Source organism: Rhamphochromis sp. 'chilingali', assembly GCF_963969265.1.
Source record: "Rhamphochromis sp. 'chilingali' genome assembly, chromosome: 13".
Taxonomy (NCBI): Eukaryota; Metazoa; Chordata; class Actinopteri; order Cichliformes; family Cichlidae; genus Rhamphochromis; species Rhamphochromis sp. 'chilingali'.
The window spans coordinates 10194456-10266544 of record NC_137940.1 but is presented as its reverse complement, the minus strand read 5'-3'; the positions used below and the strand labels follow the sequence as shown (position 1 = coordinate 10266544).

Here is a 72089-nt window from a genome sequence, read left to right as displayed (position 1 = left end):
TCTTACTTTCAGACTCCAGCCCCGCCCTTCAGCAGCATCCTGCTGGCTGGCACAACCTTGCCATTGGCTGCTGCCAGGGACTCAACAGGTTAGAACAAAAATATAAATATTATATCTGAGTTCTTATGTGGACCCGCCTTCCAGGCAGAACCTCACCTTCCATCAATGTCCACAGGTTAGCGGCCCTCGCTCTGCTGGTCCTCCAAAGTGACGAAGACGCCTTCTGGTGTCTGGTGGCAGTGGTGGAAGCCATCATGCCTCAGGACTACTACACCAAGAATCTGGTGGCCTCTCAGGTCAGCAGACACACTCACCTGCTTGCCTGCTGTGATCTGTTTTAGTGATCAGTGAGGCTGATCTCTGTGAGTCTTTGTGCTCAGGCGGACCAGCGCGTGCTGAAGGACTTCATGGCGGAGAAGCTTCCTCGCCTGGCATCTCACTTTGAGGATCACAACATTGACGTCTCTCTGGTCACCTTCAACTGGTTCCTGGTGGTTTTTGTGGAGAGTCTGCCCAGCGACATCCTGATGCCTCTGTGGGACGCCTTCCTGTATGAGGGTACCAAGGTACCATACACCCGAACACACCATGACAGAAATGCAGACAACACTTGAATGCACCACAGTAGTGTCCATGGAAACAAAAATGATTTTGTTTTGACCTTTAGATGTCTTTATTTACATTTTAGGAGTAATAAGACATTGTTTACTAAGCATGGGGAACTGTCATGTGACATGAAATAGGAGTGGGAAAGCAGATCATTCTAGTAACGACCTCACAGTCTACCACAAGCAGCGTAAATCCAGACGATGAGCGGGACAATGGCTTTGGGCTTGTTTCTGCAATGTGACAAATGCAGCACAGCTTTTACATCGTTTGTCTCAGGAAATAAAATCACAGTTCAGACACAGAAATATATACCACACAGGGATAAATGCTGACAACAGCTTCAGCCACGTAGATCCAACCCAAAAGTTTAATTTAAACTTAAAGCTCAACTACCAAGTAAGTTAATATTATCTGGCAACTGAGGAACCAAGTGGCTTATTGGAAATCGATCAGAGCTGTAATGAGTAAAGGGCCCAACTGCACCACAACTGAAAGAGTAATTTTATGACTCACCTCCTCAAAGTTTCCAATTAATTGTGTGGCGTGAGTGTCCTGTTATGAAATGCGTGTCTGTGCTGCAGGTGATCTTCAGATACACTCTGGCTCTGTTCAAATACAAAGAGGACGACATCCTGAAGATTCACGACAGCGTGGAGATCTACCAGTACCTACGCTTCTTCACAAAGACCGTCTCCAATGCCAGGTACGCACTCGCCTCCACCCGCCTTAATCTACGAGCTGTTACACTCTCAGAAGTGTAGCGGATGTAGCTGTTGAATCTTTGAGCTTCAAACCCTTTTTACTGAAATTTTGTGAGAAGTTTAAATTTCCCTGATCACAGTAACAACGATTTAAAGATTTTTAAGTATCTGCAGCTCTCGGATACATGTGGTCCAGTCAGTCCAGTATTTCCTGCTCAAACTGCAGTACCTGAAGTATCAAGCAGCATAAAACAGAAACACTCAAGCTGATCAGTTTCCAGTTCCTCTGTGTTGGTGATCGAGTCCTTTCCACCTGCGTGTGTCCATGCAGGAAGCTGACCAGCATCGCCTTCAACGACATGAACCCATTCCCCAGCCGGCTGCTGAGGAACCGGCGAGTGCTCCACCTGGAGCGCCTGCAGGCGGAGCTGCGTGAGCTGGAGGAGCAGCACAAGGAGTTCATCACCGAGAGCGTCGTACGGAAAGACAAAGAGCTCGACGTCATGGTGAGCGAGGGCGACGAGGACCTCTGATCACACGGGACGCTTCAGCTGCTCACTTCGAGACGACGATGAGTTTTCCATGAGTTCAAGAGAATTTCACTAAACCGGCTGTTAACTGGTTTCCTTCACACCAAACACAGGATTGTGTCAGGTTCACCATCTCTACTAACACTACAAGGAAACAGACGCATACAGATTTAACTGCATCACATCTCTGAAACAAGCTTGCAGTAAACAAATGTGTACTGTGTTCACGTGTGTAATAAGTCAGGCTGCAGAAATGTGCAGATGTATTTCAGTGAATTCATTTGGATTAATATGTGATAGCTTATTTATTTCATTGCATCTTTTGCTTTATACCTAAAAATGCGTGACATTTCTAAATGTAGTCACATCCCTATGAAACATGGTTGATTATCAGCTGTAGTCACAGCTGGTGATAAAGTAATTAAATGTCCAGCTATTCAAAAATAGGGCATTCTGCACAATGAGTACTTTTTGGTACTTGAAGTATATTTTGATGCTGATGCTTCAGGGCATTGTGCTGCATTGTCGAAGCTCTCTGGGCTTCCGGTTAGAACGACCTCACAGTGTTTTATTTTGATCTGGTGTAAAGTGCATTGTGCGGAAATGACAGCATGATAGTCACATGATAAAACTGACTTTTCTTTTTTTTTTTAATTTTACTGGGTGTGCATCTTGTTCAAATGTCTTTTTCAGCATTTGTACATAAATATTCTGTATATAAATATTTGATTTTCATTTATTTTACAGAGTCCTTTATTTTGTTTCACAAATATGACATTCATGTCAAATGACATCTGCAGACTTTATAATGACCAGCAGGGGGCAGTGTATTGCAGTCTATGAGAACATTTACTGAGACCTGTTTCATGCACTAGTTTCATGTCTCATTGAATCCAACATGATGTTGATTTTGTAAATTAAGGTCACATCTTCATCACATCTAATTTCAAAACACTGATCAATTTAAAAAAAAAATGAATTCCATACCAATTGCAGGAATAAAATAGGAATAAATAACAAACGAGAAATACATACAAAACAAGAGAAAGGCACACATGAGAGAACAGGTCACATGACAGCACAGCATTATCTACCCACAATTTGAACTAAATAACAGATAGCACAGGCAATGAAAACAAACGGAAATCAGAATAAATTTAAAAACTTTTATTGATGTTAACTTGAAGTGCTGAATTAGCCCTGTTGTCAGTTCAAATCACTTCAATCTATAGCGCACTTTAAGGTCTTTAGACCTTAAAAAGTAATACACTGCAAGGTAAGCTTGCAGCATCTTACTTTAAGGTCAACTGTGAAACTTTGTGGAAAGCCTGAGACAAGTTGATGAGTCAGTGAAGCGCACTTCCTTCTGATGACGGCTATACTGAGGTGAGTTTTTAAGCATATCCTGAACTTTATTCATTATTAGACTTCTGACACCTGGCAAATAAACTCTCACGCGATATGAGAACATAACAGCAAAAAGCCAGTAGCTGGTACATGAATGGATAAAAATTGGATCCCTCTTAGATTGAATTGGTTGCCCTCTTATATTACGTTGTTTTGAACCTAACCGCATCCACTGAATGAATGCAGTTTTCAGGACAGTAAAAACAGAGAACTCTGATATACACAATTTCTGATTGCTGATAGTGTTTCTTAATGCAAAATGGGCTTCCATTTAAAATGCAATTGCTTTATGTTCGATCTTTAGTGAAGAAGGGTCATTTTTGATTCTGTGGACAAGGGATGCAAATGGAATGTGAAGGCAACAGGTAGTAGGGTGAATTAGGGTTTCGTGTGGTCTTCAGTGCATGAATTTTATTGCCACTTTATTTCAACTTTTTATTAATGTACTCAAAAGAAAAACAAGAACCACAAAGGAGATTCTTGTGATTCTTGTTTGTGCTATCTGTTTGTGAAAGAAAGCACATTTTACCACATCATACTGTGTTTGCTGCCATTTATTTTACTCGTCCTGCCTGAGTGTCTGGGCTGCGTTTGTCTGTGCACCTTTGTTCTGGCCTTCTGCTGATGGGTTTCACATGCTGGGCTTTCCCTCTTGGTCCACACCCAGCAGCCTGCTGCTGACCACACACAGCCTACAAACTGATCCATCCATGCATCCATCCATGCATGCATGCATGGCCTGGTTATTGTTGAGTTATCACCTCCAGCTCCTTGCTCATAACCAGGTAGATACTGGGCTGGGCCTGATCTCTGAGCTCAATAACAATGACAAAAATGCCAAACACTTTACTCTTCATGGTAAAAAATGTTTATAATACAGTAAAAACTGGATGTAGCCAAAAACTGTGTTTTATATACAGTGTAAGTGAACAACATTGCTACACTGCTGGTGTTTGATTGATAGAGGCTTTCTTTATAAGAACTATGATATCATTTCTTTTGCTGATTAACAGTTTTTATATAATTTTTATATCATATATAGCTTTCAAGAAGCCAAAGATCACTGGACGAAAAGACTACAGACCTGTGGCTCTGACATCTGGTCAGGAAGTCTTTTGAGCGCCTGGTTCTCTCCTATCTTAAGACCCTCACGGCCCCCCTCCTGGACCCCCTGCAGTTTGCATACAGAGCCAACAGGTCTGTAGACGATGCCATCAACATGGCCCTACACTTTGTCCTGCAGAATCTATGCTAGGATCCTGTTTGTGGACTTCAGCTCTACCTTCAACACCATCCTTTCAGACCTTCTTCAAGGATTGCTTTCCCAGATGAATGTGCCTGATCCCATCTGCCGGTGGATCACTGACTTCCTGACGGACAGGAAGCAACCAGTGAGGCTGGGGAAGAATGTCTTGGACTCCCGGACCATCAGCACGAGCTCCCCTCAGGGCTGTGTTCTTTCTTCTATGCCCTTCTCCCTGTACACCAACTGCCGCACCTCCAACCACCAGTCTGTCAAATTAATTAAGCTTGCAGATGACACCACCATTATTGGACTCCTCTCAGACGGGGATAAGTCTGCCTACAGGATGGAGGCTGAACATCTGGTGTCCTGATGCAGCCGCAACAACCAGGTGCTGAATAAGTGTTATTTTCATTTACCACTGGCCCAAGTACATTTTTATTGGCTTGTGAACAAAGCTGTAGTTTTTGTATTTTTAAATATTAACGCAATTTAATTGAGACATTATTTATATTATTTCACTTTCAATGTGAAAAATGCTGTAAAAACGTTGAAAATAATGGTCACCCCTGTTCGCTGCAATGTAAAATAGTACAACTGCTGTCAGCCTTCATTAAGTTGCATCATTTAAACATTTGCATATTTTTATTCAACTTCTGCAGGATGCTTTGATGAAAGACTCCCTTTTCCCAAGTAGAGGCTTTACTAGAGGTCACAGGAACAGCGCTGCTGTTTTGGATGCGGAAAAATGTTGTCTTTCACTCTACCTGAGCTCAGTGTTTCAGTAAGGGCTCCGCCTCATTGTAGCTGACGCTGAAATGTTTGTGTGGGTTGCCATGACAACACCAGAAGTGCATCTGAGATCGTGTCCAAATTCATGGGCTGCATCCTCCTGAGGACTCGGTGTTCTGACAAAACGTCTTACTTTGGCAAAACGTCCTACCGTAAGTAGTTCATGCGTTCTCGGCGGCTCTAGTGACCCTCGAACTCTCGGCTAGCTATCGAGGTGGTGGATAACATACGTCTCCCCCACAAGAGCACGAACCTACAACTTTTCTACTACTGGTTTTACAAGGCGTACACGGTAAAAACATTATGCTGTTATTTGTTAAGCACTTGTGCATCTTGTGAAAAGAAATAAGTGGCTGAGATGGATGTCATATGTGCTATTGATATTATTTTACTCGTTTCTAGTTTTCACGGTGCTCCATGATTGTGAGAGGAATAAAAAAGAATTGTGGACATCAGTACGAAGCATGGATTCTTTTGACCAGAGTAGATACACTGGTCCCTTGAATATACTAATCTTTTTGAGGTGGGTGACTGTTCCTGTGTATTTACAGAAACAATGGTTGTGATAACCTCAGCTGTTTCAGAGGGTGACTGTTCGTTGCTTTGCGCACTTTTAAATCTGTATACAATGGTTTGTTCCCTTTTTGTGTTCTGAGGTTTAAACAAAGATGTACTAGATGTATTATACCGGTCCCTCGAATCTACAAATCTTTTAGATGTGGATGACTGTTCATTTTCATCTGTGTTTACAGAAACACTGGGTGTTGGAACCTCAGTAGTTTCTTTTTGGCTGACAGACTCTGGAGCTGTACAAGAGGAATAAAGAGCTGCAATGCTTTTGTGAACCTGACCTGGGAAGGGAGAGAAATATATTTTTGTTTTGTTTTTGTTTGTCTTCTTGTTTTATTTGATTCCTTGTGGGATTTGGATCCAACAAGTAAAGTATGCATATTATGCACACACACAAACACACATGCAGCTATTACCATTTCTTGTATTCTTGAATAAAGACATTGATCTGACACATTTAAAATGCAGCCAATTGTTTTTATTGTTATATTATTAAGAAAAAAGAAAAGGTGGGGTTGGGGGGATGTAAAGAAGAGCTTAAAGGAAAGGGCTAGAGGAGAGAAAACCCCAACAATTAGCAGGGCATTTTTTTACTTGGACAAATTGTTAATAAAGTTTCCATATCTGTAACAATGATGACAGTATAATTGTTTATAAACAATTATATTGACAATTATATGTGTCCAGTATGTTGGCTCATTTTCTTTTACTTTTTGCATTTGAAAATAAAAGTTGGGCTGATTTTGACACCATTACAAGAAGTGTTGTTAATGATTCTTTTTGAATTAAAATCAGGTTACCACAAATTGTTTTTTAATTTAATTTCATTTGAAATGTTTGTCAGTGGGTAAACGATTCGTAATGCAAAGTCAGAAACATCGAGTTATTCTTGTACTGCATGCTTGCAATAAATAAGTTGTCCTAACAGTCAGTCAAAGGAGCTTGGAAAGAAAAGCGTCTGGACTTCTTTGAGTTGAAGTGACTGATATATATATTTTTTGTCTGTTTGTTTTGTTGGTTTTTGTTTTTTGCCCTTTATCACCATTCCTCTTCCCTGCTGTTTTTCTTTCCCTCTTTCTTTCTCCCCTTTCTTTCCCCCAGTCATGTCTGTCCTATGTGTAGCAAGTGAAAATAAAATAAACAAGAAAAACAAAGGTGAATCAAATAGACCAATACGGCAAGGCCGGGATGGTCCATTTGGTAAAGTAAATCCGTTAGTTATATTTAACATAATGTTAAATGGCAACATTCTGTTTACAATGTTACCATTTCACATTATGTTAAATGGTAACATTCTGTTTACAATGTTACCATTTTACATTGTGTTAAATGGTAACATTCTGTTTACAATGTTACCATTTTACATTGTGTTAAATGGTAACATTCTGTTTACAATGTTACCATTTAACATTATGTTAAATGGTAACATTCTGTTTACAATGTTACCATTTTACATTGTGTTAAATGGTAACATTCTGTTTACAATGTTACCATTTACATTGTGTTAAATGGTAACATTCTGTTTACAATGTTACCATTTAACATTATGTTAAATGGTAACATTCTGTTTACAATGTTACCATTTCACATTGTGTTAAATGGTAACATTCTGTTTACAATGTTACCATTTTACATTGTGTTAAATGGTAACATTCTGTTTACAATGTTACCATTTTACATTATGTTAAATGGTAACATTATGTTTACAATGTTACCATTTACATTATGTTAAATGGTAACATTCTGTTTACAATGTTACCATTTAACATTATGTTAAATGGTAACATTCTGTTTACAATGTTACCATTTCACATTGTGTTAAATGGTAACATTCTGTTTACAATGTTACCATTTCACATTGTGTTAAATGGTAACATTCTGTTTACAATGTTACCATTTTACATTCTGTTAAATGGTAATATTCTGTTTACAATGTTACCATTTCACATTGTGTTAAATGGTAACATTCTGTTTACAATGTTACCATTTACATTATGTTAAATGGTAACATTATGTTTACGATGTTACCATTTTACATTATGTTAAATTGTCAGTAGGCCTGGTCCCGGAACCGGTACTGGACCCCCTTTTACTTTCAGCCATCAGAAGAGGGTACACTGTGGTCATAACAATACTCAGACTGTAGCATTTAAAGGTCCCAAAGTGTACCAGGAAAATATCCCCTGCACGATTACACCAGCAGCCTGAATTGTGAATGTGAGGGAGGATGGATCCATGCTTTCATCTTGTTCACTCCAGGCTGATATAAAAATGATATAACTAATACTACTTCTACTAATAATGACAATAACAACAAAATAATAATAATAATGTCAAAAATACCAGTAATAATAATAACAATAACAACATAAACAACAACATTACTACTAATAATAATAAAGATAAACAAATGTATTAAAAAATTAATAATGATAATAATAATAAAACTGATCATAACAGTAACAATATCAATCATAACAACAACAGTACTAACAACAATAATAACAATAACAATGAAGGTGTTGCTGCAGATCTGAGTCCCGACTCTGCTGCCTTTCTAGTGCGGCAAAGAAAGTAAGAAATAGAAAAAGAAAAACACAAATAAACTGAGTGTGAGGATTTTTCTACAAGTTACACTGAATATTTGCACAGACATGCTGACTGTTTGCTGGGAGACGTCACCTGTCTTTTATAGAATAGCAGGTAAGCTGTTCTCTGCCGCTGCTCACACACAGACTCACACGTGGTCTGGCAGACCAACTCGTCATCGTACGTGAGCCGGCTGTCTGTGACGTCGTCTCTTCCGCTCATCTGGTGAACGCCGTCACAGACGTAATGTCCTGAGAGGAGAAGGCGCACTTATTAACGTCTCATAAACTTTCAAAGCTGACCTGCATTCAGCACATGTGTCTGAAAGCACCCACTCACCGCTGTAAGCTGAGGATCCCAAACGACTGATCACGCTGACCAACAAATTTTGTTTGTCTTCTTGTTTTTTTTTTTTGTTTTTTTTTTATTCATATTTTGGATGGACAGAAACGTTAACAAATATACAACTGGAATAATCATACTGTCAGTTCTCTGTCCGTTTCTTAACAACAACCAACAAATAAGGACTAACAGTAACTAAGACAAACAGACAAACAAACAAACAAACAAACAAACAAACAAACAAAAAAACAAAGCAAAAAAAAAACCCAGGAGAAACAAAATGATATACCGCCTCCTGGGAAACATCAGCAAAAACAAAAGTAATGGGGGCAAAACACCCAGGTGCCTAAAAACAAAACATAACCTTGACCACTGATGACATTAAGACAATTTCTTCCCTCTACTGACTTTCAAAGTAAAAAAAAAAAAAAAAAAAAAAAAGACAACAACAAAAATACCAATGACACATGAACCCCCCCCCCCCCCCCCCCCCCCCCAAAAGAACATTTATCATAATATCTAGGAGACATTGTCGATGTACACCAAAAAAGGACCCCAGACCTGCTCAAAAATGTCGTCTCTCCCCTTAATTCTGTACATAACCCGTTCATATGATGCCATCTTAGACATTTGTTCAGTCCATTCCCTGAGAGAACAGGGGCTGGATGACTTCCAGTGCCTAAGTATTATCCTGCATCCAGTTATGAAAGCCAGACGCATCCACAATCTCTGTTTTTTTGAAAGGATAGTTTGTCTTCTTGTTTTATTTTATTCCTTGTGGGATTTGGATCCAACAAGTAAAGTATGCATATTATGCACACACACAAACACACATGCAGCTATTACCATTTCTTGTATTCTTGAATAAAGACATTGATCTGACACATTTAAAATGCAGCCAATTGTTTTTATTGTTATATTATTAAGAAAAAAGAAAAGGTGGGGGTGGGGGGATGTAAAGAAGAGCTTAAAGGAAAGGGCTAGAGGAGAGAAAACCCCAACAATTAGCAGGGCATTTTTTTACTTGGACAAATTGTTAATAAAGTTTCCATATCTGTAACAATGATGACAGTATAATTGTTTATAAACAATTATATTGACAATTATATGTGTCCAGTATGTTGGCTCATTTTCTTTTACTTTTTGCATTTGAAAATAAAAGTTGGGCTGATTTTGACACCATTACAAGAAGTGTTGTTAATGATTCTTTTTGAATTAAAATCAGGTTACCACAAATTGTTTTTTAATTTAATTTCATTTGAAATGTTTGTCAGTGGGTAAACAATTCGTAATGCAAAGTCAGAAACATCGAGTTATTCTTGTACTGCATGCTTCCAATAAATAAGTTGTCCTAACAGTCAGTCAAAGGAGCTTGGAAAGAAAAGCGTCTGGACTTCTTTGAGTTGAAGTGACTGATATATATATTTTTTGTCTGTTTGTTTTGTTGGTTTTTGTTTTTTGCCCTTTATCACCATTCCTCTTCCCTGCTGTTTTTCTTTCCCTCTTTCTTTCTCCCCTTTCTTTCCCCCAGTCATGTCTGTCCTATGTGTAGCAAGTGAAAATAAAATAAACAAGAAAAACAAAGGTGAATCAAATAGACCAATACGGCAAGGCCGGGATGGTCCATTTGGTAAAGTAAATCCGTTAGTTATATTTAACATAATGTTAAATGGCAACATTCTGTTTACAATGTTACCATTTCACATTATGTTAAATGGTAACATTCTGTTTACAATGTTACCATTTTACATTGTGTTAAATGGTAACATTCTGTTTACAATGTTACCATTTTACATTGTGTTAAATGGTAACATTCTGTTTACAATGTTACCATTTCACATTGTGTTAAATGGTAACATTCTGTTTACAATGTTACCATTTTACATTATGTTAAATGGTAACATTATGTTTACGATGTTACCATTTTACATTATGTTAAATTGTCAGTAGGCCTGGTACCGGAACCGGTACTGGACCCCCTTTTACTTTCAGCCATCAGAAGAGGGTACACTGTGGTCATAACAATACTCAGACTGTAGCATTTAAAGGTCCCAAAGTGTACCAGGAAAATATCCCCTGCACGATTACACCAGCAGCCTGAATTGTGAATGTGAGGGAGGATGGATCCATGCTTTCATGTTGTTCACTCCAGGCTGATATAAAAATGATATAACTAATACTACTTCTACTAATAATGACAATAACAACAAAATAATAATAATAATGTCAAAAATACCAGTAATAATAATAACAATAACAACATAAACAACAACATTACTACTAATAATAATAAAGATAAACAAATGTATTAAAAAATTAATAATGATAATAATAATAAAACTGATCATAACAGTAACAATATCAATCATAACAACAACAGTACTAACAACAATAATAACAATAACAATGAAGGTGTTGCTGCAGATCTGAGTCCCGACTCTGCTGCCTTTCTAGTGCGGCAAAGAAAGTAAGAAATAGAAAAAGAAAAACACAAATAAACTGAGTGTGAGGGTTTTTCTACAAGTTACACTGAATATTTGCACAGACATGCTGACTGTTTGCTGGGAGACGTCACCTGTCTTTTATAGAATAGCAGGTAAGCTGTTCTCTGCCGCTGCTCACACACAGACTCACACGTGGTCTGGCAGACCAACTCGTCATCGTACGTGAGCCGGCTGTCTGTGACGTCGTCTCTTCCGCTCATCTGGTGAACGCCGTCACAGACGTAATGTCCTGAGAGGAGAAGGCGCACTTATTAACGTCTCATAAACTTTCAAAGCTGACCTGCATTCAGCACATGTGTCTGAAAGCACCCACTCACCGCTGTAAGCTGAGGATCCCAAACGACTGATCACGCTGACCAACAAATTTTGTTTGTCTTCTTGTTTTTTTTCTTTGGTTTTTTTTTATTCATATTTTGGATGGACAGAAACGTTAACAAATATACAACTGGAATAATCATACTGTCAGTTCTCTGTCCGTTTCTTAACAACAACCAACAAATAAGGACTAACAGTAACTAAGACAAACAGACAAACAAACAAACAAACAAACAAACAAAAAAACAAAGCAAAAAAAAAACCCAGGAGAAACAAAATGATATACCGCCTCCTGGGAAACATCAGCAAAAACAAAAGTAATGGGGGCAAAACACCCAGGTGCCTAAAAACAAAACATAACCTTGACCACTGATGACATTAAGACAATTTCTTCCCTCTACTGACTTTCAAAGTAAAAAAAAAAAAAAAAAAAAAAAGACAACAACAAAAATACCAATGACACATGAACCCCCCCCCCCCCCCCCCCCCCCCAAAAGAACATTTATCATAATATCTAGGAGACATTGTCGATGTACACCAAAAAAGGACCCCAGACCTGCTCAAAAATGTCTTCTCTCCCCTTAATTCTGTACATAACCCGTTCATATGATGCCATCTTAGACATTTGTTCAGTCCATTCCCTGAGAGAACAGGGGCTGGATGACTTCCAGTGCCTAAGTATTATCCTGCATCCAGTTATGAAAGCCAGACGCATCCACAATCTCTGTTTTTTTGAAAGGATAATTTGTCTTCTTGTTTTATTTGATTCCTTGTGGGATTTGGATCCAACAAGTAAAGTATGCATATTATGCACACACACAAACACACATGCAGCTATTACCATTTCTTGTATTCTTGAATAAAGACATTGATCTGACACATTTAAAATGCAGCCAATTGTTTTTATTGTTATATTATTAAGAAAAAAGAAAAGGTGGGGGTGGGGGGATGTAAAGAAGAGCTTAAAGGAAAGGGCTAGAGGAGAGAAAACCCCAACAATTAGCAGGGCATTTTTTTACTTGGACAAATTGTTAATAAAGTTTCCATATCTGTAACAATGATGACAGTATAATTGTTTATAAACAATTATATTGACAATTATATGTGTCCAGTATGTTGGCTCATTTTCTTTTACTTTTTGCATTTGAAAATAAAAGTTGGGCTGATTTTGACACCATTACAAGAAGTGTTGTTAATGATTCTTTTTGAATTAAAATCAGGTTACCACAAATTGTTTTTTAATTTAATTTCATTTGAAATGTTTGTCAGTGGGTAAACAATTCGTAATGCAAAGTCAGAAACATCGAGTTATTCTTGTACTGCATGCTTGCAATAAATAAGTTGTCCTAACAGTCAGTCAAAGGAGCTTGGAAAGAAAAGCATCTGGACTTCTTTGAGTTGAAGTGACTGATATATATATTTTTTGTCTGTTTGTTTTGTTGGTTTTTGTTTTTTGCCCTTTATCACCATTCCTCTTCCCTGCTGTTTTTCTTTCCCTCTTTCTTTCTCCCCTTTCTTTCCCCCAGTAATGTCTGTCCTATGTGTAGCAAGTGAAAATAAAATAAACAATAAAAACAAAGGTGAATCAAATAGACCAATACGGCAAGGCCGGGATGGTCCATTTGGTAAAGTAAATCCGTTAGTTATATTTAACATAATGTTAAATGGCAAAATTCTGTTTACAATGTTACCATTTCACATTGTGTTAAATGGTAACATTCTGTTTACAATGTTACCATTTCACATTGTGTTAAATGGTAACATTCTGTTTACAATGTTACCATTTTACATTATGTTAAATGGTAACATTATGTTTACAATGTTACCATTTACATTATGTTAAATGGTAACATTATGTTTACGATGTTACCATTTTACATTATGTTAAATTGTCAGTAGGCCTGGTACCGGAACCGGTACTGGACCCCCTTTTACTTTCAGCCATCAGAAGAGGGTACACTGTGGTCATAACAATACTCAGACTGTAGCATTTAAAGGTCCCAAAGTGTACCAGGAAAATATCCCCTGCACGATTACACCAGCAGCCTGAATTGTGAATGTGAGGGAGGATGGATCCATGCTTTCATGTTGTTCACTCCAGGCTGATATAAAAATGATATAACTAATACTACTTCTACTAATAATGACAATAACAACAAAATAATAATAATAATGTCAAAAATACCAGTAATAATAATAACAATAACAACATAAACAACAACATTACTACTAATAATAATAAAGATAAACAAATGTATTAAAAAATTAATAATGATAATAATAATAAAACTGATCATAACAGTAACAATATCAATCATAACAACAACAGTACTAACAACAATAATAACAATAACAATGAAGGTGTTGCTGCAGATCTGAGTCCCGACTCTGCTGCCTTTCTAGTGCGGCAAAGAAAGTAAGAAATAGAAAAAGAAAAACACAAATAAACTGAGTGTGAGGATTTTTCTACAAGTTACACTGAATATTTGCACAGACATGCTGACTGTTTGCTGGGAGACGTCACCTGTCTTTTATAGAATAGCAGGTAAGCTGTTCTCTGCCGCTGCTCACACACAGACTCACACGTGGTCTGGCAGACCAACTCGTCATCGTACGTGAGCCGGCTGTCTGTGACGTCGTCTCTTCCGCTCATCTGGTGAACGCCGTCACAGACGTAATGTCCTGAGAGGAGAAGGCGCACTTATTAACGTCTCATAAACTTTCAAAGCTGACCTGCATTCAGCACATGTGTCTGAAAGCACCCACTCACCGCTGTAAGCTGAGGATCCCAAACGACTGATCACGCTGACCAACAAATTTTGTTTGTCTTCTTGTTTTTTTTTTTTGGTTTTTTTTTATTCATATTTTGGATGGACAGAAACGTTAACAAATATACAACTGGAATAATCATACTGTCAGTTCTCTGTCCGTTTCTTAACAACAACCAACAAATAAGGACTAACAGTAACTAAGACAAACAGACAAACAAACAAACAAACAAACAAACAAAAAAACAAAGCAAAAAAAAAACCCAGGAGAAACAAAATGATATACCGCCTCCTGGGAAACATCAGCAAAAACAAAAGTAATGGGGGCAAAACACCCAGGTGCCTAAAAACAAAACATAACCTTGACCACTGATGACATTAAGACAATTTCTTCCCTCTACTGACTTTCAAAGTAAAAAAAAAAAAAAAAAAAAAAAAGACAACAACAAAAATACCAATGACACATGAACCCCCCCCCCCCCCCCCCCAAAAGAACATTTATCATAATATCTAGGAGACATTGTCGATGTACACCAAAAAAGGACCCCAGACCTGCTCAAAAATGTCTTCTCTCCCCTTAATTCTGTACATAACCCGTTCATATGATGCCATCTTAGACATTTGTTCAGTCCATTCCCTGAGAGAACAGGGGCTGGATGACTTCCAGTGCCTAAGTATTATCCTGCATCCAGTTATGAAAGCCAGACGCATCCACAATCTCTGTTTTTTTGAAAGGATAATTTGTCTTCTTGTTTTATTTGATTCCTTGTGGGATTTGGATCCAACAAGTAAAGTATGCATATTATGCACACACACAAACACACATGCAGCTATTACCATTTCTTGTATTCTTGAATAAAGACATTGATCTGACACATTTAAAATGCAGCCAATTGTTTTTATTGTTATATTATTAAGAAAAAAGAAAAGGTGGGGGTGGGGGGATGTAAAGAAGAGCTTAAAGGAAAGGGCTAGAGGAGAGAAAACCCCAACAATTAGCAGGGCATTTTTTTACTTGGACAAATTGTTAATAAAGTTTCCATATCTGTAACAATGATGACAGTATAATTGTTTATAAACAATTATATTGACAATTATATGTGTCCAGTATGTTGGCTCATTTTCTTTTACTTTTTGCATTTGAAAATAAAAGTTGGGCTGATTTTGACACCATTACAAGAAGTGTTGTTAATGATTCTTTTTGAATTAAAATCAGGTTACCACAAATTGTTTTTTAATTTAATTTCATTTGAAATGTTTGTCAGTGGGTAAACAATTCGTAATGCAAAGTCAGAAACATCGAGTTATTCTTGTACTGCATGCTTGCAATAAATAAGTTGTCCTAACAGTCAGTCAAAGGAGCTTGGAAAGAAAAGCGTCTGGACTTCTTTGAGTTGAAGTGACTGATATATATATTTTTTGTCTGTTTGTTTTGTTGGTTTTTGTTTTTTGCCCTTTATCACCATTCCTCTTCCCTGCTGTTTTTCTTTCCCTCTTTCTTTCTCCCCTTTCTTTCCCCCAGTCATGTCTGTCCTATGTGTAGCAAGTGAAAATAAAATAAACAAGAAAAACAAAGGTGAATCAAATAGACCAATACGGCAAGGCCGGGATGGTCCATTTGGTAAAGTAAATCCGTTAGTTATAATTAACATAATGTTAAATGGCAACATTCTGTTTACAATGTTACCATTTCACATTATGTTAAATGGTAACATTCTGTTTACAATGTTACCATTTCACATTGTGTTAAATGGTAACATTCTGTTTACAATGTTACCATTTCACATTGTGTTAAATGGTAACATTCTGTTTACAATGTTACCATTTTACATTATGTTAAATGGTAACATTATGTTTACGATGTTACCATTTTACATTATGTTAAATTGTCAGTAGGCCTGGTACCGGAACCGGTACTGGACCCCCTTTTACTTTCAGCCATCAGAAGAGGGTACACTGTGGTCATAACAATACTCAGACTGTAGCATTTAAAGGTCCCAAAGTGTACCAGGAAAATATCCCCTGCACGATTACACCAGCAGCCTGAATTGTGAATGTGAGGGAGGATGGATCCATGCTTTCATGTTGTTCACTCCAGGCTGATATAAAAATGATATAACTAATACTACTTCTACTAATAATGACAATAACAACAAAATAATAATAATAATGTCAAAAATACCAGTAATAATAATAACAATAACAACATAAACAACAACATTACTACTAATAATAATAAAGATAAACAAATGTATTAAAAAATTAATAATGATAATAATAATAAAACTGATCATAACAGTAACAATATCAATCATAACAACAACAGTACTAACAACAATAATAACAATAACAATGAAGGTGTTGCTGCAGATCTGAGTCCCGACTCTGCTGCCTTTCTAGTGCGGCAAAGAAAGTAAGAAATAGAAAAAGAAAAACACAAATAAACTGAGTGTGAGGGTTTTTCTACAAGTTACACTGAATATTTGCACAGACATGCTGACTGTTTGCTGGGAGACGTCACCTGTCTTTTATAGAATAGCAGGTAAGCTGTTCTCTGCCGCTGCTCACACACAGACTCACACGTGGTCTGGCAGACCAACTCGTCATCGTACGTGAGCCGGCTGTCTGTGACGTCGTCTCTTCCGCTCATCTGGTGAACGCCGTCACAGACGTAATGTCCTGAGAGGAGAAGGCGCACTTATTAACGTCTCATAAACTTTCAAAGCTGACCTGCATTCAGCACATGTGTCTGAAAGCACCCACTCACCGCTGTAAGCTGAGGATCCCAAACGACTGATCACGCTGACCAACAAATTTTGTTTGTCTTCTTGTTTTTTTTTTTTGTTTTTTTTTTATTCATATTTTGGATGGACAGAAACGTTAACAAATATACAACTGGAATAATCATACTGTCAGTTCTCTGTCCGTTTCTTAACAACAACCAACAAATAAGGACTAACAGTAACTAAGACAAACAGACAAACAAACAAACAAACAAACAAACAAACAAACAAAAAAACAAAGCAAAAAAAAAACCCAGGAGAAACAAAATGATATACCGCCTCCTGGGAAACATCAGCAAAAACAAAAGTAATGGGGGCAAAACACCCAGGTGCCTAAAAACAAAACATAACCTTGACCACTGATGACATTAAGACAATTTCTTCCCTCTACTGACTGTCAAAGTAAAAAAATAAAAAAAAAAAAAAAAAAGACAACAACAAAAATACCAATGACACATGAACCCCCCCCCCCCCCCCCCCCCCCCCCCCAAAAGAACATTTATCATAATATCTAGGAGACATTGTCGATGTACACCAAAAAAGGACCCCAGACCTGCTCAAAAATGTCTTCTCTCCCCTTAATTCTGTACATAACCCGTTCATATGATGCCATCTTAGACATTTGTTCAGTCCATTCCCTGAGAGAACAGGGGCTGGATGACTTCCAGTGCCTAAGTATTATCCTGCATCCAGTTATGAAAGCCAGACGCATCCACAATCTCTGTTTTTTTGAAAGGATAGTTTGTCTTCTTGTTTTATTTTATTCCTTGTGGGATTTGGATCCAACAAGTAAAGTATGCATATTATGCACACACACAAACACACATGCAGCTATTACCATTTCTTGTATTCTTGAATAAAGACATTGATCTGACACATTTAAAATGCAGCCAATTGTTTTTATTGTTATATTATTAAGAAAAAAGAAAAGGTGGGGGTGGGGGGATGTAAAGAAGAGCTTAAAGGAAAGGGCTAGAGGAGAGAAAACCCCAACAATTAGCAGGGCATTTTTTTACTTGGACAAATTGTTAATAAAGTTTCCATATCTGTAACAATGATGACAGTATAATTGTTTATAAACAATTATATTGACAATTATATGTGTCCAGTATGTTGGCTCATTTTCTTTTACTTTTTGCATTTGAAAATAAAAGTTGGGCTGATTTTGACACCATTACAAGAAGTGTTGTTAATGATTCTTTTTGAATTAAAATCAGGTTACCACAAATTGTTTTTTAATTTAATTTAATTTGAAATGTTTGTCAGTGGGTAAACAATTCGTAATGCAAAGTCAGAAACATCGAGTTATTCTTGTACTGCATGCTTGCAATAAATAAGTTGTCCTAACAGTCAGTCAAAGGAGCTTGGAAAGAAAAGCGTCTGGACTTCTTTGAGTTGAAGTGACTGATATATATATTTTTTGTCTGTTTGTTTTGTTGGTTTTTGTTTTTTGCCCTTTATCACCATTCCTCTTCCCTGCTGTTTTTCTTTCCCTCTTTCTTTCTCCCCTTTCTTTCCCCCAGTCATGTCTGTCCTATGTGTAGCAAGTGAAAATAAAATAAACAATAAAAACAAAGGTGAATCAAATAGACCAATACGGCAAGGCCGGGATGGTCCATTTGGTAAAGTAAATCCGTTAGTTATATTTAACATAATGTTAAATGGCAACATTCTGTTTACAATGTTACCATTTCACATTATGTTAAATGGTAACATTCTGTTTACAATGTTACCATTTTACATTGTGTTAAATGGTAACATTCTGTTTACAATGTTACCATTTTACATTGTGTTAAATGGTAACATTCTGTTTACAATGTTACCATTTCACATTGTGTTAAATGGTAACATTCTGTTTACAATGTTACCATTTACATTATGTTAAATTGTAACATTATGTTTACGATGTTACCATTTTACATTATGTTAAATTGTCAGTAGGCCTGGTACCGGAACCGGTACTGGACCCCCTTTTACTTTCAGCCATCAGAAGAGGGTACACTGTGGTCATAACAATACTCAGACTGTAGCATTTAAAGGTCCCAAAGTGTACCAGGAAAATATCCCCCGCACGATTACACCAGCAGCCTGAATTGTGAATGTGAGGGAGGATGGATCCATGCTTTCATGTTGTTCACTCCAGGCTGATATAAAAATGATATAACTAATACTACTTCTACTAATAATGACAATAACAACAAAATAATAATAATAATGTCAAAAATACCAGTAATAATAATAACAATAACAACATAAACAACAACATTACTACTAATAATAATAAAGATAAACAAATGTATTAAAAAATTAATAATGATAATAATAATAATAAAACTGATCATAACAGTAACAATATCAATCATAACAACAACAGTACTAACAACAATAATAAGATAAGATAAGATAACCTTTATTAGTCCCACACGTGGGAAATTTGTTTTGTCACAGCAGGAAGTGGACAGTGCAAAAGTTATGACGCAAAAATTAGAATACAATAAGAATAAATACAGTACACAGCTGTACAGAATAGAATAAAATAATATACTATATACAGTAGAATAAAATAGAATAAAAATATACAATAAGATAAAAATAGAATACGAATGCTATATACAACTGAGTAAAAATACAACGATGCCAGAAAAGATTATTGCACTTAGTGTTATTGCACATGTGTGGATGTGTGTGTTTGTTCAGTTAAAGTCTTTGTTGTGGAGTCTGACAGCAGTGGGGAGGAAAGACCTGCGAAATCTCTCCGTCCCACACCGTGGGTGCCGCAGTCTCCCACTGAAGGAGCTGCTCAGTGCTGTCACAGTCTGCTGCATGGGGTGGGAGACGTTGTCCAACAGGGATGACAGCTTAGCCGCCATTCTCCTGTCACTCACCACCTCCACTGGGTCCAGAGGGCATCCTAGAACAGAGCTGGCCCTTCGGATCACCCTGTTCAGTCTCTTCCTGTCCCCAGCAGAGATGCTGCCGCCCCAGCAGACCACACCATAAAAGATAGCAGAAGCCACCACAGAGTCATAGAAGGTCTTCAGGAGTGGGCCCTCCACCCCAAACGACCTGAGTCTCCGCAGCAGGTACAGCCTGCTCTGCCCTTTCCTGGAGAGGGCGTCTGAGTTATGAGAGTTATAACAATAACAATGAAGGTGTTGCTGCAGATCTGAGTCCCGACTCTGCTGCCTTTCTAGTGCGGCAAAGAAAGTAAGAAATAGAAAAAGAAAAACACAAATAAACTGAGTGTGAGGGTTTTTCTACAAGTTACACTGAATATTTGCACAGACATGCTGACTGTTTGCTGGGAGACGTCACCTGTCTTTTATAGAATAGCAGGTAAGCTGTTCTCTGCCGCTGCTCACACACAGACTCACACGTGGTCTGGCAGACCAACTCGTCATCGTACGTGAGCCGGCTGTCTGTGACGTCGTCTCTTCCGCTCATCTGGTGAACGCCGTCACAGACGTAATGTCCTGAGAGGAGAAGGCGCACTTATTAACGTCTCATAAACTTTCAAAGCTGACCTGCATTCAGCACATGTGTCTGAAAGCACCCACTCACCGCTGTAAGCTGAGGAGCCCAAACGACTGATCACGCTGACCAACAAATAGCGAGCAGTTTACTGGGAGAGGGCAGCGGCACCACCCGTTAGCTTAGAAATGGGCTCCATCCATACTTGAAATGAACGGTGTGCCTTTTCCCTTACCTCTTCAGTAAAGGCTGTGTCCTGGCTGATCACCAGCTGCTGTGTCAGAACAATGGGGCTGTTCTTCTTCTCCACGGTGAACGATGGAGTGAACGTAAACCACTTCAGCTGGAGGATCAGCACACTGAAAGAGATGAGACAAAGAGGAGAGGCTCAAAGGAAGATGCAAGGAGGACATGACATGAACAAAACTGACACCGACTGAACTGTGGTGGTTTGAGGCCTTTGGGGACCGATTTGAGGTTACTCACTTTGGCAGGTTCAAGAACAGCAGCTCCTCTTTGATCTTCTTAGCTCCGCACTGGCATTCGTAGTCCAACAGGCCGCCCTGCAGCAGGGAGCAGGAGGAACAGGTGCATTAGAGTTAAACTCTTTTACAGATGAATTCACATATTCGTGGGAGCAAGCCTGTTCACAGAATAGAGTCTAAACGAGCTCTTACTTTCAGACTCCAGCCCCGCCCTTCAGCAGCATCCTGCTGGCTGGCACAACCTTGCCATTGGCTGCTGCCAGGGACTCAACAGGTTAGAACAAAAATATAAATATTATATCTGAGTTCTTATGTGGACCCGCCTTCCAGGCAGAACCTCACCTTCCATCAATGTCCACAGGTTAGCGGCCCTCGCTCTGCTGGTCCTCCAAAGTGACGAAGACGCCTTCTGGTGTCTGGTGGCAGTGGTGGAAGCCATCATGCCTCAGGACTACTACACCAAGAATCTGGTGGCCTCTCAGGTCAGCAGACACACTCACCTGCTTGCCTGCTGTGATCTGTTTTAGTGATCAGTGAGGCTGATCTCTGTGAGTCTTTGTGCTCAGGCGGACCAGCGCGTGCTGAAGGACTTCATGGCGGAGAAGCTTCCTCGCCTGGCATCTCACTTTGAGGATCACAACATTGACGTCTCTCTGGTCACCTTCAACTGGTTCCTGGTGGTTTTTGTGGAGAGTCTGCCCAGCGACATCCTGATGCCTCTGTGGGACGCCTTCCTGTATGAGGGTACCAAGGTACCATACACCCGAACACACCATGACAGAAATGCAGACAACACTTGAATGCACCACAGTAGTGTCCATGGAAACAAAAATGATTTTGTTTTCACCTTTAGATGTCTTTATTTACATTTTAGGAGTAATAAGACATTGTTTACTAAGCATGGGGAACTGTCATGTGACATGAAATAGGAGTGGGAAAGCAGATCATTCTAGTAACGACCTCACAGTCTACCACAAGCAGCGTAAATCCAGACGATGAGCGGGACAATGGCTTTGGGCTTGTTTCTGCAATGTGACAAATGCAGCACAGCTTTTACATCGTTTGTCTCAGGAAATAAAATCACAGTTCAGACACAGAAATATATACCACACAGGGATAAATGCTGACAACAGCTTCAGCCACGTAGATCCAACCCAAAAGTTTAATTTAAACTTAAAGCTCAACTACCAAGTAAGTTAATATTATCTGGCAACTGAGGAACCAAGTGGCTTATTGGAAATCGATCAGAGCTGTAATGAGTAAAGGGCCCAACTGCACCACAACTGAAAGAGTAATTTTATGACTCACCTCCTCAAAGTTTCCAATTAATTGTGTGGCGTGAGTGTCCTGTTATGAAATGCGTGTCTGTGCTGCAGGTGATCTTCAGATACACTCTGGCTCTGTTCAAATACAAAGAGGACGACATCCTGAAGATTCACGACAGCGTGGAGATCTACCAGTACCTACGCTTCTTCACAAAGACCGTCTCCAATGCCAGGTACGCACTCGCCTCCACCCGCCTTAATCTACGAGCTGTTACACTCTCAGAAGTGTAGCGGATGTAGCTGTTGAATCTTTGAGCTTCAAACCCTTTTTACTGAAATTTTGTGAGAAGTTTAAATTTCCCTGATCACAGTAACAACGATTTAAAGATTTTTAAGTATCTGCAGCTCTCGGATACATGTGGTCCAGTCAGTCCAGTATTTCCTGCTCAAACTGCAGTACCTGAAGTATCAAGCAGCATAAAACAGAAACACTCAAGCTGATCAGTTTCCAGTTCCTCTGTGTTGGTGATCGAGTCCTTTCCACCTGCGTGTGTCCATGCAGGAAGCTGACCAGCATCGCCTTCAACGACATGAACCCATTCCCCAGCCGGCTGCTGAGGAACCGGCGAGTGCTCCACCTGGAGCGCCTGCAGGCGGAGCTGCGTGAGCTGGAGGAGCAGCACAAGGAGTTCATCACCGAGAGCGTCGTACGGAAAGACAAAGAGCTCGACGTCATGGTGAGCGAGGGCGACGAGGACCTCTGATCACACGGGACGCTTCAGCTGCTCACTTCGAGACGACGATGAGTTTTCCATGAGTTCAAGAGAATTTCACTAAACCGGCTGTTAACTGGTTTCCTTCACACCAAACACAGGATTGTGTCAGGTTCACCATCTCTACTAACACTACAAGGAAACAGACGCATACAGATTTAACTGCATCACATCTCTGAAACAAGCTTGCAGTAAACAAATGTGTACTGTGTTCACGTGTGTAATAAGTCAGGCTGCAGAAATGTGCAGATGTATTTCAGTGAATTCATTTGGATTAATATGTGATAGCTTATTTATTTCATTGCATCTTTTGCTTTATACCTAAAAATGCGTGACATTTCTAAATGTAGTCACATCCCTATGAAACATGGTTGATTATCAGCTGTAGTCACAGCTGGTGATAAAGTAATTAAATGTCCAGCTATTCAAAAATAGGGCATTCTGCACAATGAGTACTTTTTGGTACTTGAAGTATATTTTGATGCTGATGCTTCAGGGCATTGTGCTGCATTGTCGAAGCTCTCTGGGCTTCCGGTTAGAACGACCTCACAGTGTTTTATTTTGATCTGGTGTAAAGTGCATTGTGCGGAAATGACAGCATGATAGTCACATGATAAAACTGACTTTTCTTTTTTTTTTTAATTTTACTGGGTGTGCATCTTGTTCAAATGTCTTTTTCAGCATTTGTACATAAATATTCTGTATATAAATATTTGATTTTCATTTATTTTACAGAGTCCTTTATTTTGTTTCACAAATATGACATTCATGTCAAATGACATCTGCAGACTTTATAATGACCAGCAGGGGGCAGTGTATTGCAGTCTATGAGAACATTTACTGAGACCTGTTTCATGCACTAGTTTCATGTCTCATTGAATCCAACATGATGTTGATTTTGTAAATTAAGGTCACATCTTCATCACATCTAATTTCAAAACACTGATCAATTTAAAAAAAAAATGAATTCCATACCAATTGCAGAAATAAAATAGGAATAAATAACAAACGAGAAATACATACAAAACAAGAGAAAGGCACACATGAGAGAACAGGTCACATGACAGCACAGCATTATCTACCCACAATTTGAACTAAATAACAGATAGCACAGGCAATGAAAACAAACGGAAATCAGAATAAATTTAAAAACTTTTATTGATGTTAACTTGAAGTGCTGAATTAGCCCTGTTGTCAGTTCAAATCACTTCAATCTATAGCGCACTTTAAGGTCTTTAGACCTTAAAAAGTAATACACTGCAAGGTAAGCTTGCAGCATCTTACTTTAAGGTCAACTGTGAAACTTTGTGGAAAGCCTGAGACAAGTTGATGAGTCAGTGAAGCGCACTTCCTTCTGATGACGGCTATACTGAGGTGAGTTTTTAAGCATATCCTGAACTTTATTCATTATTAGACTTCTGACACCTGGCAAATAAACTCTCACGCGATATGAGAACATAACAGCAAAAAGCCAGTAGCTGGTACATGAATGGATAAAAATTGGATCCCTCTTAGATTGAATTGGTTGCCCTCTTATATTACGTTGTTTTGAACCTAACCGCATCCACTGAATGAATGCAGTTTTCAGGACAGTAAAAACAGAGAACTCTGATATACACAATTTCTGATTGCTGATAGTGTTTCTTAATGCAAAATGGGCTTCCATTTAAAATGCAATTGCTTTATGTTCGATCTTTAGCGAAGAAGGGTCATTTTTGATTCTGTGGACAAGGGATGCAAATGGAATGTGAAGGCAACAGGTAGTAGGGTGAATTAGGGTTTCGTGTGGTCTTCAGTGCATGAATTTTATTGCCACTTTATTTCAACTTTTTATTAATGTACTCAAAAGAAAAACAAGAACCACAAAGGAGATTCTTGTGATTCTTGTTTGTGCTATCTGTTTGTGAAAGAAAGCACATTTTACCACATCATACTGTGTTTGCTGCCATTTATTTTACTCGTCCTGCCTGAGTGTCTGGGCTGCGTTTGTCTGTGCACCTTTGTTCTGGCCTTCTGCTGATGGGTTTCACATGCTGGGCTTTCCCTCTTGGTCCACACCCAGCAGCCTGCTGCTGACCACACACAGCCTACAAACTGATCCATCCATGCATCCATCCATGCATGCATGGCCTGGTTATTGTTGAGTTATCACCTCCAGCTCCTTGCTCATAACCAGGTAGATACTGGGCTGGGCCTGATCTCTGAGCTCAATAACAATGACAAAAATGCCAAACACTTTACTCTTCATGGTAAAAAATGTTTATAATACAGTAAAAACTGGATGTAGCCAAAATCAGTGTTTTATATACAGTGTAAGTGAACAACATTGCTACACTGCTGGTGTTTGATTGATAGAGGCTTTCTTTATAAGAACTATGATATCATTTCTTTTGCTGATTAACAGTTTTTATATAATTTTTATATCATATATAGCTTTCAAGAAGCCAAAGATCACTGGACGAAAAGACTACAGACCTGTGGCTCTGACATCTGGTCAGGAAGTCTTTTGAGCGCCTGGTTCTCTCCTATCTTAAGACCCTCACGGCCCCCCTCCTGGACCCCCTGCAGTTTGCATACAGAGCCAACAGGTCTGTAGACGATGCCATCAACATGGCCCTACACTTTGTCCTGCAGAATCTATGCTAGGATCCTGTTTGTGGACTTCAGCTCTACCTTCAACACCATCCTTTCAGACCTTCTTCAAGGATTGCTTTCCCAGATGAATGTGCCTGATCCCATCTGCCGGTGGATCACTGACTTCCTGACGGACAGGAAGCAACCAGTGAGGCTGGGGAAGAATGTCTTGGACTCCCGGACCATCAGCACGAGCTCCCCTCAGGGCTGTGTTCTTTCTTCTATGCCCTTCTCCCTGTACACCAACTGCCGCACCTCCAACCACCAGTCTGTCAAATTAATTAAGCTTGCAGATGACACCACCATTATTGGACTCCTCTCAGACGGGGATAAGTCTGCCTACAGGATGGAGGCTGAACATCTGGTGTCCTGATGCAGCCGCAACAACCAGGTGCTGAATAAGTGTTATTTTCATTTACCACTGGCCCAAGTACATTTTTATTGGCTTGTGAACAAAGCTGTAGTTTTTGTATTTTTAAATATTAACGCAATTTAATTGAGACATTATTTATATTATTTCACTTTCAATGTGAAAAATGCTGTAAAAACGTTGAAAATAATGGTCACCCCTGTTCGCTGCAATGTAAAATAGTACAACTGCTGTCAGCCTTCATTAAGTTGCATCATTTAAACATTTGCATATTTTTATTCAACTTCTGCAGGATGCTTTGATGAAAGACACCCTTTTCCCAAGTAGAGGCTTTACTAGAGGTCACAGGAACAGCGCTGCTGTTTTGGATGCGGAAAAATGTTGTCTTTCACTCTACCTGAGCTCAGTGTCCCAGTAAGGGCTCCGCCTCATTGTAGCTGACGCTGAAATGTTTGTGTGGGTTGCCATGACAACACCAGAAGTGCATCTGAGATCGTGTCCAAATTCATGGGCTGCATCCTCCTGAGGACTCGGTGTTCTGACAAAACGTCTTACTTTGGCAAAACGTCCTACCGTAAGTAGTTCATGCGTTCTCGGCGGCTCTAGTGACCCTCGAACTCTCGGCTAGCTATCGAGGTGGTGGATAACATACGTCTCCCCCACAAGAGCACGAACCTACAACTTTTCTACTACTGGTTTTACAAGGCGTACACGGTAAAAACATTATGCTGTTATTTGTTAAGCACTTGTGCATCTTGTGAAAAGAAATAAGTGGCTGAGATGGATGTCATATGTGCTATTGATATTATTTTACTCGTTTCTAGTTTTCACGGTGCTCCATGATTGTGAGAGGAATAAAAAAGAATTGTGGACATCAGTACGAAGCATGGATTCTTTTGACCAGAGTAGATACACTGGTCCCTTGAATATACTAATCTTTTTGAGGTGGGTGACTGTTCCTGTGTATTTACAGAAACAATGGTTGTGATAACCTCAGCTGTTTCAGAGGGTGACTGTTCGTTGCTTTGCGCACTTTTAAATCTGTATACAATGGTTTGTTCCCTTTTTGTGTTCTGAGGTTTAAACAAAGATGTACTAGATGTATTATACCGGTCCCTCGAATCTACAAATCTTTTAGATGTGGATGACTGTTCATTTTCATCTGTGTTTACAGAAACACTGGGTGTTGGAACCTCAGTAGTTTCTTTTTGGCTGACAGACTGTGGAGCTGTACAAGAGGAATAAAGAGCTGCAATGCTTTTGTGAACCTGACCTGGGAAGGGAGAGAAATATATTTTTGTTTTGTTTTTGTTTGTCTTCTTGTTTTATTTGATTCCTTGTGGGATTTGGATCCAACAAGTAAAGTATGCATATTATGCACACACACAAACACACATGCAGCTATTACCATTTCTTGTATTCTTGAATAAAGACATTGATCTGACACATTTAAAATGCAGCCAATTGTTTTTATTGTTATATTATTAAGAAAAAAGAAAAGGTGGGGGTGGGGGGATGTAAAGAAGAGCTTAAAGGAAAGGGCTAGAGGAGAGAAAACCCCAACAATTAGCAGGGCATTTTTTTACTTGGACAAATTGTTAATAAAGTTTCCATATCTGTAACAATGATGACAGTATAATTGTTTATAAACAATTATATTGACAATTATATGTGTCCAGTATGTTGGCTCATTTTCTTTTACTTTTTGCATTTGAAAATAAAAGTTGGGCTGATTTTGACACCATTACAAGAAGTGTTGTTAATGATTCTTTTTGAATTAAAATCAGGTTACCACAAATTGTTTTTTAATTTAATTTCATTTGAAATGTTTGTCAGTGGGTAAACAATTCGTAATGCAAAGTCAGAAACATCGAGTTATTCTTGTACTGCATGCTTGCAATAAATAAGTTGTCCTAACAGTCAGTCAAAGGAGCTTGGAAAGAAAAGCGTCTGGACTTCTTTGAGTTGAAGTGACTGATATATATATTTTTTGTCTGTTTGTTTTGTTGGTTTTTGTTTTTTGCCCTTTATCACCATTCCTCTTCCCTGCTGTTTTTCTTTCCCTCTTTCTTTCTCCCCTTTCTTTCCCCCAGTCATGTCTGTCCTATGTGTAGCAAGTGAAAATAAAATAAACAATAAAAACAAAGGTGAATCAAATAGACCAATACGGCAAGGCCGGGATGGTCAATTTGGTAAAGTAAATCCGTTAGTTATAATTAACAGAATGTACAATGGCAACATTCTGTTTACAATGTTACCATTTCACATTGTGTTAAATGGTAACATTCTGTTTACAATGTTACCATTTCACATTATGTTAAATGGTAACATTCTGTTTACAATGTTACCATTTTACATTGTGTTAAATGGTAACATTCTGTTTACAATGTTACCATTTCACATTATGTTAAATGGTAACATTCTGTTTACAATGTTACCATTTCACATTATGTTAAATGGTAACATTCTGTTTACAATGTTACCATTTTACATTGTGTTAAATGGTAACATTCTGTTTACAATGTTACCATTTTACATTATGTTAAATGGTAACATTCTGTTTACAATGTTACCATTTTACATTGTGTTAAATGGTAACATTCTGTTTACAATGTTACCATTTCACATTATGTTAAATGGTAACATTCTGTTTACAATGTTACCATTTCACATCATATTAAATGGTAACATTCTGTTTACAATGTTACCATTTTACATTGTGTTAAATGGTAACATTCTGTTTACAATGTTACCATTTTACATTGTGTTAAATGGTAACATTCTTTTTACAATGTTACCATTTTACATTGTGTTAAATGGTAACATTCTGTTTACAATGTTACCATTTTACATTGTGTTAAATGGTAACATTCTGTTTACAATGTTACCATTTTACATTGTGTTAAATGGTAACATTCTTTTTACAATGTTACCATTTTACATTGTGTTAAATGGTAATATTCTGTTTACAATGTTACCATTTTACATTATGTTAAATGGTAATATTCTGTTTACAATGTTACCATTTTACATTATGTTAAATGGTAACATTATGTTTACAATGTTACCATTTACATTATGTTAAATGGTAACATTATGTTTATGATGTTACCATTTTACATTATGTTAAATTGTCAGTAGGCCTGGTACCGGAACCGGTACTGGACCCCCTTTTACTTTCAGCCATCAGAAGAGGGTACACTGTGGTCATAACAATACTCAGACTGTAGCATTTAAAGGTCCCAAAGTGTACCAGGAAAATATCCCCCGCACGATTACACCAGCAGCCTGAATTGTGAATGTGAGGGAGGATGGATCCATGCTTTCATGTTGTTCACTCCAGGCTGATATAAAAATGATATAACTAATACTACTTCTACTAATAATGACAATAACAACAAAATAATAATAATAATGTCAAAAATACCAGTAATAATAATAACAATAACAACATAAACAACAACATTACTACTAATAATAATAAAGATAAACAAATGTATTAAAAAATTAATAATGATAATAATAATAATAAAACTGATCATAACAGTAACAATATCAATCATAACAACAAGAGTACTAACAACAATAATAACAATAACAATGACGGTGTTGCTGCAGATCTGAGTCCCGACTCTGCTGCCTTTCTAGTGCGGCAAAGAAAGTAAGAAATAGAAAAAGAAAAACACAAATAAACTGAGTGTGAGGGTTTTTCTACAAGTTACACTGAATATTTGCACAGACATGCTGACTGTTTGCTGGGAGACGTCACCTGTCTTTTATAGAATAGCAGGTAAGCTGTTCTCTGCCGCTGCTCACACACAGACTCACACGTGGTCTGGCAGACCAACTCGTCATCGTACGTGAGCCGGCTGTCTGTGACGTCGTCTCTTCCGCTCATCTGGTGAACGCCGTCACAGACGTAATGTCCTGAGAGGAGAAGGCGCACTTATTAACGTCTCATAAACTTTCAAAGCTGACCTGCATTCAGCACATGTGTCTGAAAGCACCCACTCACCGCTGTAAGCTGAGGAGCCCAAACAACTGATCACGCTGACCAACAAATAGCGAGCAGTTTACTGGGAGAGGGCAGCGGCACCACCCGTTAGCTTAGAAATGGGCTCCATCCATACTTGAAATGAACGGTGTGCCTTTTCCCTTACCTCTTCAGTAAAGGCTGTGTCCTGGCTGATCACCAGCTGCTGTGTCAGAACAATGGGGCTGTTCTTCTTCTCCACGGTGAACGATGGAGTGAACGTAAACCACTTCAGCTGGAGGATTAGCACACTGAAAGAGATGAGACAAAGAGGAGAGGCTCAAAGGAAGACGCAAGGAGGACATGACATGAACAAAACTGACACCGACTGAACTGTGGTGGTTTGAGGCCTTTGGGGACCAATTTGAGGTTACTCACTATGGCAGGTTCAAGAACAACAGCTCCTCTTTGATCTTCTTAGCTCCGCACTGGCATTCGTAGTCCAACAGGCCGCCCTGCAGCAGGGAGCAGGAGGAACAGGTGCATTAGAGTTAAACTCTTTTACAGATGAATTCACATATTCGTGGGAGCAAGCCTGTTCACAGAATAGAGTCTAAACGAGCTCTTACTTTCAGACTCCAGCCCCGCCCTTCAGCAGCATCCTGCTGGCTGGCACAACCTTGCCATTGGCTGCTGCCAGGGACTCAACAGGTTAGAACAAAAATATAAATATTATATCTGAGTTCTTATGTGGACCCGCCTTCCAGACACAACGTCACCTTCCATGAATGTCCACAGGTTAGCGGCCCTCGCTCTGCTGGTCCTCCAAAGTAAGAAAAAATGAGAAAAAATAAGGAGCAGACCAAGCAAAAGAGGGTATTTAAAGAGACAGTGCTCTTAAGGTGCATTTTTGGCGAGTTTTATTATCTAAATGTCATTGTGTCACTTTGTTATGAGGCTTCAGTGAACTGAAAAAGCTTCTGGGATGAGAAGCGAAACGTCTTCAAAAAAGTTAAAGAAGTCCGGTTGCTTTTTTCCCCCAAGCTCCTTAGAGTTCTCTGAAAATGGTCAGGTAGAAGGACTGGACTGAAAATGAGTAAAAAAGCAGCCAAAGCCCAAGGAAGTTGAAAGACTGGAAACTATTGCTGAGGTCATGTCAGTGTAAAAAGTTACCTACAAGTCTGGCACCTTGGAAGCAAAACATAAAGAAATAAGGTGTAAGGCCAAATGTTTGGTCCTGCAGCCAACCGGACCATGAAATATAGAGCACAGGTGAACAAAGTGAGGCAGCAGTTTGCTGATTTCCACCTTGTGCCTTTCATGTTGATCAGCTTAGTAGTTTGCCAGCTTTCTAGCTGTTAAAGACTTTTGGCGAGAGGTTATTCATATTTGAACTCTAATTGAACCCCTCTTTTTTACTGTTTTTTTGTTTGTTTGTTTTTGGGGTTTTTTGTTGTCTTAGATGGCCTGACTCAGCAGGTGGGGGCAGTTTCTGAGTTTACCTTCGTTCAAACAGTGCAGAAATGGTTTCGCTATGCTCCAGACCGGATGGGTGGTGCAGGACGCCCGATATCCAGCCCCGTCATGGAGTAAACTAAAAACAGTAAATAATACATTTAACAAACAAGCAAGCTCTAAATTCAAGCGGAGAGACTGCAGACGTAGCCGCACCATTCCAGGGATTTTTGGTTAGCATGAGGGGTCTAGCCAGGACCCTTACTGGATACTTGGTGGGAATCGAACGTGCAACTCCAAAGCTGTGTAGTATTACCACTACACTATCCAGCTGCGCTACACTATCGAACAAAAAAAGTTTTTAGAAAATTTGATAAAGTCTGATGCTTAATATTGTAGGGATATTAATATCCCTACAATATTAATACGGATTAATAACACAGAGAAGTCATACTTCTGTTATGACAGAATTAATTGGGTAAATTATATTTACAATTGTAACATTGTAAACTTAATGTTATGATTTTACATTATATTAAATTGTAACATGATGTAAAATCGTAACATTGTAAACTTAACGTTACAATTTTACATTATGTTGCAATTTAACATAATGTGAAATTGTAACATTGTAAACATAATGTTACAATTGGAACATCAGTCCATCTATCCATGCATCTTCATCCGCTTTATCCGAGGCCGGGTCGCGGGGGCAGCAGCCTAAGCAAAGAGGCCCAGACCCAACACGCTGTGTACTCACCTTTGCTAAGTAAATGTGAGATCTTGAATAAAAAAAACAAAACAAAACACACTTTTCTTTTCTGTTTTATTAAAAGCACTTTACAGAAAGTGTAATTGTTTGTAATGAAGAAAGAAGTAGGTAGGTTTGCATGTGTAATTAGTGTGTTATTGCAGAAGAAGCTTAATGTGTAGTTTGCAAAAACAATGGGAAAAAAAGATGGTTGAAGAAGAAAAGATAAATGTCCTTTTTTTTAAGTATTCCCTCTGCCGGTCGTTTGGCTTATGACATGTGGCGGGGACTCTGCTACAGAACTCCGCCAGTTCGAACCCCCCACGAACTCACTGCCACGGCCCTGCGCGGGGGGCGGGGAAACGCACTCGCATTTCCTTTTTGCTTTTTCCTGCTCGAGCCAAGTCCTCCGCCCGCTCTTCATCTCTCTCATTACCCCTTATTACCTTACACTCATGCCTTTGCCTTTCACCACTTCAAAACGAAGCCTACTTCAATATTACCTTCATACGCTCTCTTTGCTTTTGGCTTTCCTCATGCTGTGTACTCACCTTTGCTAAGTACATGTGAACAGATCTTGAATAAAAAAAACAAAACAAAACACACTTTTCTTTTCTGTTTTATTGAAAGCACTTTACAGAAAGTGTAATTGTTTGTAATGAAGAAAGAAGTAGGTAGGTTTCCATGTGTAATTAGTGTGTGATAATGCTGCAGAAGAAGCTTAATGTGTACTTTGGAAAAACAATGGGGGAAAAAGCTGGCTGAAGAAGAAATGATAAATGTCCTTTTTTTTCAAGCCTTCTCTGGCCAGCCGTTTCAGTGCCACGGCCCTTGCTTGGTGGGCGGGAAGACGTGCACTGGCGTTTCCTTTTTGCTTTTTCCTGCTCTCGCCAAGTCCTCCGCCCGCTCTACATCTCTCTTATTAGCTTTTATTACCCGAAAATCACAATCAAGAGATGTTGAATAAAAAAAAAAGAAAAGAAAAGAAAAGCTACTTTTGTTTTGTGTTTTATTGAAAGCACTTTACAGAAAGTGTAATTGTTTGTAAAGAAGAAAGAAATAGGTAGGTTTGCATGTGTAATTAGTGTGTTATTGCAGAAGAAGCTTAATGTGTAGTTTGCAAAAACAATGGGAAAAAAAGGTGGCCTAAGAAGAAAAGATAAATGTCCTTTTTTTTTAAGTATTCCCTCCGCCGGTCGTTTGGCTTATGACATGTGGCGGGGACTCTGCTACAGAACTCCGCCAGTTCGAACCCCCCACGAACTCAGTGCCACGGCCCTGCGCGGGGGGCGGGGAAACGCACTCGCATTTCCTTTTTGCTTTTTCCTGCTCGAGCCAAGTCCTCCGCCCGCTCTTCATCTCTCTCATTACCCCTTATTACCTTACACTCATGCCTTTGCCTTTCACCACTTCAAAACGAAGCCTACTTCAATATTACCTTCATACGCTCTCTTTGCTTTTGGCTTTCCTCATGCTGTGTACTCACCTTTGCTAAGTACATGTGAACAGATCTTGAATAAAAAAAACAAAACAAAACACACTTTTCTTTTCTGTTTTATTGAAAGCACTTTACAGAAAGTGTAATTGTTTGTAATGAAGAAAGAAGTAGGTAGGTTTCCATGTGTAATTAGTGTGTTATTGCAGAAGAAGCTTAATGTGTACTTTGGAAAAACGATGAGAAAAAAAGGTGGCCGAAGAAGAAATGATAAATGTCCTTTTTTTTCAAGCCTTCTCTCAGCCGGCAGTTTCAGTGCCACGGCCCTCGCTTGGGGGGTGGGGAGACGTGCCCCCCAAGGAGACCTGCTAGATTGTTCAGAAGGTTGTTCTCATCCATCCAGATGGAGGATCACTAACAGGAGCGTGGAAGACTCCAGAATCCACTCTGGCTGGAATCCGGTGGATATGCAGTGTGTACAGGTACAGGACCATTTAAACGGACAGCATTTATAGAATGACTATTAAAAGTCAGCGAGTGTCAGTAATGTTAATGTGGTTATGTTAGTAATACACCGAGTGCTAATATAAGAGCTTTAAGATGCATTTGTAGATATTATTACGTGTTTTACCGTCTTTATGGTGCTAGCTTAAGTTACGGTGTAAACGTTAGCTTATATTGGAGGAAAGCTGTTACTGGTTAAACGATGTTAGCACAGAAATATTAGCTTCTGTCATGACTGATGTAGTTACTAGTTAATAAAGTTTTCAGTAAAGTGATTAATCGCAGCCACAGGTTGACAGCAAATATCTCGATTAGCTTCAGTGCATCTGTAATAAATATGTGCAAGTTTCAGTGCTTCGTTTAAACTGTATGATACTTATACTGACCCAGGGTCAGTGTAAAATACAATCCTAGCTGTGTGAACAAAGCCACTGTAAATTTAATCCTGCATGACAAACCTCAGGATGCAGATTATTATTACTCTTTCCTGCTGGCACACCTGAGAGTCAGCTAGAAACTTATAGTGACGTGGACATCATGCAAAGACTGCCAGACTCTGTAATACTGCAAATGATCAGTGACTCAGGTTGACACTAAACTTCAAACGGTACCTCTGTGTGCTGAACATCTAGGATTGAGTCAGGCTGCATTGACTGTGGGACTTTAATGTGTTAAAAGCAGGTTGAAGACGGCTCAGAAACATTTGAAGATTAAAATTTAGCATTATGGCTGCTGGTGGTTTGTAATATCTACTCAGCTGTATTTTTGTTACTAATTTATGTTTGTTGTTGTTTAACACAGATTTCAGAAGAGCAAATATGCTTAATAGTTTAACTAGATTTCATTTGTCAGTGTTTGACTGCTGAGTCACCGGAAGAACTCATTTCATTCATTCTCCATATGATGTTAATTTACAGAAATGTTTCACAGGAACTGATTTCTCCCAAAGGTTGAACTAGTGTGTTTCCATAGATTACCTCTGTATGAATGTACTTCTTAAATGAAGGCAAGTGTTTGTCCTTTTTTGTTCCTCAGGTACAGTACGTGATATCAAGGGCAGGTGGTCAACACTGGGGACAAGAAGCAGACATACTTCCAAGAGGGAGCTGCAGTGAGGTCAGAGGTCAGAATCTGAAACAGCTCAGGTTTATATTTTAGAGGTTATAAAAAATCAAAATGTATTTATAAAGAAACCTTTAAATAATAGTCATAATTATGATTATTATAAGAAATATCAAACATTTAAGTGGATTTTCTGTTACACATATTGTGTTAGCCCTGCGATAAACTGGCAGCCTGTCTTTGTCCTGTATCAGCTGGGATAGGCTTCATCCTCCCGCAACCTTGAATTGGATACATTTTATTCCAATTACGTAATCTGATCATTTACAAACTCAAGGTATCTAATCAAAATGTAAGTAATAATTATAAAATGGGAAAGCAGAAATAAGTGTGACATAAATGTAAATGTGTGAGCTGACATAGAGCTACATGCAGTCTGAAAAACCTTTGTTGTCAAGTTTGCAGGTATATCAGCACGAGACATTCTTACATAGAAGAGACATTAAAGTCTCTAACTCAGTGAAGCATTATTGGTCCCGTCTGTTTGGATAAATATAGTAAGTTGATGTATGTCCATTTATTGACACATTTTCTTAAGTGCTTATCCAGTTCAGGATCACAGTGGAGCTGCAGCTGGATATGTTCACTAAATAAACCTTACAAAAGTTAACAATAAACCTGCATCCATGTACGTTGTTGTCCACAGGATGAGAAAATCAAACTGGAACACTGTGGAACATGTTAATAAATGTTTGTGTGTTTATGCCTGTGTCTTTCACAGGAGGCGCTGGAAGGTTTCCCTAATAGTTCCTGGTGAATCAAAGCAGAACCATAAAGGTTGCTGGACTGCATGATGGCCTTACCCCTGAGCAGTCATCCTGTTAAAGGATGAACCAGTTAGAAGCTGTTTTCAAAGTAGCTGAGCAGATTTCATCTCAAGTAAGCGATTAACTGTTTGTTCGTCTGTTCCGCCACTTAAAGAGCATTTAAGGACGTCTTTTGAGTGTCCAGTTGAATTAATTCTACTGGCTCTCATGGTCATTTGTTATTATAGTCATATTTTTCATGTTCATCCAGCTATTTAGTAAATTCTATCTATTTAGTAATATCCGTCAGCTATAAAATGTAATATAAATATAAAAATATCTAAATATCTCCTGCCCTTTATGTTTTAATGATGTAAGTCTGTTATCGTGTTACATTAGCATTCCTCACATATCAATGAGATGCTGTACAGTACAATCCTACTGACACAGCAGAGGGATAACGACAGCTATTCAACATCGTTACACGACACATTCGAGCTGCATGACGCAGACAAAGTGACTAAATCATCTTTTTGTGGTTTATTGTCTTCAAACCAGCAGACAAAGCCGATGGCAGAAGATGTCAGAGAAGAACTTCAGGCCGTGGACTGAAAAGGTATTTTTTTCTTGTTATCAAAAGACATTTGGAGTGGCAGCTTCTACAACTGGTTGTGCTAAAGTAAAGCTTACAGTCTAAGAAATCACAGTGTTGATATTCAGCACAAAGAGAAAAGCTCACTTGTTTGAATTTATTTACAATCATAGTTTTATAAATTCTGACTGTAAACAGCTTTTACAGCTTTGATATTGTTTGACACTCGATATCAGGTGATAGGGTTTAATTTAAAGGTTTCTGTGTCCCAATGAGCCATTTACACTGATCAGTGTCAGTTTAACTGTAACACATTCATTATTTAGATTCAACAAAGAAATAACTGAATGTAAAAAATGGCAGCCCTCAGGCAGGTTTATAGAGATACATGCATGCATTATGAAATTTATGTATCCCAGATAATTGTTATTCATCTAGTCATGGCAGACCTACCTCTTCCTCCCAAGTTAACTGCAACCCAAAATAACTAGTGGGGCTATTTACACACTCACAACCAGTGTGGGGTAAAAAGAGCCACCAAAAAACTGTCAGCCACAGATGTGCTAGAAGAGTTAGAAGCTCTACTTATGGAGAAACTTTCTAAGTCTAACAGGGGACAGGAACTCCTGCCCAAGTAACATGATATAAGCCCACATACAGCCCAGCCATAAAGTGAACCAAGTTAAAGACAGCATGGGACCAAATGCATGTAACCAGCCTGCACCCACCTGACATTTCTTCCTCCTGAATTAAATGAATGAAGGGATGAAAGTTAAATGACTACAAACCTAAAGCCACTAGTTCCCACACTGGAGCTCCCTGACACTGTGTGTTAACTGTATTTAGCTTGTATCAACAGTTGTAACAGGCTAAGCCACCTGAGACACTGCATTGAATTTGTTCCTGTCTTACTGGTTTCAGCTGACTGGTTTCAACTCAGATATTCTGCTTTTTCCTTTCAGTAGATCAAAGCAGCTCGTGCTCCTTCTGCTTCCAATTTAGAAGAAGAAGAAGAAGGCGAAGGCTTCAGCGAAGTGGCGTTCATGGTCTCAGTGAACAGTCACGGTCACACACTGCATGTGGTTTTAAAAGCAACATGTCTGTTCACCACAACAATGGAGATGTGTAATATTAGTGCAGCTATGGTTTGTTCTTGAACATCAGTTCTGTTTTCTACTTTGATCACTCAGACCAAAAAAGTGTTGTTTTCAGATTCTTTCTTTTAAATCTATAAAGCACCTGTTCATTTTTTTTATTACAATTAGTTTCACATAAATGTTAGTGTTTCCTTTTATGATCTTTTAATGCTTACACTACACTGTACATGAAATCAAACCTAATAATGAGGCAGATAACATTCCTGTTACGATCCAGACTAGTGGTCTTACTGGGGCCGGTGAACAGGACTGTAAGCTTGCCATTGTGCCAGTTAAAGTAAAATCAAAGAGAGGTCAAAGAATAGTGGAAACGTATGCCTTTCTGGACCAAGGGAGTTCAGCATCCTTTTGTACAGCGGGTCTTATGGACAAGCTGAATATTGCTGGGAGGAGGACAAAGATTCTCCTGCGCACCATGGGACAGGAGAAAGTGGTGGACAGTTTCATTGTACCTGAACTTGAAGTTGCTGGATTGGACAGTGACATGTACTGTGATATGCCTAACCTCTTCACTCAGCATAAAATGCCTGTAGATATTGGTAACATCCCAAATCAACAGGACCTGGTTGACTGGCCACATTTGAAGCATGTTCATTTGCCAGAAATTAAGGCCAATGTTGAGCTTTTGATTGGCATGAATATGCCCAGAGCTCTAGAACCTTTGGAGGTCATCCGGAGTGTAGGTGATGGACCCTTTGCCATTAGGACTGTGCTCGGCTGGACTGTGAATGGGCCACTTAATCGAGAATGCTGTGGAAGGCCAGGATGTTTGGCAACAGTTACCGCCAACAGAGTTTCTGCTGTCACACTGGACAAGCTATGGAAACAGCAGTTCAAGATGGATTTTCCTGAGAGCAGCAATGATGAACAGATGGGGCTGTCAAAGGAAGACTTGAAGTTCCTGGAATTGGCCAGCAAGATGGTGACTTTGGAGGATTGGCACTACAGCATTGCCCTGCCACTAAAAGACCGAGACATAAGAATGCCTGACAACTGTGCAATTGAGCAACGAGCCTTAGGTTTGAAGAAAAGGTTCATCAGAGATAAAGACTTTCATAAAGACTACACTGCCTTCATGACAGATCTTATATCTAGAGGATATGCAAAGAGAGTCCCAGTCACAGAATTAGAGCGCCAGAAATGGGGAAGGATTAAACGTAACTTTGTTCCTGGAGATGTGGTCCTTATAGTGGATGATTCTGCACCTCGTGGTTCTTGGCTCATTGGGAGAGTCACCGGAGCTGCACCAGATGAAAGGGGGCTTGTGCGTCAGGTCTGGATTAAGACCCCAACCAGCCATGTGTGCAGACCCATCACAAAGATATGCCTTCTTCAGGAGGCCTCTGACCCATGACTATGACATTTTTGACACAGTGTGACATAACTAACTTTGAATTGACTTTAATGTTATGAGATGTACATCAGACTGACTATATTTAGGCTAAGTGCTGGTAACCTCTGGCCTATGACTGACTGACCATGTGCAGACAGAAGAAAAGAAGAGAAGACATGAGAAAATAACTTTGGTGGACTTTTGAGTATGTTATGTTGTCTCACTGGGTGTCTGTGATATGATGAAGTGTGTGTTGTGAGTTATGGTGTTGGATGTGTAATTATTACTGTAAAAATGTAATAATTAGGGGCCGGAATGTTGTGGATAGGCGTAGCTTTGGGTCACGTGGTGTCAGTAATAGTGATTGCTATATCACCTGTTCACGGCCCGAGGGAAATTTTGTGAATGAGTGGGTGATGGGGGAAGTCGACTTTTGCTGACCGCTCAAGCGTCCCAAGGCGTTCCCAGGCCAGCCGAGAGATATAATCTCTCCAGCGTGTCCTGGGTCTGCCCCGGGGCCTGCTCCCGGTGGGACATGCCTGGAACACCTCACCCAGGAGGCGCCCAGGGGGCATCCTTGTCAGATGCCCGAACCACCTCAGCTGGCTCCTTTCGATGTGGAGCAGCAGCTGCTCTACTCTGAGCCCCTCCCGGACGGCCGAACTTCTCACCCTATCTCTAAGGGAGAGGCCAGCCACCCTTCGGAGGAAGCTCATTTCTGCCGCTTGTATACGCGATCTCGTTCTTTCGGTCACTACCCACAGCTCGTGGCCATAGGTGAGGGTAGGGATTGTAACATTGTAAACATAATACAATTTTACATTATGTTACTGTCAGAGTCGGACGGTGCCCCGACCGGTCGACCTGTGTGTGTGTGTTTTTTTGTTCTCCTCTCTCGCTCCGCTTTTTCTCCGCTGCGATTGTTACCTCCGACCCGTAAGTGCTGCCACTCTGAGCTGCCTAATAAGCCTGGACGCGATCGAGACGGAGAGACGGAAGGGGACACTTCACTGATTCTAGGGAGTTTTGTGGACACACGAGGGGGGACGGGGAGAGGAGCACTGAAGGGACTTGCACTGTGGATAACTGTGGATTGATTTTGGCTTCACTGTAAATAAAGACACTGTTCAACTTAAACGAGAGGTCCGCGTCTAGGTTCGCTAACTCACCACCCTTAACAGCTACAATTTAACATCATGTAAAATTGTAACATCATGTTTACAATGTTACAATTTGTAAATTGTAACATTGTAAACATAATGTTACAATTTTATATGATGTTAAACTGTAACATAATGTAAAATTGTAACATTATGTTTACAATGTTACAATTTTACATTATGTTAAATTGTTACATAATGTAAAATTGTAACATTATGTTTACAATGTTACAATTTGTAAATTGTAACATTGTAAACATAATGTTACAATTTTATATGATGTTAAACTGTAACATAATGTAAAATTGTAACATTATGTTTACAATGTTACAATTTTACATTATGTTAAATTGTAACATAATGCTTAACAGATAATGGTTATCCTCTTTTTATATCATACATCATTGTCTCTGTAGGAGGGTCTGGAGCACTCCCTGCTGAGCCGCTGGGCTCAGTACCTTGCAGGCAGGTCCGACGATGACTTCATCATCTCACCTGAGCTCAAAATTCTGGTGCGTGAAGGCGTCCCTCGGGAGTATCGGCAGAGAGTGTGGCGCTGTTTGGTCCGAGCCAGAACTTTGACAAGCCAAGAGTGCCACACGCAACGCTATCAGCAGGTACAGCTGTAGAGAGAGAGAGAGTGCTTTATCCGCACCTGAGCACAGGTGGCTCCTCCTTCTTCCTGTTGGGAATGCTGGCGAGCACTCAGTAATCCTGTTCTGTTTCCAGCTGTGTGAGAAGAGTCGGACAGCTCCTAATCCTGCCTCCAGGCAGGTCCAGCTGGACCTTCACCGAACCCTGACGACCAATCAGCACTTCTCCTCGCCGTCCAGCCCCGCCCTCCAGCCCTGCCCTCCAGCAGCTCCGCCGCATCCTTCTGGCCTTCTCCGGGCATAACCCTGCCATTGGCTACTGCCAGGTACTCAACAGGTCAGAACAAAAGTATAAATTTTATATCTGAGTTCTTATGTGGACCCGCCTTCCAGGCAGAACCTCACCTTCCATCAATGTCCACAGGTTAGCGGCCCTCGCTCTGCTGGTCCTCCAAAGTGACGAAGACGCCTTCTGGTGTCTGGTGGCAGTGGTGGAAGCCATCATGCCTCAGGACTACTACACCAAGAATCTGGTGGCCTCTCAGGTCAGCAGACACACTCACCTGCTTGCCTGCTGTGATCTGTTTTAGTGATCAGTGAGGCTGATCTCTGTGAGTCTTTGTGCTCAGGCGGACCAGCGCGTGCTGAAGGACTTCATGGCGGAGAAGCTTCCTCGCCTGGCATCTCACTTTGAGGATCACAACATTGACGTGTCTCTGGTCACCTTCAACTGGTTCCTGGTGGTTTTTGTGGAGAGTCTGCCCAGCGACATCCTGATGCCTCTGTGGGACGCCTTCCTGTATGAGGGTACCAAGGTACCATACACCCGAACACACCATGACAGAAATGCAGACAACACTTGAATGCACCACAGTAGTGTCCATGGAAACAAAAATGATTTTGTTTTCACCTTTAGATGTCTTTATTTACATTTTAGGAGTAATAAGACATTGTTTACTAAGCATGGGGAACTGTCATGTGACATGAAATAGGAGTGGGAAAGCAGATCATTCTAGTAACGACCTCACAGTCTACCACAAGCAGCGTAAATCCAGACGATGAGCGGGACAATGGCTTTGGGCTTGTTTCTGCAATGTGACAAATGCAGCACAGCTTTTACATCGTTTGTCTCAGGAAATAAAATCACAGTTCAGACACAGAAATATATACCACACAGGGATAAATGCTGACAACAGCTTCAGCCACGTAGATCCAACCCAAAAGTTTAATTTAAACTTAAAGCTCAACTACCAAGTAAGTTAATATTATCTGGCAACTGAGGAACCAAGTGGCTTATTGGAAATCGATCAGAGCTGTAATGAGTAAAGGGCCCAACTGCACCACAACTGAAAGAGTAATTTTATGACTCACCTCCTCAAAGTTTCCAATTAATTGTGTGGCGTGAGTGTCCTGTTATGAAATGCGTGTCTGTGCTGCAGGTGATCTTCAGATACACTCTGGCTCTGTTCAAATACAAAGAGGACGACATCCTGAAGATTCACGACAGCGTGGAGATCTACCAGTACCTACGCTTCTTCACAAAGACCGTCTCCAATGCCAGGTACGCACTCGCCTCCACCCGCCTTAATCTACGAGCTGTTACACTCTCAGAAGTGTAGCGGATGTAGCTGTTGAATCTTTGAGCTTCAAACCCTTTTTACTGAAATTTTGTGAGAAGTTTAAATTTCCCTGATCACAGTAACAACGATTTAAAGATTTTTAAGTATCTGCAGCTCTCGGATACATGTGGTCCAGTCAGTCCAGTATTTCCTGCTCAAACTGCAGTACCTGAAGTATCAAGCAGCATAAAACAGAAACACTCAAGCTGATCAGTTTCCAGTTCCTCTGTGTTGGTGATCGAGTCCTTTCCACCTGCGTGTGTCCATGCAGGAAGCTGACCAGCATCGCCTTCAACGACATGAACCCATTCCCCAGCCCGCTGCTGAGGAACCGGCGAGTGCTCCACCTGGAGCGCCTGCAGGCGGAGCTGCGTGAGCTGGAGGAGCAGCACAAGGAGGTCATCACCGAGAGCGTCGTACGGAAAGACAAAGAGCTCGACGTCATGGTGAGCGAGGACGACGAGGACCTCTGATCACACGGGACGCTTCAGCTGCTCACTTCGAGACGACGATGAGTTTTCCATGAGTTCAAGAGAATTTTACTAAACCGGCTGTTAACTGGTTTCCTTCACACCAAACACAGGATTGTGTCAGGTTCACCATCTCTACTAACACTACAAGGAAACAGACGCATACAGATTTAACTGCATCACATCTCTGAAACAAGCTTGCAGTAAACAAATGTGTACTGTGTTCACGTGTGTAATAAGTCAGGCTGCAGAAATGTGCAGATGTATTTCAGTGAATTCATTTGGATTAATATGTGATAGCTTATTTATTTCATTGCATCTTTTGCTTTATACCTAAAAATGCGTGACATTTCTAAATGTAGTCACATCCCTATGAAACATGGTTGATTATCAGCTGTAGTCACAGCTGGTGATAAAGTAATTAAAATGTCCAGCTATTCAAAAATAGGGCATTCTGCACAATGAGTACTTTTTGGTACTTGAAGTATTTTGATGCTGATGCTTCAGGGCATTGTGCTGCATTGTCGAAGCTCTCTGGGCTTCCGGTTAGAATGACCTCACAGTGTTTTATTTTGATCTGGTGTAAAGTGCATTGTGCAGAAATGACAGCATGATAGTCACATGATAAAACTGACTTTTCTTTTTTTTTTAAATTTTACTGGGTGTGCATCTTGTTCAAATGTCTTTTTCAGCATTTGTACATAAATATTCTGTATATAAATATTTGATTTTCATTTATTTTACAGAGTCCTTTATTTTGTTTCACAAATATGACATTCATGTCAAATGACATCTGCAGACTTTATAATGACCAGCAGGGGGCAGTGTATTGCAGTCTATGAGAACATTTACTGAGACCTGTTTCATGCACTAGTTTCATGTCTCATTGAATCCAACATGATGTTGATTTTGTAAATTAAGGTCACATCTTCATCACATCTAATTTCAAAACACTGATCAATTAAAAAAAAATGAATTCCATACCAATTGCAGGAATAAAATAGGAATAAATAACAAACGAGAAATACATACAAAACAAGAGAAAGGCACACATGAGAGAACAGGTCACATGACAGCACAGCATTATCTACCCACAATTTGAACTAAATAACAGATAGCACAGGCAATGAAAACAAACGGAAATCAGAATAAATTTAAAAACTTTTATTGATGTTAACTTGAAGTGCTGAATTAGCCCTGTTGTCAGTTCAAATCACTTCAATCTATAGCGCACTTTAAGGTCTTTAGACCTTAAAAAGTAATACACTGCAAGGTAAGCTTGCAGCATCTTACTTTAAGGTCAACTGTGAAACTTTGTGGAAAGCCTGAGACAAGTTGATGAGTCAGTGAAGCGCACTTCCTTCTGATGACGGCTATACTGAGGTGAGTTTTTAAGCATATCCTGAACTTTATTCATTATTAGACTTCTGACACCTGGCAAATAAACTCTCGTGCGATATGAGAACATAACAGCAAAAAGCCAGTAGCTGGTACATGAATGGATAAAAATTGGATCCCTCTTAGATTGAATTGGTTGCCCTCTTATATTACGTTGTTTTGAACCTAACCGCATCCACTGAATTAATGCAGTTTTCAGGACAGTAAAAACAGAGAACTCTGATATACACAATTTCTGATTGCTGATAGTGTTTCTTAATGCAAAATGGGCTTCCATTTAAAATGCAATTGCTTTATGTTCGATCTTTAGCGAAGAAGGGTCATTTTTGATTCTGTGGACAAGGGATGCAAATGGAATGTGAAGGCAACAGGTAGTAGGGTGAATTAGGGTTTCGTGTGGTCTTCAGTGCATGAATTTTATTGCCACTTTATTTCAACTTTTTATTAATGTACTCAAAAGAAAAACAAGAACCACAAAGGAGATTCTTGTGATTCTTGTTTGTGCTATCTGTTTGTGAAAGAAAGCACATTTTACCACATCATACTGTGTTTGCTGCCATTTATTTTACTCGTCCTGCCTGAGTGTCTGGGCTGCGTTTGTCTGTGCACCTTTGTTCTGGCCTTCTGCTGATGGGTTTCACATGCTGGGCTTTCCCTCTTGGTCCACACCCAGCAGCCTGCTGCTGACCACACACAGCCTACAAACTGATCCATCCATGCATGCATGGCCTGGTTATTGTTGAGTTATCACCTCCAGCTCCTTGCTCATAACCAGGTAGATACTGGGCTGGGCCTGATCTCTGAGCTCAATAACAATGACAAAAATGCCAAACACTTTACTCTTCATGGTAAAAAATGTTTATAATACAGTAAAAACTGGATGTAGCCAAAATCAGTGTTTTATATACAGTGTAAGTGAACAACATTGCTACACTGCTGGTGTTTGATTGATAGAGGCTTTCTTTATAAGAACTATGATATCATTTCTTTTGCTGATTAACAGTTTTTATATAATTTTTATATCATATATAGCTTTCAAGAAGCCAAAGATCACTGGACGAAAAGACTACAGACCTGTGGCTCTGACATCTGGTCAGGAAGTCTTTTGAGCGCCTGGTTCTCTCCTATCTTAAGACCCTCACGGCCCCCCTCCTGGACCCCCTGCAGTTTGCATACAGAGCCAACAGGTCTGTAGACGATGCCATCAACATGGCCCTACACTTTGTCCTGCAGAATCTATGCTAGGATCCTGTTTGTGGACTTCAGCTCTACCTTCAACACCATCCTTTCAGACCTTCTTCAAGGATTGCTTTCCCAGATGAATGTGCCTGATCCCATCTGCCGGTGGATCACTGACTTCCTGACGGACAGGAAGCAACCAGTGAGGCTGGGGAAGAATGTCTTGGACTCCCGGACCATCAGCACGAGCTCCCCTCAGGGCTGTGTTCTTTCTTCTATGCCCTTCTCCCTGTACACCAACTGCCGCACCTCCAACCACCAGTCTGTCAAATTAATTAAGCTTGCAGATGACACCACCATTATTGGACTCCTCTCAGACGGGGATAAGTCTGCCTACAGGATGGAGGCTGAACATCTGGTGTCCTGATGCAGCCGCAACAACCAGGTGCTGAATAAGTGTTATTTTCATTTACCACTGGCCCAAGTACATTTTTATTGGCTTGTGAACAAAGCTGTAGTTTTTGTATTTTTAAATATTAACGCAATTTAATTGAGACATTATTTATATTATTTCACTTTCAATGTGAAAAATGCTGTAAAAACGTTGAAACTAATGGTCACCCCTGTTCGCTGCAATGTAAAATAGTACAACTGCTGTCAGCCTTCATTAAGTTGCATCATTTAAACATTTGCATATTTTTATTCAACTTCTGCAGGATGCTTTGATGAAAGACTCCCTTTTCCCAAGTAGAGGCTTTACTAGAGGTCACAGGAACAGCGCTGCTGTTTTGGATGCGGAAAAATGTTGTCTTTCACTCTACCTGAGCTCAGTGTCCCAGTAAGGGCTCCGCCTCATTGTAGCTGACGCTGAAATGTTTGTGTGGGTTGCCATGACAACACCAGAAGTGCATCTGAGATCGTGTCCAAATTCATGGGCTGCATCCTCCTGAGGACTCGGTGTTCTGACAAAACGTCTTACTTTGGCAAAACGTCCTACCGTAAGTAGTTCATGCGTTCTCGGCGGCTCTAGTGACCCTCGAACTCTCGGCTAGCTATCGAGGTGGTGGATAACATACGTCTCCCCCACAAGAGCACGAACCTACAACTTTTCTACTACTGGTTTTACAAGGCGTACACGGTAAAAACATTATGCTGTTATTTGTTAAGCACTTGTGCATCTTGTGAAAAGAAATAAGTGGCTGAGATGGATGTCATATGTGCTATTGATATTATTTTACTCGTTTCTAGTTTTCACGGTGCTCCATGATTGTGAGAGGAATAAAAAAGAATTGTGGACATCAGTACGAAGCATGGATTCTTTTGACCAGAGTAGATACACTGGTCCCTTGAATATACTAATCTTTTTGAGGTGGGTGACTGTTCCTGTGTATTTACAGAAACAATGGTTGTGATAACCTCAGCTGTTTCAGAGGGTGACTGTTCGTTGCTTTGCGCACTTTTAAATCTGTATACAATGGTTTGTTCCCTTTTTGTGTTCTGAGGTTTAAACAAAGATGTACTAGATGTATTATACCGGTCCCTCGAATCTACAAATCTTTTAGATGTGGATGACTGTTCATTTTCATCTGGAATTGCCCACCCCTGTTCTACATGCTTCTGAGGGAAACCTCACACTGAAGATTGGCAAGATGGCGCCGGTGTGTGTGGCTGCTCGTCTGTCACTGCCAAGTTTGTTCCTGTTTATGTTATTTTTAATTTGTGTCATTCATGAAACAAAGTCTCTGCTGAGGTATGATCGCCAGACACTATTGGACCTCAAACCTGTGGTCCAAAATATTGTGTCCTTTGGAGCTGGTGGGCAGCAACCCCTGCCCCCATTTGCATCGGAAACCCCGGGTTACCTGTACCGGGTTCCCACGCTACCTTCCCGGCGAAAGCGTCCTCGTCGCCGGGGTAAACGAAGCGGTCGCCTGGTGAAGCTAAAGGTTTACCTAAAGAATTATTCTGCTGTTTTCCGACCAGTGCATGGATTCTTGCCAAGGCTGTTTGCGTCTCGGCGTTTTCTGGATCCTGTTGATACCTGTTTGGTGCCTGTGGTCGGCTTTGATGATGATGCTCCTCGGCCTCGCTGCCCATACCCTCCCAGGCTAAACCTCCGCTGTCAACATTATCGGAATCTGAGATCGCTGCGGTGGGTTTCTGGACCTCCTGAACCCCGAGCGCCAACTCCAGCTCCAGCTAGGATTGGCCTGGTGAACGCCAGATCACTTTTAAACAAAACTTTTATTCTTCGGGACTTCTTCAGTTCCCGTGATCTGGATTTTCTGTGTGTGACTGAGACGTGGCTGAGTGTTGGTGAGTCCAGTGTTCTATCTGAACTTTTACCTGTGGATTGTTGCTATTTTAACTCGCCACGGACGTCAGGCAGAGGTGGAGGCACAGTGACTGTTTACAAAAAGGATTTTAAATGTAAGCAGTGTTTTCTACAGCCTTCGTTCTCCAGCTTTGAACTTACCTCATTTGAGGTGAGTCGTACAAACCCGATTTTCTGCGCTGTCATCTATCGTCCCCCGAAATACAATAAGAACTTCATAAACGACTTTTCTGATTTTTTAGCTGGGATTATGCCCAACTATGATAGTGTTCTTATTGTTGGAGATTTTAATATACATGTATGCTGTCCTGATAAGCCACTGGTAAAGGACTTTTTAAGCCTTATTGACTCTTTTAGCCTGGTACAGTCCGTACGTGGCCCTACACATGAGCACGGACACACACTGGACCTTGTTCTGTCATATGGTCTGCCTGTCACTGACTTGGAGATTTGTGACTGTGCACTCTCAGATCATATGCCTGTGTTATTCAACGTTGGTTTGACATATACCGCAGTTAAACCTGGCGCTGCTACTCGGTGCTGTCGGGTTATTAACCCCACCACTGCTGCGCAGTTTTCTGCTGCTTTTAATCAGCTCGGCGGGCCTTCTGACTTTGTTTCCTCTGACACAGAAGACCTACATTCCTGGTTTAATTCTTGCTGTCAAAAAATCATGGACTCTGTGGCTCCTTTAAAAACCAGGCAGCTTAAGGCTAAACCTGAGCCTTGGTTTAATGAGAGCAGTCGTGCTGTTAAGAGGGAATGTCGTCGAGCAGAACGGAGGTGGAAAAAGGATAAACTGCATGTATCATTTCAAATTCTCAAAGACTGCTGGCATCGCTACCAGAACACTGTTAAAGAGGCAAAAAGGGAATATTTTGCAAATATTATTTCTTCCAACTGTCATAACCCACGTGTGTTATTTAGGACCATTGACACTGTTCTTAATACTCCTTTGAATGTCTGTTTGGAAGTTTCTCCTGAGATTTGCAATGATTTTCTGAACTTTTTTATTGAAAAGGTTGTCACCATCAGGGCTCTTATCACAGCTCCTGACTCTGACCCCTCTGTCTCTGTCCCTTGCGCTGCTGTTTTCACTCAGTTTGAGCTTGTGACGCTCTCCTATTTAGAGGATGTGGTTCGCCATATTAAGCCCACAGGTTCCCCACGGGATCCTGTCCCTCCACAATTCTTTAAAGAAATTTTTCCTAGTATACAACAGTATGTCCTTGACATTATTAACAGCAGTCTGTCTTCTGGTGTGGTTCCTGCAAATTTCAAACATGCAGTAGTACAGCCACTGCTTAAGAAACCTGGCCTTGATCACACAGTTTTAGCGAACTATAGGCCTATTTCCAAGCTGCCTTTAGTCTCCAAGGTTTTAGAGAAAATTGTTTTTAGTCAACTGAAAGATTTTCTAGATGAAAATGGAATCTTTGAGGTTTTTCAGTCAGGTTTTAAAACCCTTCACAGCACAGAATCTGCATTACTAAGGGTTTTTAATGACATCCTTCTGGCATGTGATTCTGGTAACCATGTTGTTCTTGTCTTGCTTGACCTAACTGCTGCCTTTGACACAGTAGACCACAATATTTTAATTTCTCGATTACATGATGTAGTGGGTATTGGTGGCACTGCACTCAATTGGTTTAGGTCTTATTTGTCAGATAGAACTTTCTCTGTCAGCCTTCTCGGTTACGAATCGTCTTCTGCTCCTCTGTCATGTGGTGTCCCACAGGGCTCAATTTTAGGGCCACTGCTCTTTTCTCTGTATCTACTGCCTCTGGGTTCTATCCTTAGAAGGCATGGGATCTCATTTCACTGTTATGCCGATGACTGCCAAATTTATTTGACACTAAAACGCAAGGATGCCATCTCCATAAAACCTCTCTTGACATGTCTAGATGACATTAAAGCTTGGTTGGCTCGAAACTTTTTAAATTTTAATAAAAAGAAAACAGAAGTGTTGGTGTTTGGACCCAGTGGTCCCTGTGAGTCCTCCTCTGTTGTTTTAGGATCCCTGGAAGTCTATTTTAAATCTGTTGTTACTGACCTTGGTTTTAAGTTGGACAGTGATTTTAAATTGGACAACCAAATCAGAGCAGTGGTGAAGTCCAGTTTTTATCATTTAAGGCGACTGGCAAGACTAAAATCTTTTCTTTCGAGGCAGCACCTTGAAACAGTGATCCATGCTTTTATTTCTTCCCGCCTGGACTACTGTAACTCACTTTATGTGGGGGTCAGTCAGTTATTGCTCTCACGTCTGCAGCTGGTTCAAAATGCGGCTGCACGACTCCTAACAGGAACTCGAAAGAGAGAGCATATAACCCCCGTGCTGGCCTCTCTGCACTGGCTGCCTGTGTCTTTTAGAGTTAATTTTAAAATTCTTATGTTTGTTTTTAAATGTCTACACAGTCTTGCCCCGCCTTACCTCTCTGAGCTTCTTCATCCCCACATACCCTGTCGGTCTCTCAGGTCAGCTGACCAGCTGCTCCTGGAGGTACCGAGATCCAGGAGGAAGCTCAGAGGGGACAGGGCCTTCTCTATTGTGGCTCCAAAATTATGGAATAATTTGCCCATGCATGTTAGAGAGGCCCCTTCACTGTCCACTTTTAAATCACGTCTTAAAACCCACTTTTATTCCTTGGCTTTTAACCTCAGTGAGACTTAGTTTCTTTTTTAATGCAGTAGTTATTTAATTAATGATTTCACTCTTCTTTTATTTGTTTTTTATTTATATCTCATGTAATTTTATTTTACAGTTCCAATGTACAGCACTTTGTGTCAGCTGTGGTTGTTTTAAAGTGCTTTATAAATAAAGTTGATGATGATGATGATGATGTGTTTACAGAAACACTGGGTGTTGGAACCTCAGTAGTTTCTTTTTGGCTGACAGACTCTGGAGCTGTACAAGAGGAATAAAGAGCTGCAATGCTTTCGTGAACCTGACCTGGGAAGGGAGAGAAATATATTTTTGTTTTGTTTTTGTTTGTCTTCTTGTTTTATTTGATTCCTTGTGGGATTTGGATCCAACAAGTAAAGTATGCATATTATGCACACACACAAACACACATGCAGCTATTACCATTTCTTGTATTCTTGAATAAAGACATTGATCTGACACATTTAAAATGCAGCCAATTGTTTTTATTGTTATATTATTAAGAAAAAAGAAAAGGTGGGGGTGGGGGGATGTAAAGAAGAGCTTAAAGGAAAGGGCTAGAGGAGAGAAAACCCCAACAATTAGCAGGGCATTTTTTTACTTGGACAAATTGTTAATAAAGTTTCCATATCTGTAACAATGATGACAGTATAATTGTTTATAAACAATTATATTGACAATTATATGTGTCCAGTATGTTGGATCATTTTCTTTTACTTTTTGTATTTGAAAATAAAAGTTGGGCTGATTTTGACACCATTACAAGAAGTGTTGTTAATGATTCTTTTTGAATTAAAATCAGGTTACCACAAATTGTTTTTTAATTTAATTTCATTTGAAATGTTTGTCAGTGGGTAAACAATTCGTAATGCAAAGTCAGAAACATCGAGTTATTCTTGTACTGCATGCTTGCAATAAATAAGTTGTCCTAACAGTCAGTCAAAGGAGGTTGGAAAGAAAAGCGTCTGGACTTCTTTGAGTTGAAGTGACTGATATATATATTTTTTGTCTGTTTTGTTGGTTTTTGTTTTTTGCCCTTTATCACCATTCCTCTTCCCTGCTGTTTTTCTTTCCCTCTTTCTTTCTCCCCTTTCTTTCCCCCAGTCATGTCTGTCCTATGTGTAGCAAGTGAAAATAAAATAAACAATAAAAACAAAGGTGAATCAAATAGACCAATACGGCAAGGCCGGGATGGTCCATTTGGTAAAGTAAATCCGTTAGTTATATTTAACATAATGTTAAATGGCAACATTCTGTTTACAATGTTACCATTTTACATTGTGTTAAATGGTAACATTCTGTTTACAATGTTACCATTTTACCTTGTGTTAAATGGTAACATTCTGTTTACAATGTTACCATTTTACATTGTGTTAAATGGTAACATTCTGTTTACAATGTTACCATTTTACCTTGTGTTAAATGGTAACATTCTGTTTACAATGTTACCATTTTACATTGTGTTAAATGGTAACATTCTGTTTACAATGTTACCATTTTACATTGTGTTAAATGGTAACATTCTGTTTACAATGTTACCATTTCACATTGTGTTAAATGGTAACATTCTGTTTACAATGTTACCATTTCACATTGTGTTAAATGGTAACATTCTGTTTACAATGTTACCATTTCACATTGTGTTAAATGGTAACATTCTGTTTACAATGTTACCATTTTACATTATGTTAAATGGTAACATTCTGTTTACAATGTTACCATTTTACATTGTGTTAAATGGTAACATTCTGTTTACAATGTTACCATTTAACATAATGTTAAATTGTCAGTAGGCCTGGTACCGGAACTGGTACTGGACCCCCTTTTACTTTCAGCCATCAGAAGAGGGTACACTGTGGTCATAACAATACTCAGACTGTAGCATTTAAAGGTCCCAAAGTGTACCAGGAAAATATCCCCCGCACGATTACACCAGCAGCCTGAATTGTGAATGTGAGGGAGGATGGATCCATGCTTTCATGTTGTTCACTCCAGGCTGATATAAAAATGATATAACTAATACTACTTCTACTAATAATGACAATAACAACAAAATAATAATAATAATGTCAAAAATACCAGTAATAATAATAACAATAAGAAGATAAACAACAACATTACTACTAATAATAATAAAGATAAACAAATGTATTAAAAAATTAATAATGATAATAATAATAATAAAACTGATCATAACAGTAACAATATCAATCATAACAACAACAGTACTAACAACAATAATAAGATAAGATAAGATAAGATAAGATAACCTTTATTAGTCCCACACGTGGGAAATTTGTTTTGTCACAGCAGGAAGTGGACAGTGCAAAAGTTATGACGCAAAAATTAGAATACAATAAGAATAAATACAGTACACAGCTGTACAGAATAGAATAAAATAATATACTATATACAGTAGAATAAAATAGAATAAAAATATACAATAAGATAAAAATAGAATACGAATGCTATATACAACTGAGTAAAAATACAACGATGCCAGAAAAGATTATTGCACTTAGTGTTATTGCACATGTGTGGATGTGTGTGTTTGTTCAGTTAAAGTCTTTGTTGTGGAGTCTGACAGCAGTGGGGAGGAAAGACCTGCGAAATCTCTCCGTCCCACACCGTGGGTGCCGCAGTCTCCCACTGAAGGAGCTGCTCAGTGCTGTCACAGTCTGCTGCATGGGGTGGGAGACGTTGTCCAACAGGGATGACAGCTTAGCCGCCATTCTCCTGTCACTCACCACCTCCACTGGGTCCAGAGGGCATCCTAGAACAGAGCTGGCCCTTCGGATCACCCTGTTCAGTCTCTTCCTGTCCCCAGCAGAGATGCTGCCGCCCCAGCAGACCACACCATAAAAGATAGCAGAAGCCACCACAGAGTCATAGAAGGTCTTCAGGAGTGGGCCCTCCACCCCAAACGACCTGAGTCTCCGCAGCAGGTACAGCCTGCTCTGCCCTTTCCTGGAGAGGGCGTCTGAGTTATGAGAGTTATAACAATAACAATGAAGGTGTTGCTGCAGATCTGAGTCCCGACTCTGCTGCCTTTCTAGTGCGGCAAAGAAAGTAAGAAATAGAAAAAGAAAAACACAAATAAACTGAGTGTGAGGGTTTTTCTACAAGTTACACTGAATATTTGCACAGACATGCTGACTGTTTGCTGGGAGACGTCACCTGTCTTTTATAGAATAGCAGGTAAGCTGTTCTCTGCCGCTGCTCACACACAGACTCACACGTGGTCTGGCAGACCAACTCGTCATCGTACGTGAGCCGGCTGTCTGTGACGTCGTCTCTTCCGCTCATCTGGTGAACGCCGTCACAGACGTAATGTCCTGAGAGGAGAAGGCGCACTTATTAACGTCTCATAAACTTTCAAAGCTGACCTGCATTCAGCACATGTGTCTGAAAGCACCCACTCACCGCTGTAAGCTGAGGAGCCCAAACGACTGATCACGCTGACCAACAAATAGCGAGCAGTTTACTGGGAGAGGGCAGCGGCACCACCCGTTAGCTTAGAAATGGGCTCCATCCATACTTGAAATGAACGGTGTGCCTTTTCCCTTACCTCTTCAGTAAAGGCTGTGTCCTGGCTGATCACCAGCTGCTGTGTCAGAACAATGGGGCTGTTCTTCTTCTCCACGGTGAACGATGGAGTGAACGTAAACCACTTCAGCTGGAGGATCAGCACACTGAAAGAGATGAGACAAAGAGGAGAGGCTCAAAGGAAGACGCAAGGAGGACATGACATGAACAAAACTGACACCGACTGAACTGTGGTGGTTTGAGGCCTTTGGGGACCGATTTGAGGTTACTCACTTTGGCAGGTTCAAGAACAACAGCTCCTCTTTGATCTTCTTAGCTCCGCACTGGCATTCGTAGTCCAACAGGCCGCCCTGCAGCAGGGAGCAGGAGGAACAGGTGCATTAGAGTTAAACTCTTTTACAGATGAATTCACATATTCGTGGGAGCAAGCCTGTTCACAGAATAGAGTCTAAACGAGCTCTTACTTTCAGACTCCAGCCCCGCCCTTCAGCAGCTCCGCAGCATCCTGCTGGCTGGCACAACCTTGCCATTGGCTGCTGCCAGGGACTCAACAGGTTAGAACAAAAATATAAATATTATATCTGAGTTCTTATGTGGACCCGCCTTCCAGACACAACGTCACCTTCCATGAATGTCCACAGGTTAGCGGCCCTCGCTCTGCTGGTCCTCCAAAGTAAGAAAAAATGAGAAAAAATAAGGAGCAGACCAAGCAAAAGAGGGTATTTAAAGAGACAGTGCTCTTAAGGTGCATTTTTGGCGAGTTTTATTATCTAAATGTCATTGTGTCACTTTCTTATGAGGCTTCAGTGAACTGAAAAAGCTTCTGGGATGAGAAGCGAAACGTCTTCAAAAAAGTTAAAGAAGTCCGGTTGCTTTTTTCCCCCAAGCTCCTTAGAGTTCTCTGAAAATGGTCAGGTAGAAGGACTGGACTGAAAATGAGTAAAAAAGCAGCCAAAGCCCAAGGAAGTTGAAAGACTGGAAACTATTGCTGAGGTCATGTCAGTGTAAAAAGTTACCTACAAGTCTGGCACCTTGGAAGCAAAACATAAAGAAATAAGGTGTAAGGCCAAATGTTTGGTCCTGCAGCCAACCGGACCATGAAATATAGAGCACAGGTGAACAAAGTGAAGCAGCAGTTTGCTGATTTCCACCTTGTGCCTTTCATGTTGATCAGCTTAGTAGTTTGCCAGCTTTCTAGCTGTTAAAGACTTTTGGCGAGAGGTTATTCATATTTGAACTCTAATTGAACCCCTCTTTTTTACTGTTTTTTTGTTTGTTTGTTTTTGGGGTTTTTTGTTGTCTTAGATGGCCTGACTCAGCAGGTGGGGGCAGTTTCTGAGTTCACCTTCGTTCAAACAGTGCAGAAATGGTTTCGCTATGCTCCAGACCGGATGGGTGGTGCAGGACGCCCGATATCCAGCCCCGTCATGGAGTAAACTAAAAACAGTAAATAATACATTTAACAAACAAGCAAGCTCTAAATTTAAGCGGAGAGACTGCAGACATAGCCGCACCATTCCAGGGATTTTTGGTTAGCATGAGGGGTCTAGCCAGGACCCTTACTGGATACTGGGTGGGAATCGAACGTGCGACTCCAAAGATGTGTAGTATTACCACTACACTATCCAGCTGCGCTACACTATCCAACAAAAAAAGTTTTTAGAAAATTTGATAAAGTCTGATGCTTAATATTGTAGGGATATTAATCTCCCTATGATATTAATACGGATTAAAATTGTAACATTATGTTTACAATGTTACAATTTTACATTATGTTAAAGTGTAATATAATGCTTAACAGATAATGGTTATCCTCTTTTTATATCATACATCATTGTCTCTGTAGGAGGGTCTGGAGCACCCCCTGCTGAGCCGCTGGGCTCAGTACCTTGCAGGCAGGTCCGACGATGACTTCATCATCTCACCTGAGCTCAAAATTCTGGTGCGTGAAGGCGTCCCTCGGGAGTATCGGCAGAGTGTGGCGCTGTTTGGTCCGAGCCAGAACTTTGACAAGCCAAGAGTGCCACACGCAACGCTATCAGCAGGTACAGCTGTAGAGAGAGAGAGTGTGTTGAAATAAGAAGAGAAAATTCTCTCAATTATGGAGACAGTAGGGTTGCCAACTCCCTGAAAAATAAATAAGGGACACCTCGTGGCCAGGGCCGGGCAACCCAGTTGTCTTCACCCTTCCCAGTGTGGTAGCTCTTTTTTTGTGTGTGAAATTATTTTTTAACCATTTGACTTGAACTTGATTTAAGCAGATGCATATTCTTTGTGATATGACCATATGGGAAACAAATGATCATTTAGCCATTTATTTTTAGCTCACAATGACAACATTAACACAGTAAAACAGGTCTCTTTCTTAAACAGAAGCCTGTCATGCTTAACTTTTGAGAATATAAGTAAATCTTTCTTTAAAAGAACTTTGTCCTGCTTAACTTAAAATTATATAAATTAATAGAAAGCAATAGAACGAAAAATATTCTTGTAACAGTGCACATTTAGTGCATTTAGTACAATTGGCTTCAGTTGAGGTATTATTTCAGCTTTTCTAAAGCTAATCAGCTGCTCCTGTTTGTAAACCCACTTGTTCCCATGATTACGCATCTTAACTCATCATCATTATTCATCTATGTATTACTTTTATGTATTAGTGATCTATTTGTTGTAATCATCTATCCTTGCAGTTGTTTATTACACAAAATAAATTATATTATTACACTTCTGGCCACATAGCCCTGATATTCACTGCACATGCCCATATTAACCTTAACCAGAGGGTTTTAAAAAAACAAACCAGTGTTTACATACCATATCTGCTTCTGCCATGGCCTGGCGGACAAAAAATTGGTAAAGGGTTCCCCGAGCTTTCACGCCCCTCATGTTCTTCATGTGCCCACCAATAGAAGCATGCCTATGGAAAAAGTGCGCCAGCACACAGTGCAGTGCGCTTTATAGTGCACTTTTCCAGCCAGGTGTTTTCCTTTTCCCATTCCTCCCTGTACTTTTGCAGCCTTTTTTTTTCTTTCTCTGAGCGAACAAACATTGCTGCTCTAATGCTGGGCTCACACTGTGCGATTTTTGGCCCATTTTGAGCCGATTTTTGAGTCGTGCGACCGATTTGGTGATCAGCCCGATTTTGGCCTTCATCGTGCGTCGTGTAGTATACGTGGGGTAACGAGAAGCGATTAACACCTCACGACCAGCTCCCGATCATCAATCGCTCGTGAGGGTGTCACCGCAGCTGCTCACGCGCAAACACGTAAACGTCGGTGAAAAAGACGTTGCAGCACAGCTGTGCAGCGTGTGATCTGGACACAAGCGATGCAGGCACAACTTGTAGAACTTTGGAAAGCTCATCCGAGCCTTTTCCATGTGGCATCACAAAATTATCACGACCACAACAACCGTGAAAATAGTTGGATTTACATTGCTGCTCAATCACAGCTGCCTGATCAATGTTTTTCATTAGCAATTTAGCAAAGTTGATGTGGTGGTGTGTCTGTGTGAGTGAAAGACAGAGAGAGCGAGCGACAGATTTTCTGTTATAACCTTCATTTTATGGACGCACAGTGTGCCGTCCGAGACTTGCACCGCAGTGTCGGCGTTTGTTTCTCTGTTGGCCATGCTTGTTGTTGTGGTCATCGGTTGTCTTCCGGTATTTTCTCCGTAAGCGACCTTTCCTCAACCAATGAGATGAGCGGTAATCTGACTTGTCATACTCGAATTGTCATAAGTGTGCTGTCAGCTCATTGGTCACAAAGCAGGAGAGGGGCTGGGAATTATGTTTTCAAACAAAGTGTTAATTCCATTAACATTTATAGACTACTTTTGATTCTCACTGTATTACGGGACAAAGTGCGTCCCTTATTAGCTCAATACGGGACGTGTACTTTTGTTTCTAAATACGGGACGATTCCGTTTTTTAAGGGACGGTTGGCAACCCTAGGAGACAGTCAAATGGTTTATTTATGTTTGATGTGTGCTTTACATTTGTGTGGCTGTTAATAAAGTTAGCGCGCTCTAGGGGGCGTATGCGTTCATCAAAAAATGGCCGAAGGCTGATGTGTGATTATTCCTCCCAAAATGTCGTTGATGAAGTTAGCTATGCACGTTAGATTTTACTGCGCATTTTCATACCTCTGCCAACAGGTTATGGGCCCAGGAAGCTAAGAAGTTTTCCAAAAGAGTCCATGTCGTTTTGCCACCGAGAGAAACGCCGCGACGTACTGCGCACTCGGTGAGGATTAGCATACCATGCTAGCGCCATGAGCCGACGAGCCGCTGAGTCAAATAGCCGTTGGGCTCGGCTAGTTTTTGATGGGGATGAAAAGAATTACGAACTATGGGAGACGAAATTTTTGGGCCACCTTCGTCTGCAAGGTTTAAGAGACATTATTTTGAAGCAGCCTACCGACGCGGAGGGAGAAGAAGAGAGAGCAAAGAATGCAGAGGCCTACGCGGAGCTGATCCAGTTTCTGGATGACAAAAGTTTGTCTCTTGTTATGCGAGAAGCAGCGGATGATGGACGGAAGGCGCTGGGGATTCTAAGAAACTATTATGCAGGTAAAGGAAAGCCTCGTATAATTAGCCTGTACACAGAACTCACTTCGCTCCAAAAGTGAGAGTGTGACTGAGTATGTGATACGAGCAGAGACAATAATCACAGCCCTGAGGAATGCTGGTGAAACTTTGAGTGATGGGCTATTGGTAGCAATGGTTTTGAAGGGACTGCCAGAATCGTTCAAACCGTTTGCTATCCATGTCACACAAAGTGAAGTTGAAGTGACTTTTGCTGAATTTAAAACTAAACTGCGAAGCTTTGAAGACACAGAGAAAATGCGCGCCGCAGCGTCAGATGACAACATCATGAAAGCACGTGCACGACCGAGCGACAATCCCACGTTTGAAAAATCGAATGACCGTGGGGCCGGCAACGCAGACATAGTGTGTTTCAGATGCGGACTAAAGGGACACAAAGCCAGGACGTGTCAGCGCAAGCAGTGGTGTAGCGAGCACCACCCATCGGGACTCAACATGCAGACGGAAACGGCGGCAAGACAATGCACGGAAAGTTTCCGAGGAGTGGGGTAGCAAAGACTACGCATTCCGGGTAAGCAGCGAGGGTGCAGCGTTCCAGTCAGAGCATGGCATCAACAAAAAGGGTCTGATGGTGGACACAGGGGCAACTTCGCATATTGTTACAGATATAACGAAGTTCAGGAGATTCGACGACAGTTTCCAGCCCAAGTCACACTACGTAGAGTTGGCTGACGGCACCAAGTGCACTGGAGTTGCAGAGCAAAGAGGGGAGGCAGAGTTTTGCTTGATGGACAGCAGGGGGCAGTGCCACAAAACAACCTTGAAACAGGCACTGTACATCCCATCGTATCCACAAGACATCTTCTCTGTGAAAGCAGCTACCTCAAATGGAGCAACTATGATCTTCAAGCAAGGAAAAGACACCCTGCGACACAAAGACGGTACAAGGTTCCCAATATATGAGTACAACAGACTGTACTACCTACAAACAGTAAACACTGAAGGTAAAGACCAGTGTAAGGGTTGCTATGACATGCAAACATGGCATGAAATTCTTGGTCACTGTAATTATGATGACATTCAGAAATTACAGGGGGTTGTTGATGGTATGGCAGTCAAAGGAAAAACAGACAAATCTGTCTTGCATTGTGAAGTGTGCACACAGGGAAAGTTTGTTCAAACTAGAAACAGGGACCCTGATGCACGAGCCAAAACCGCCTTAGAGCTGGTACACACAGATCTAGCTGGTCCAGTAGACTCAGAGTCCAGAGATGGATATAGATTTGCACTATCATTCACTGATGACTATTCCAGTGCAGTGTTTGTGTATTTTCTGAAAAATAAGAGTGACACAGCAAAAGCAACACAGAAGTTTTTGGCTGATACAGCCCCGTATGGGCAAGTTAAATGTATCAGGTCTGACAATGGAACAGAGTTTATGGGAAATGAGTATCAGGCACTCCTTAGCAAAAATGGAATCAGGCATGAGACCTCAGCACCATACTCACCACACCAAAATGGTACTGCAGAACGCAATTGGCGTACTCTTTTTGATATGGCCAGGTGTATGTTAATAGAGAAACAGTTACCTAAAGAGTTGTGGACTTACGCAGTGCAAACAGCAGCTGTAGTGAGGAATAGATGTTTTAACAGACGCACAGAACAGACACCATATTTAATGCTGACAGGAAGAAGGCCAAACCTTTCCAGGATGCAGACATTTGGGTCAGTGTGTTATGCCTACAGGCAGAACAAGAGAAAACTAGACTCAAGGTGTGAGAAAGGAATTTTTGTTGGATATGACAAGAACAGTCCAGCTTATATGGTCTACTACCCGGGCAGTGGGAAAGTACAGAAGCATAGACTGGTGAAGTTTGAGACTAAAACAAGAGTAGAGAGACAAACACAGACTGACAAGGTGCCAGATGATGAGGGTGACTTTGAGACACCAAACAGGTTCACCAAGACCAGAGAACAGACTGATGTGAGTACAGAACACACAGATACTCAGGAACAGATCCCAGTAAGCATGTCTGAGATGAGCAGCCAGTCACAGGAGAATGAACTCGACTGCGAGGCTGCAAGGTATCCTTCCAGAGTGAGAAAGAGGCCTGGGTATTTAAGTGAATATGTTACTGATAAGGAGGATTGTGATCAAGTACTTACAAACATGGATTATTGTTACAGAGCAATGTGTAACATTCCCCAAACATTCAAGGAAGCAATAACTTCATCTAACTCAGAGAAATGGGTCAGTGCAATGGATGAAGAGATGCAATCACTAAGAGAAAATGACACATTTACCTTAACCACTTTGCCTGAGGGTAAGAAGACAGTGGGGGGTAGATGGGTGTACGCAGTCAAAAACAATGTTGATGGATCTGAGAAGTACAAGGCACGTTATGTTGCTAAAGGATATAGTCAGAGGATAGGTGTGGATTATGAAGAAACATTTTCCCCTACTGCTAACCTGACTAGTATCAGAGTGTTGATGCAAAAGGCAGCACAAGAAAACATGCTTTTACACCAGATGGATGTTAAAGCTGCCTATCTTCATGCACCAATAGATTGTGAGGTATTCATGGAACAACCTGAGGGTTATGAGGTAAAATCCGACACAAATGAAAAACTGGTGTGCAAGTTGAAAAAGTCGCTATATGGGCTAAAACAATCAGGCCGGAATTGGAACAAGTTGTTGCATGAATATCTGAGTGAGAACGACTTTGTGCAAAACCCCGCTGACCATTGTGTTTACACAAAAATGACAGAAAATAAGAAGGTGATTCTGATTGTATGGGTAGATGACCTGATCATTGCTGCTAGTGATGAAAGTGAACTAACTGTTGTGAAGAAAATGCTTGCAGCAAAATTCAAAATGAAGGATTTGGGTAAACTGAGACATTTCATTGGTATAGATTTTGACCAGAGTGATAACTGTGTAAAAATGTCACACAAACAATATGTGGAAAAAATACTTGAAAGATTCAACATGCAGGATTGTAAAGAAAGACAGACACCTTGTGAGCAAAAACTGAACTATGCTGATGATGCAGAAAAGATGAGTGATGTCAAAAGGTACAGAGAGGCAGTTGGTAGTCTGATCTATTTGGCTACATGCACAAGACCGGACTTGAGTTTTATAGTCAGTAAACTTTCACAGTACTTTACTGAGCCAACTGAAGACAAATGGACTACAGTAAAACATGTACTGAGTAGGGCTGGGCCATATTATACCGTTCACGGTAATACCGGTATAATGTTAGGCAACAATAGGAAAATGAAATATCGCGATAGAATATGAGTAAAACGCGCATGCGCAGTGCCTTTGTTTTCATACGCACATGGCCGATTGTTGAGTGAAACAGATGAACCAGAATTGGTTTGTAAAAATGGTGCAACTTCAGTGATGTGGAACTGGTTTGGTGTTTGTCCGTCAGATACACGACAAAGCACATTTTTTTTGCAGAACATGCAAGCGGCCGTCGTTATTGTCGTATTTGTCGGACTAAGATGCTCTTAAATCTGGGAGTAATCTGGGTCCTAAACTCCTTAATTCTTCAGTTCAAACGAACACTGCAGCATCACTGAGCGTTAAAAACTGTCTAAATTCTTTCATCTTTAATAAAACGATCAGCATTGCTGCTTTACCAGGTGTAACTATGAAGTTTAACTTCCAGGCATCCATTAAAACAAAATTTATTACATTTAACAGAGTTAGAAGTTAGCGGGAAGCTAGCGGAAGTTAGCTCGCTAGTTACCTAAGCATGATATTGCATGTTCTGACTGAGAGATTTCTGAAAAAAATCAAACGTACAGCCCTGCTATCACTTCCAACATAAATGAAGACAGGAAACTAAACAGCAGTGACGTTTGTAGGGTTACTGAAGTTGGGCTAGCTGGTATATAATGATGTGCTACGTAATCGCTAGCGACACAGCTATGTTAGCATAACATAAACAGGGAAGCTGGAGGACGAACACTAACACTTTTCCACTTATAAAAGTTAACGTTAAGGTTCCTCATGGTTAGAGACAAATGCAATCGCATGGCAGGGTGCTGTAAACAGACCAAACTTCAGTCAGGAGAACAACTGAGATAATCCATCCACAATACGAGGTTAGTCATTAATATACTGCAACAACATGGGAATAGAGCAGCTGCCAGAGAATTCAACATTAATGAATCAATGGTACAGAAGTGGAGGAAGCAAGAAGAATGAGTTTAATAAAGTTTGATTTATCTGACTGCTTTGTTTCGCTTGATGTGCCTTATAATCCCGTGCACCTTATGGTCCGAAAAATACGTATTGCATACTGCAGTTTAATTTTGCAAAGCACCTCTTTTTAACTTCAGTGGATATTATATATGGTTATGCTCAGGATATGTCAGCCCATTTCTACTGGAAATGCCTTTTGATTAAACTTTCAGCAAGGAATTTGTATTTGCACTGTTACATTTTTATAAAGCTTTAATGTACATAAAAACCAGCTTCTTATTTAAGTGAAAATAAATGGAAGGTTTTCTTTTTGCGCTAGTAATGTTGTGGAGTTGTATTTTGTCTCGCATCAATTATATCGTCAGTTATATCGTTATCGCAAATTTTCAAATATATATCGTGATAAATATTTTTGGCCATATCGCCCTGCTCTAGTACTGAGGTATCTGAAAGGGACAACCGAGAAAGAACTGTGTTACAGGAAATGTGACAACAAAGAACTGAGGTTGTGGGCATACAGCGATGCTGATTGGGCAGCTGATGTAACAGACAGACGGAGTACAACTGGTTATTGCATAAGCTTGTCTGTAGATGGTCCTTTAATCTCATGGAAAACCAAAAGACAACCTACTGTTGCATTATCTACCTGTGAAGCGGAGTACATGGCTTTAGCTGCGACCCTACAAGAAGTTTTGTACCTAATGCAACTGTTACAAGGTATTGATGGACAAAAATATGCACCGCCAAAAGTTCATGAAGATAATCAGGGTGCAATTGCGTTGGCGAAGAATCCTGTGACGAGACAGAGATGTAAACATGTTGACATAAAGTACAACTTTGTGAGATCAACTGTGAGTGCAGGAAAAATAACTCTGGATTATTGTTCAACAGAAGAGATGGTTGCAGATGTAATGACAAAGCCTGCAACAAAAGTTAAGCTGTTCAAGTTTGAGAAGTTTATGTTTGGGCATTAACATGGTATACGAACATGTATACAGTACTGAGGAAGAAACCTTTTGTTTGTTGTTTTTTTTGTTTACTTAAGAGCATCATAATATGAGAGCAAGTGGGGGTGTTGAAATAAGAAGAGAAAATGCTCTCAATTATGGAGACAGTCAAATGGTTTATTTATGTTTGATGTGTGCTTTACATTTGTGTGGCTGTTAATAAAGTTAGCGCGCTCTAGGGGGCGTATGCGTTCATCAAAAAATGGCCGAAGGCTGATGTGTGATTATTCCTCCCAAAATGTCGTTGATGAAGTTAGCTATGCACGTTAGATTTTACTGCGCATTTTCATACCTCTGCCAACAGAGTGCTTTATCCGCACCTGAGCACAGGTGGCTCCTCCTCCTTCCTGTTGGGAATGCTGGCGAGCACTCAGTAATCCTGTTCTGTTTCCAGCTGTGTGAGAAGAGTCGGACAGCTCCTAATCCTGCCTCCAGGCAGGTCCAGCTGGACCTTCACCGAACCCTGACGACCAATCAGCACTTCTCCTCGCCGTCCAGCCCCGCCCTCCAGCCCCACCCTTCAGCCCTGCCCTCCAGCAGCTCCACCGCATCCTTCTGGCCTTCTCCGGGCATAACCCTGCCATTGGCTACTGCCAGGGACTCAACAGGTTAGAACAAAAATATAAATATTATATCTGAGTTCTTATGTGGACCCGCCTTCCAGACACAACGTCACCTTCCATCAATGTCCACAGGTTAGCGGCCCTCGCTCTGCTGGTCCTCCAAAGTGACGAAGACGCCTTCTGGTGTCTGGTGGCAGTGGTGGAAGCCATCATGCCTCAGGACTACTACACCAAGAATCTGGTGGCCTCTCAGGTCAGCAGACACACTCACCTGCTTGCCTGCTGTGATCTGTTTTAGTGATCAGTGAGGCTGATCTCTGTGAGTCTTTGTGCTCAGGCGGACCAGCGCGTGCTGAAGGACTTCATGGCGGAGAAGCTTCCTCGCCTGGCATCTCACTTTGAGGATCACAACATTGACGTCTCTCTGGTCACCTTCAACTGGTTCCTGGTGGTTTTTGTGGAGAGTCTGCCCAGCGACATCCTGATGCCTCTGTGGGACGCCTTCCTGTATGAGGGTACCAAGGTACCATACACCCGAACACACCATGACAGAAATGCAGACAACACTTGAATGCACCACAGTAGTGTCCATGGAAACAAAAATGATTTTGTTTTCACCTTTAGATGTCTTTATTTACATTTTAGGAGTAATAAGACATTGTTTACTAAGCATGGGGAACTGTCATGTGACATGAAATAGGAGTGGGAAAGCAGATAATTCTAGTAACGACCTCACAGTCTACCACAAGCAGCGTAAATCCAGACGATGAGCGGGACAATGGCTTTGGGCTTGTTTCTGCAATGTGACAAATGCAGCACAGCTTTTACATCGTTTGTCTCAGGAAATAAAATCACAGTTCAGACACAGAAATATATACCACACAGGGATAAATGCTGACAACAGCTTCAGCCACGTAGATCCAACCCAAAAGTTTAATTTAAACTTAAAGCTCAACTACCAAGTAAGTTAATATTATCTGGCAACTGAGGAACCAAGTGGCTTATTGGAAATCGATCAGAGCTGTAATGAGTAAAGGGCCCAACTGCACCACAACTGAAAGAGTAATTTTATGACTCACCTCCTCAAAGTTTCCAATTAATTGTGTGGCGTGAGTGTCCTGTTATGAAATGCGTGTCTGTGCTGCAGGTGATCTTCAGATACACTCTGGCTCTGTTCAAATACAAAGAGGACGACATCCTGAAGATTCACGACAGCGTGGAGATCTACCAGTACCTACGCTTCTTCACAAAGACCGTCTCCAATGCCAGGTACGCACTCGCCTCCACCCGCCTTAATCTACGAGCTGTTACACTCTCAGAAGTGTAGCGGATGTAGCTGTTGAATCTTTGAGCTTCAAACCCTTTTTACTGAAATTTTGTGAGAAGTTTAAATTTCCCTGATCACAGTAACAACGATTTAAAGATTTTTAAGTATCTGCAGCTCTCGGATACATGTGGTCCAGTCAGTCCAGTATTTCCTGCTCAAACTGCAGTACCTGAAGTATCAAGCAGCATAAAACAGAAACACTCAAGCTGATCAGTTTCCAGTTCCTCTGTGTTGGTGATCGAGTCCTTTCCACCTGCGTGTGTCCATGCAGGAAGCTGACCAGCATCGCCTTCAACGACATGAACCCATTCCCCAGCCGGCTGCTGAGGAACCGGCGAGTGCTCCACCTGGAGCGCCTGCAGGCGGAGCTGCGTGAGCTGGAGGAGCAGCACAAGGAGTTCATCACCGAGAGCGTCGTACGGAAAGACAAAGAGCTCGACGTCATGGTGAGCGAGGACGACGAGGACCTCTGATCACACGGGACGCTTCAGCTGCTCACTTCGAGACGACGATGAGTTTTCCATGAGTTCAAGAGAATTTCACTAAACCGGCTGTTAACTGGTTTCCTTCACACCAAACACAGGATTGTGTCAGGTTCACCATCTCTACTAACACTACAAGGAAACAGACGCATACAGATTTAACTGCATCACATCTCTGGAACAAGCTTGCAGTAAACAAATGTGTACTGTGTTCACGTGTGTAATAAGTCAGGCTGCAGAAATGTGCAGATGTATTTCAGTGAATTCATTTGGATTAATATATGATAGCTTATTTATTTCATTGCATCTTTTGCTTTATACCTAAAAATGCGTGACATTTCTAAATGTAGTCACATCCCTATGAAACATGGTTGATTATCAGCTGTAGTCACAGCTGGTGATAAAGTAATTAAAATGTCCAGCTATTCAAAAATAGGGCATTCTGCACAATGAGTACTTTTTGGTACTTGAAGTATATTTTGATGCTGATGCTTCAGGGCATTGTGCTGCATTGTCGAAGCTCTCTGGGCTTCCGGTTAGAACGACCTCACAGTGTTTTATTTTGATCTGGTGTAAAGTGCATTGTGCAGAAATGACAGCATGATAGTCACATGATAAAACTGACTTTTCTTTTTTTTTTTTAATTTTACTGGGTGTGCATCTTGTTCAAATGTCTTTTTCAGCATTTGTACATAAATATTCTGTATATAAATATTTGATTTTCATTTATTTTACAGAGTCCTTTATTTTGTTTCACAAATATGACATTCATGTCAAATGACATCTGCAGACTTTATAATGACCAGCAGGGGGCAGTGTATTGCAGTCTATGAGAACATTTACTGAGACCTGTTTCATGCACTAGTTTCATGTCTCATTGAATCCAACATGATGTTGATTTTGTAAATTAAGGTCACATCTTCATCACATCTAATTTCAAAACACTGATCAATTTAAAAAAAAAATGAATTCCATACCAATTGCAGGAATAAAATAGGAATAAATAACAAACGAGAAATACATACAAAACAAGAGAAAGGCACACATGAGAGAACAGGTCATATGACAGCACAGCATTATCTACCCACAATTTGAACTAAATAACAGATAGCACAGGCAATGAAAACAAACGGAAATCAGAATAAATTTAAAAACTTTTATTGATGTTAACTTGAAGTGCTGAATTAGCCCTGTTGTCAGTTCAAATCACTTCAATCTATAGCGCACTTTAAGGTCTTTAGACCTTGAAAAGTAATACACTGCAAGGTAAGCTTGCAGCATCTTACTTTAAGGTCAACTGTGAAACTTTGTGGAAAGCCTGAGACAAGTTGATGAGTCAGTGAAGCGCACTTCCTTCTGATGACGGCTATACTGAGGTGAGTTTTTAAGCATATCCTGAACTTTATTCATTATTAGACTTCTGACACCTGGCAAATAAACTCTCACGCGATATGAGAACATAACAGCAAAAAGCCAGTAGCTGGTACATGAATGGATAAAAATTGGATCCCTCTTAGATTGAATTGGTTGCCCTCTTATATTACGTTGTTTTGAACCTAACCGCATCCACTGAATGAATGCAGTTTTCAGGACAGTAAAAACAGAGAACTCTGATATACACAATTTCTGATTGCTGATAGTGTTTCTTAATGCAAAATGGGCTTCCATTTAAAATGCAATTGCTTTATGTTCGATCTTTAGTGAAGAAGGGTCATTTTTGATTCTGTGGACAAGGGATGCAAATGGAATGTGAAGGCAACAGGTAGTAGGGTGAATTAGGGTTTCGTGTGGTCTTCAGTGCATGAATTTTATTGCCACTTTATTTCAACTTTTTATTAATGTACTCAAAAGAAAAACAAGAACCACAAAGGAGATTCTTGTGATTCTTGTTTGTGCTATCTGTTTGTGAAAGAAAGCACATTTTACCACATCATACTGTGTTTGCTGCCATTTATTTTACTCGTCCTGCCTGAGTGTCTGGGCTGCGTTTGTCTGTGCACCTTTGTTCTGGCTTTCTGCTGATGGGTTTCACATGCTGGGCTTTCCCTCTTGGTCCACACCCAGCAGCCTGCTGCTGACCACACACAGCCTACAAACTGATCCATCCATGCATCCATCCATGCATGCATGGCCTGGTTATTGTTGAGTTATCACCTCCAGCTCCTTGCTCATAACCAGGTAGATACTGGGCTGGGCCTGATCTCTGAGCTCAATAACAATGACAAAAATGCCAAACACTTTACTCTTCATGGTAAAAAATGTTTATAATACAGTAAAAACTGGATGTAGCCAAAATCAGTGTTTTATATACAGTGTAAGTGAACAACATTGCTACACTGCTGGTGTTTGATTGATAGAGGCTTTCTTTATAAGAACTATGATATCATTTCTTTTGCTGATTAACAGTTTTTATATAATTTTTATATCATATATAGCTTTCAAGAAGCCAAAGATCACTGGACGAAAAGACTACAGACCTGTGGCTCTGACATCTGGTCAGGAAGTCTTTTGAGCGCCTGGTTCTCTCCTATCTTAAGACCCTCACGGCCCCCCTCCTGGACCCCCTGCAGTTTGCATACAGAGCCAACAGGTCTGTAGACGATGCCATCAACATGGCCCTACACTTTGTCCTGCAGAATCTATGCTAGGATCCTGTTTGTGGACTTCAGCTCTACCTTCAACACCATCCTTTCAGACCTTCTTCAAGGATTGCTTTCCCAGATGAATGTGCCTGATCCCATCTGCCGGTGGATCACTGACTTCCTGACGGACAGGAAGCAACCAGTGAGGCTGGGGAAGAATGTCTTGGACTCCCGGACCATCAGCACGAGCTCCCCTCAGGGCTGTGTTCTTTCTTCTATGCCCTTCTCCCTGTACACCAACTGCCGCACCTCCAACCACCAGTCTGTCAAATTAATTAAGCTTGCAGATGACACCACCATTATTGGACTCCTCTCAGACGGGGATAAGTCTGCCTACAGGATGGAGGCTGAACATCTGGTGTCCTGATGCAGCCGCAACAACCAGGTGCTGAATAAGTGTTATTTTCATTTACCACTGGCCCAAGTACATTTTTATTGGCTTGTGAACAAAGCTGTAGTTTTTGTATTTTTAAATATTAACGCAATTTAATTGAGACATTATTTATATTATTTCACTTTCAATGTGAAAAATGCTGTAAAAACGTTGAAAATAATGGTCACCCCTGTTCGCTGCAATGTAAAATAGTACAACTGCTGTCAGCCTTCATTAAGTTGCATCATTTAAACATTTGCATATTTTTATTCAACTTCTGCAGGATGCTTTGATGAAAGACTCCCTTTTCCCAAGTAGAGGCTTTACTAGAGGTCACAGGAACAGCGCTGCTGTTTTGGATGCGGAAAAATGTTGTCTTTCACTCTACCTGAGCTCAGTGTTTCAGTAAGGGCTCCGCCTCATTGTAGCTGACGCTGAAATGTTTGTGTGGGTTGCCATGACAACACCAGAAGTGCATCTGAGATCGTGTCCAAATTCATGGGCTGCATCCTCCTGAGGACTCGGTGTTCTGACAAAACGTCTTACTTTGGCAAAACGTCCTACCGTAAGTAGTTCATGCGTTCTCGGCGGCTCTAGTGACCCTCGAACTCTCGGCTAGCTATCGAGGTGGTGGATAACATACGTCTCCCCCACAAGAGCACGAACCTACAACTTTTCTACTACTGTTTTTACAAGGCGTACACGGTAAAAACATTATGCTGTTATTTGTTAAGCACTTGTGCACCTTGTGAAAAGAAATAAGTGGCTGAGATGGATGTCATATGTGCTATTGATATTATTTTACTCGTTTCTAGTTTTCACGGTGCTCCATGATTGTGAGAGGAATAAAAAAGAATTGTGGACATCAGTACGAAGCATGGATTCTTTTGACCAGAGTAGATACACTGGTCCCTTGAATATACTAATCTTTTTGAGGTGGGTGACTGTTCCTGTGTATTTACAGAAACAATGGTTGTGATAACCTCAGCTGTTTCAGAGGGTGACTGTTCGTTGCTTTGCGCACTTTTAAATCTGTATACAATGGTTTGTTCCCTTTTTGTGTTCTGAGGTTTAAACAAAGATGTACTAGATGTATTATACCGGTCCCTCGAATCTACAAATCTTTTAGATGTGGATGACTGTTCATTTTCATCTGTGTTTACAGAAACACTGGGTGTTGGAACCTCAGTAGTTTCTTTTTGGCTGACAGACTCTGGAGCTGTACAAGAGGAATAAAGAGCTGCAATGCTTTTGTGAACCTGACCTGGGAAGGGAGAGAAATATATTTTTGTTTTGTTTTTGTTTGTCTTCTTGTTTTGTTTTTTTTTTGTTTTTTTTTTATTCATATTTTGGATGGACAGAAACGTTAACAAATATACAACTGGAATAATCATACTGTCAGTTCTCTGTCCGTTTCTTAACAACAACCAACAAATAAGGACTAACAGTAACTAAGACAAACAGACAAACAAACAAACAAACAAACAAAAAAACAAACAAACAAAACAAAACAAAAAACCCAGGAGAAACAAAATGATATACCGCCTCCTGGGAAACATCAGCAAAAACAAAAGTAATGGGGGCAAAACACCCAGGTGCCTAAAAACAAAACATAACCTTGACCACTGATGACATTAAGACAATTTCTTCCCTCTACTGACTTTCAAAGTAAAAAAAAAAAAAAAAAAAAAAGACAACAACAAAAATACCAATGACACATGAAACCCCCCCCCCCCCACCCCCCCCAAAAGAACATTTATCATAATATCTAGGAGACATTGTCGATGTACACCAAAAAAGGACCCCAGACCTGCTCAAAAATGTCTTCTCTCCCCTTAATTCTGTACATAACCCGTTCATATGATGCCATCTTAGACATTTGTTCAGTCCATTCCCTGAGAGAACAGGGGCTGGATGACTTCCAGTGCCTAAGTATTATCCTGCATCCAGTTATGAAAGCCAGACGCATCCACAATCTCTGTTTTTTTGAAAGGATAATTTGTCTTCTTGTTTTATTTGATTCCTTGTGGGATTTGGATCCAACAAGTAAAGTATGCATATTATGCACACACACAAACACACATGCAGCTATTACCATTTCTTGTATTCTTGAATAAAGACATTGATCTGACACATTTAAAATGCAGCCAATTGTTTTTATTGTTATATTATTAAGAAAAAAGAAAAGGTGGGGTTGGGGGGATGTAAAGAAGAGCTTAAAGGAAAGGGCTAGAGGAGAGAAAACCCCAACAATTAGCAGGGCATTTTTTTACTTGGACAAATTGTTAATAAAGTTTCCATATCTGTAACAATGATGACAGTATAATTGTTTATAAACAATTATATTGACAATTATATGTGTCCAGTATGTTGGCTCATTTTCTTTTACTTTTTGCATTTGAAAATAAAAGTTGGGCTGATTTTGACACCATTACAAGAAGTGTTGTTAATGATTCTTTTTGAATTAAAATCAGGTTACCACAAATTGTTTTTTAATTTAATTTCATTTGAAATGTTTGTCAGTGGGTAAACAATTCGTAATGCAAAGTCAGAAACATCGAGTTATTCTTGTACTGCATGCTTGCAATAAATAAGTTGTCCTAATAGTCAGTCAAAGGAGCTTGGAAAGAAAAGCGTCTGGACTTCTTTGAGTTGAAGTGACTGATATATATATTTTTTTGTCTGTTTGTTTTGTTGGTTTTTGTTTTTTGCCCTTTATCACCATTCCTCTTCCCTGCTGTTTTTCTTTCCCT

At 40.4% G+C, this 72089-nt stretch overlaps 1 protein-coding gene and 1 pseudogene across 5 annotated transcripts; both read left to right on the top strand.

Moving 5' to 3' along the window:
• Window positions 1-33897: 33897 nt before the first annotated feature.
• On the top strand, window positions 33898-40964 carry LOC308408542 (uncharacterized protein). Of its 4 annotated transcripts, XR_013973796.1 has the most exons (6): window positions 33898-34247; window positions 35305-35392; window positions 36113-36270; window positions 36696-36753; window positions 37692-39996; window positions 40796-40964. XR_013973796.1 is itself a non-coding variant. In XM_080900874.1 (5 exons), the coding sequence occupies exon 5, from the start codon at window positions 38251-38253 to the stop codon at window positions 39238-39240; it is 990 nt and encodes a 329-aa protein (XP_080757000.1). In that variant the 5' UTR covers window positions 33898-34247; window positions 35305-35385; window positions 36113-36270; window positions 36696-36753; window positions 37692-38250; the 3' UTR covers window positions 39241-40414. The 4 variants fall into 4 exon arrangements, 3 of the variants coding, with proteins under 3 accessions (XP_080757000.1, XP_080756999.1, XP_080756998.1); XM_080900874.1 differs by lacking the exon at window positions 40796-40964 and having other exon boundaries at window positions 35305-35385; window positions 37692-40414; XM_080900873.1 differs by lacking the exon at window positions 40796-40964 and having other exon boundaries at window positions 36699-36753; window positions 37692-40414.
• A 14754-nt stretch (window positions 40965-55718) lies between these two features.
• LOC308408361 (TBC1 domain family member 2A-like) lies at window positions 55719-66312 on the top strand (annotated as a pseudogene). The gene is made up of 7 exons: window positions 55719-55754; window positions 56028-56226; window positions 64344-64557; window positions 64645-64765; window positions 64850-65035; window positions 65660-65781; window positions 66111-66312. The product of its transcript is annotated as a TBC1 domain family member 2A-like (transcript).
• The last annotated feature ends 5777 nt before the right edge of the window (window positions 66313-72089 follow it).

Bases quoted from the DNA above. Each gene is read 5' to 3' on its own strand.
- LOC308408542 (XM_080900874.1), top strand. From the start codon at position 38,251: ATGGACAAGCTGAATATTGCTGGGAGGAGGACAAAGATTCTCCTGCGC.